The sequence below is a fragment of the Balaenoptera ricei genome, chromosome 13 (assembly GCF_028023285.1).
Source record: "Balaenoptera ricei isolate mBalRic1 chromosome 13, mBalRic1.hap2, whole genome shotgun sequence".
NCBI lineage: Eukaryota > Metazoa > Chordata > Mammalia > Artiodactyla > Balaenopteridae > Balaenoptera > Balaenoptera ricei.
In genome coordinates, this window is record NC_082651.1 from 100,910,374 (window position 1) to 100,981,537 (window position 71,164).

General features: G+C 50.8%; 2 protein-coding genes across 3 annotated transcripts; both read right to left on the bottom strand.

The window, feature by feature from the left end:
* Nucleotides 1–8,261: 8,261 nt before the first annotated feature.
* COLEC11 (collectin subfamily member 11) lies at nucleotides 8,262–41,038 on the bottom strand. 2 transcript variants are annotated; one of them, XM_059943162.1, is made up of 8 exons: nucleotides 40,993–41,014; nucleotides 38,905–39,012; nucleotides 36,728–36,870; nucleotides 29,813–29,884; nucleotides 15,039–15,110; nucleotides 12,515–12,568; nucleotides 9,090–9,185; nucleotides 8,262–8,932 (listed from the first exon to the last, which is right to left on the bottom strand). In XM_059943162.1, exons 2-8 carry the CDS (start codon nucleotides 38,976–38,978, stop codon nucleotides 8,541–8,543), a joined length of 903 nt encoding a protein of 300 aa, XP_059799145.1. In that variant the 5' UTR covers nucleotides 38,979–39,012; nucleotides 40,993–41,014; the 3' UTR covers nucleotides 8,262–8,540. The 2 variants fall into 2 exon arrangements, with proteins under 2 accessions (XP_059799145.1, XP_059799146.1); XM_059943163.1 differs by lacking the exon at nucleotides 38,905–39,012 and having other exon boundaries at nucleotides 40,993–41,038.
* Nucleotides 41,039–49,451: 8,413 nt separating this feature from the next.
* RPS7 (ribosomal protein S7) lies at nucleotides 49,452–55,403 on the bottom strand. The gene is made up of 7 exons (XM_059942288.1): nucleotides 55,306–55,403; nucleotides 55,015–55,098; nucleotides 54,838–54,909; nucleotides 54,555–54,698; nucleotides 53,697–53,761; nucleotides 50,406–50,556; nucleotides 49,452–49,563 (listed from the first exon to the last, which is right to left on the bottom strand). Exons 2-7 carry the CDS (start codon nucleotides 55,087–55,089, stop codon nucleotides 49,486–49,488), a joined length of 585 nt encoding a protein of 194 aa, XP_059798271.1. The 5' UTR covers nucleotides 55,090–55,098; nucleotides 55,306–55,403; the 3' UTR covers nucleotides 49,452–49,485.
* Nucleotides 55,404–71,164: the final 15,761 nt, after the last annotated feature.

A 71,164-nucleotide genomic window follows, 5' to 3' on the forward strand; every position in this document is an offset into this window, starting at 1 on the left:
CCTCTGAGAAGCATTGGTCAAGGAGCCAGCGAGGGGGCGTCGCCCCTGTTCTCAGCTCACTGGGTGGCGGCCACACGCACATCCTCAGAGCAGGTCACTCCTGCAGCCCTGCCACCTCCCGCCGTGGACCTAGAGCTCAGCCTCAGCCCCAAAGCCGGAGGAAACGCTCCAGGAACTCTAAAGAATAATGCATTCTTTTAATCATGCATTTATTTGTTTTCCTTTTAAAAAGTCCCATATTTGCACAAAATGAGAGAAGAAAATACACCACCTACTCCTGAGACCACCCCCCGGACACAGGCAGGACGGCATCTTCCCCCCACAAGGATCTCCTCCGTCCGTCCCGCCCACGGGCCTCAGGCACCCCGTCATCAGTCTGTGTAGCTCATCAGCCATCCATTTCCAGAGCATCTCCTGACGGCCAGCTGTGTACCACTGGGCACGGAGGACGAAAATCTAAACTGACCCACCTGCCTTCAAAGACAGAACGCTGGGAGAAGAGTGGGCAGGATGAGGTGGGCGGAGCTGGAGGGTGGGAGGGGGCAGAGAGGTCCCCTGGAGGGGGGCTGCTGTGTGGGCATTGAGGGAACAAACGTGAGGCCGGCTGAGATTCCCCAGTAACAGACGGGGGTGCTGCATCTTCTCTGGAGATGCAGACACAGGGCCCGGGGACTCTGTACTGGTGTCCAGTCAGACTTTGCCCATATGCAGACTCCCTAGTTGATTGGGTCTGAGTTCAATAAGGGGACCCATAAACACACACTGCCTAACTGCAAGGAATGAGTCCAGGAGGAGAGAGAAGCCAGGGCACACCAATGATCCCAATAACAAAGACATGCACGGAGGCCTGGGTGTCGGCACAGCCCGTCCGCCCTGTGGCGGGCAGAAGGCCCCCCAGCAATGTTGCTCCCTAGCCCCGGAAACCTGTGCCTGCGTCACCTTCCACGGCAAGGAGAGTTTGCAGCTGTGACCAAGGTTATAGACCCTATGAGAGGGAGGCGGTTCTGGCTGATCCAGGTGGGTTTAGTCTAATCACCTGCGGTGTCTCAGGGAAGCCAGTGCTCTGCCCTCAGTGGGGGGTCCACAGCTCTGGGACCCAGGGGCTGCGGGCTCAGCAAACTCTCTGCTCACGGCCCCCACCATCTCTACTGATGGCACAGCCAGGTCTGTAGGGAAACGGGGAGGAGCCCCCAGACCCGACCACCCGCTCAGACCACCTATGGCATCTACTTCTAAATCTGTCTAAATCTGGAATCCCTTACTAGTTCATTTTAAAGTAGCTTTTAGGGGCTTCCCTGGTGGTGCAGTGGTTAAAAATCTGTCTGCCAATGCGGGGGACACGGGTTCGATCCCTGGTCCAGGAAGATCCCACATGCCGCGGAGCAACTAAGCCTGTGCGCCACAACTACTGAGCCTGCGCTCTAGAGCCCGCAAGCCACAACTACTGAGCCCACGTGCCACAACTACTGAAGCCTGTGCGCCTAGAGTCCGTGCTCTGCAACAAGAGAAGGCACGGCAATGAGAAGCCCGCGCACCACAACGAAGAGTAGCCCCCACTCACCACAACTAGAGAAAGCCCACGCACAGAAACGAAGACCCAACACAGCCAAGAATAAAATAAATAAATAAATTTATTTTTAAAAATAAAATAAAATTAGCTTTTAAATAATTCTAGGCAAAGAGCAAGATCCCCTCTAAAAGGGGCTGTGACTGAGGCCAGGCTGTGATGTTTAATGAATATGCTAAAGCTTTTCATGCAAACTGCAACTTGGTCATCAGAAACGAGGAGCATTATAATGGGTTATTCCAATGCAGTGAGGCCATTATTCTCTCTTGGTGGAAAAAGCATAATCTTGACGTTTCACACAGTCAAAAGCTGTTTTCCTTTGGGATTTGCCTTAACATAGGAAGGTGCAACGGGGTGAGTCTAAGAAATGTGGGAGGATGGTCTTCCTTTGAGGAAGCCAGGCTGTCCTGCCAATTCCCATTCAAGAGCAGTGGCTTTTGTCATCACTGTGATGAGTCCTAATAAAAAAGCCTCTGAAAAAAAAAAAAAAAGCCTCTGGGCAAAAGGGTGAGACTTACAGTGAAATAAAAGAAGTTTATTCAAGTGTGGGACAAAACTAGAGTGCGTATAAGTAGCGATGTGGAGGAGCCCAAGGTCAGCACTGAGATCCCTGGTGGACGTGCTTGGGGATTTGTTCAAGTTTCCCTCGGACGTGTGGCTCTTCTTTGGGACAAAGTTTCATTTCACCTGTGGGCTTAGTTCTTTAGTGTTTTTGTACAGACCAAAGTGACTTAAACCCCAGCAGAGCAGGACCAGAGCCCAGAGCCACTCAGCACACTCGGGCTGTTCCCAGCTCCGCAAACACCGTTCCCGGCGTTCGGCCACCCCCAACACCAAACGTCTGCGGAGATCCGTCCCACCCTCACCTCTCAAAGGGGTCAAACGCTTGCTGTGCTGATAAATTCCTCTCTGTCGCCCTGTTCTTTCTGCAATAACAACTTTAAAATAGCAAGTAGTTTATAAACAGCCCTCCAAGCTCACCAGGAGTCCTGACGTTCAGTGTTCAGAATCGGGTTTCTTGCTTCCCACTAGCCAGCCAAGGTCCCATGGTGCTCAGGTGCCAGCAGGAGAAAGTTTACAGGGGCCCGAGCTGGGGAGTCAGAGTTTCCCGGGGACGGGCCTCACCTGTGTGATGTCACACGGGCTGCGGGGAGCTGGAGCTCCAAGCTGAGCGGCCCCTCCCTGGAGAAGCCAAGGGCGCCCCTGCGAGACCTCTGTGCGAGGCCAAGGCAGACCTGGGCCCCCCGCTGTCGCTGACCGTGCCACTGTCCGCCCCCCATCCCTAACAGCAACCTGGCCTGAAGCCCCTCCTCCCTGGTTCCCGGGTCCCCTGGGCTTTGTCTCTAGGAGGCCTCCGTGAGAGCATGTGTTCAGCACACCCAGCAGTGGTTCCCAGCAGAGAAGAGAGCCTGGGGGACTCAGAGTGGGAAGGACCCTCAGCCGGGAAAGTGCAGACGCACACAGAGCTTCCAGGGGGGTTAAAGGGGCTCGTGGACCTTGAGAAAGCACACCTGTGCCTCGTGGTGCAAGAAAGACACGTGTCCCAGCCCTGGGAGCCTGGGGTCTGGGGAAGGGCTTCCGGTGAGACGGGGACAGCTGAGCACCTGCCTGACACATGTGGTCACACCTGACACACGTGGCCACACCTGACACACAAGGGGCACAGGTGATCACACTCATCATCACACCACCCTGCAGAGCGGTGTTATCACAGATGGAGAAACTGAGGCCCAAGGTTATCCCAGGGAGCCTAAGTCGTAAGCGGCTGAACCGAGCAGGGATTCAGGGCACCAAGTGTGCCGGAGCGAGGGAGCCCCTGATGCCTGGAGGGGTTTCCTGCCTCGGGAACCCCTCCCACTTTCCTTCCCGGGTTCTCTTCACCGGGTCTTGGCCTGCCCTGCTCCCCCCTGCACCCCAGTCCTCCGGGATGAAACCAAACCGTCGGGAGAGGCTGCCCCCATCCCCCTCCAGAACCTGCCTGGCCCTCCCCCATTCGGCTCCCACTGGACCCTCTGGTCTCAGGGGGCACATGTCTCCCCTTCCAGATGAAATTCTTAAGAACAAAACTCGTCCTGTGCTTCTTAATGTAGCAGATTGTGTTTCAATAAATTAACGATGTGATTCTATCCTGATATTTCCTGTCACCCACGGCCTCTCCCGAGGCGGCAGCCACAGTGCTCGGGGCCACTGCTTCCAGTGGGTCCAGACAGCAGGAGGGCCTTGTCGTCCTCCGCTTCTCTGAGTCCAGGCCCGGCATGGGGAACAGCCACGGAAGGATGCTCAGAGTAGCAAAGGCTGCCCGGCCCTCACGTCCACGCCTGGAGCCCGACTCCAAAGGGCTCATGTGCATCAAATCACCTGTGGACCACACTTTGAGAGTAATGTTCTACAAGCTGTACTGTCTGATATGCAGCCATGAGCTATTTAAAATTAAATTAAAATGTAAGTGAATTTAAGTTCAATGAAATGTAAAATGTACACGCTCTGTCTCACTGGCTAAATTTCACGTGCCCAGTGGCCCCGCACAAATTCAGAGCCTTTCCATCACTGTAGAACATTCTGCCGGACCACTCAGCGGGCTCAGAAAAAGGAGCACGCAGAGCAGTGGTCCCGGGGCAGCAGTCCCGAGTCCGCTCTGAGGCCGTTCCCGGGGCTTCGGAAAGGCCTTAAATGGTCCCGCCGTAGTCCTGTCAGGATACAGAGGATTTCTGGTGAGAAGGGCTGGGCCACGCAGAGGCATCTGCAGGATAAGTTTAGAGCCACCATCCATGTGCCCAGGTTTCCCAGGAGACGAGAGAGCGATCATGCATCCTGCATCAATGGGAGGTGCTGGCTACAGTGGGTGGGCTCTTCTGGACGCTCCGCCGCCCCTGTAGCCACAAGAAAAAGTGCCCAGCTGCTGACCTCTGGAATCACAGTTCATGGGTAACACAGAGTTACTGTTTAAAGTCCCTAAGTTTGGGGTGGTTTAAGCTACCTGATATGGTCTGCTTGGGATACCCCCATCCTTGTGAAGTGTCCCACCATCAACACTGCAAACTGCAAGCTTTCCCAGCCTTCTTCATATCCAGGGCGCAGACACATACAAAGCCACTGTGTGTGGAATGTTCTCTGTGTGGTGCCTCTGGATCTGTGCAGTGCACAACCTGGGCAGACACACATAATTGGCCTGGAGATCTAGGTACCCGAACAGACTGGATCCCACTGCTGAACGCGGAGCTCGGCGCGGGCGCGCAGGGCAGTTGCTCCTGTCTGCAGCCGGCTTCCGGCAGAGGGACCCTGCAGGCCCTGCACGGTGTATGGGCTTCTCCCTTCCGTGTAGCACCCAAGACGTTCTCCAGTCTTCCCAAAATTCCTTTCAACTGCCAAAAAGCTTTCAACAAATTCCCTTTCTGCTTAAATTAGCCAGACTCCGATTTTCTTGTTTACAGCTAAGAAACGCCACCTGCCCTTGGTTCTGATCTGCTAGATTAAACTGGGTTACCCCTGGTGACCACTCCTGGGCCCTCGCCTGCCACCCGCCCCCAAGGAAGCAGGTGGGCGCGCCGTCCAGACCCCCAGGGCGGCAGACGCGGAAGCCGTTTGTCAAGTCTGGGTGAGACAGGAACGGACAGACAGAGGCAGGAACGGACAGACAGAGGCTGCCCCGGGGAAAGGAAGGCGGAGAGCCGCGGGTCCCCCGCCCGAGAGGATCCACCCTCTTGCCATTCTCGCTGCAGCCCCCCCGAGACCCCGCTCGGCGCCCCGTGCTGCAGGGGCACCGGGACCAGGGCGAGAAGTGGAAGCCCATGCTAGAGCTCGCCGTGACCCCTACGGTCAGACGACCAATGCTTTTCCCGACTCCTCTTTGTTTGTCACGTCTCCATGGCTGCCGCCACCTGGGGTCACACTCAGCCCTCGATGAGAAGCCACACGGAGCACGGCTGAGTGTTCCCTGAAGGGTCTGGCACTACTGGGTCTGGGGGGCCCTCCTCCCCTCCCTGCTGCCCTTTGTCCCTTTGTTCTTCTGCATCTGTCTCCCTTCTCCGTTTCTGACTGATCCCCACTCTCTCAATACCTCTCTCTCTCACACACACACATACACACGCGCGCGCACACACACACACACACACACACACACACACACAGGAACCCCCAGAGCCTCAGTGCGGCGGGCAGCCTAGGGGGACCCTGACCACTGCAGCATCGCCTCGCGGTGCACGTCCCCCCGCGGCCGCTGGGTGGCAGTGTGGACGCGCGGCTGCGCCGCCGCCGCCCATCCTCTCCGCCCCCGCTGCACCGGGGGCTCAGAGAGCGGCCCGCGCACCAGCTTTCCGGTCACGCCTCGATGCAGCACCTAATAAATCCCGGTTCTCCCCTCAACCAGACCGCCTCCCTCCTGCGCTGCAAATCAGGGGCCGCGGCCCACCCCGCGGGCCCTTCCTGCCGAGCTGGGGGATTCAATTAGCGGCTGTGCGTCTGGCTTCCTGCCTGCTGCGCCTGTCCTATCGAATTCGCTTTGAAACCGTCACCGCCCTGTAGAGGTGTGTGACCCGGGCGCAGACAAAGGCCGGCGTGCTTTCCTGCGCTTCGTGCTGGCACAGAGCGTCGGAGGAGGGCTCAGCGGAGGCGGCGACAGGAGGGGACGTGGGTCGGCTCTCTGGTTTCACCTGAGAGCCGAGGCGACACGAGGGCACAGAAGTGGCCCCATCCCAACTCCTCCCCCACGAGCGAGGAACCCAGACCCAGGGAGGCGCCGGCTTGCCCTGGGCTGCACTTGACCCCGGTGAAGAGCCCGGGGGGGTGGGGCGGGGCACCCCTGACCGACCCTAGAACCAGGGCAGTTCTGTCCAGGTGACTGAGGGCAGTCGCATGGGCCGAGGCCGTCGTGGCGATGCTGGAGAAGCTCCGGCTTCAGGACGCCCTGCCCAACCGCAGTCACCACCTGGTCAGGTCCCTTGCACAGGCCCCCGGGACTGGATCTGTCTGTCCTGTGAGGGGCAGGCACCCGGGCCAGCTCAAGGTCATGGGCCCTGGGCTGTGGGCAGGGCTGCCTGGCTGGCCCGCAGGCCCGTGGGTGCAGCGGGGGTCCCGCAGATCCCGGGAGCAGAGCCGCTGCCTCGGCCCCTGCGGCACCTACAGCAACAGCACCGGGGCCTGAGCTCCAGTCCGCAGGGCACAAAGGACCAGCCCCTGGGGAGGAAGCCGGCACCTTTACCGCGCTGGGCTCTCACCGCGCCTGCCTGCCCGTCACCCCAGCAGCTCTAGGCAGACCCTCCCCTTCCTCCAAAGCACTCGCTACACAAACATCCTGCAGGCGCGGTCGGCCAAGCCCGCTCCCAAGACACGCAGACACACGAGAGGCCCTGGAGGGCTGTTTCCCCAGAGCCCCCTTCTGGCTCCCAGCCCCAGCTGTTTGCCTTTGTGTGTGCGTGTCTGCCTGTTTTCTTTGAAAAATGAAGATGTTTATTATTTTTTACTGGGGATTCTGATGTGCAAAAGGAAGAACCATGGGTGACTGGCAGGCAGCTTCTGGAATGGCCCCCAGCGGTCCCGTCTCCAGGAGTCCCCTCCCCAAGTGCAGGCTGGACCTGGGGACAGGCTTCTGAGACCAGAACGCACAGTGATGAGGGGGGTCGCTTTCCAGGATGGGCGCACGCTCCCGCCACAGAACTAATCCTATTCTACGTTATATTTGAAGCCACACGAATCCCCACTCTTATTATCATTACTCGCTGAGGTAACCAAACAGAATGACTTAATGCAGGACTCTACTTCCTATTCTATACACTAATCGGATCCCTCCCATTACTAGTAGCACTAACGTATTTGCAGAGCACAACAGGATCCTTAAACTTCCTACTATTACAATACTGAGCTCAACCACTGCCCGCTTCCTGATCCAACACCCTCATATGACTAGCCTGTATAATGGCCTTTTTAGTAAAAATACCCCTCTACGGACTACACCTCTGACTACCCGAGGCACACGTAGAAGCCCCTGTCGCAGGCTCCGTAGTCCTTGCAGCCGTACTACTAACACTCGGGGGCTACGGCATGCTACGGATCACATCCATGCTCAAACCCTTGATGGAACACATAGCATACCCCTTCCTCATACTCTCCCTATGAGGAATAATCATAACTAGCTCTGTCTGTCTACGTCAAACAGACCTAAAATCACTTATTGTGTACTCCTCAGTCAGCCACATACACTGCTCTGAGGCGGCCAGTGGTCCTTGGGGAGGTGCCCAGGGCAGAGGTGCCCGGCAAGGAACCCAGGCCTCGATCCAGCCACCCGTGTGGCGCTGAATCCCACCAGCAACCTCACGGTCGAGCATGGCTGGTGAGACAGAGCCCCGCCAAGCTCTGGGTGAAGTCCTGCCCCACAGGACCTGCGGGGACACTGATGCTTTGTCGCGAGTCGCTGTTTGGGGGTGACCATGATACAGGAATAGATAACGAATACTGCTGGAGAAGACATTGAGAGAACAGGAAGACACCACACATTCAGTTGTCAAGTTCGGAGCATTTACTTTTCTTTTTCCTGAAATCTGGGTTTGCAGCAAAGCAAAATTGTTTCTACTTTTACAGAAGCATTGATCTAAGCTAAGAGGATTCTTTTCCATATAGAAATTAAAAGGAAGGTAGTCATCTAAGACCTCACTACCACTGTTTGTACTTAACTGTTGTAACATTTAAAGATCTCGTTTCATACTTTGCACAAAGCCAAGAGCAATTCTGAGTAATAATTACATAACGAACATTTTGTCTACACTACAAATAATAAAACTTTAGTTCTTCAGAAATAATACCCAGAAACACTTTTTTTTTCCTCTTTTTCGCCTAAGCATGCACCATTCTCTAAGATCCAGAAAAGGAGCCTTTACCGGGGCCCCCGCACTCCTGCTTGGGGACCACGCGGCGGGCAGAGCCTCCCGCCCGCGGTGGCAGCCGGCAGCCGCCCGCCGACCCCGGAGCAGCGGGGCCCCCGCTACACGTGCTCCTTGTCGAACTCACAGAGGAAGGGCATGGTGAGGTGGCAGGCCACGTCGTTCCAGCCCCCGGAGGCCTCCAGTTCCACGCAGTCCTCCTCGTCGTAGGCGTTGTTGGGCTCCCCGCTGCGCCACTTGCTGAAGGTCTGCATGGGCGAGCGGTCCGCGTAGACGAAGGCGCCCTCCCGCTCCAGGTCGTTGATGCCGATGAAGACGCGGGCCAGGCCGGCCTGCGCCACGTAGGCGGCCAGCAGCCCGTTGGCGGCCTCGTCCTTGGGCATGCCCAGCGTGCCGCCCCGGCCCTGGCAGGCCAGCTGTGCGTCCACGTACCGCTTCTCCTCCTTCACCAGCAGGTAGATCTTCTGCTCCGTCTCGCGCACGCCGGCGACGGCTGCGGGGACGGGGCTGGAGGGTGAGCGCTCGCGGGTCCCCGGCAAGCCCGGGGCGCCAGCCCAGCACGCGTGCCCGGGGAGCAGACCCAGGGCCGCTCTGCCTCCGGGCGGGGGTCGGGGGGACACGGGAGCAGGGACGCCCCGAGAAGCACGTACCGTGTTTGATGAACTTCAGCTCCGCTGTGATCTGGGCGACCTGGTTGTCCGTCTCCCCGACGGCCTTCCTCAGCTGGCCGCACTCACACGGGATGCCTGCGGAGACCGCGCCCGGCGTGTGATGGGACCGACCCAGAGGCGGGCTCAGAGAAGGAGGGGGTACCCCCTCCCCAACATGCTAAGGGATTCAACAGACACGAAGGCCTTGGAGGAGACCACGCCCGGCATGTGATGGGACTGACCCAGAGGCGGGCTCAGAGAAGGAGGGGGTACCCCCTCCCCAACATGCTAAGGGATTCAACAGACACGAAGGCCTTGGAGGAGGCCACGCCCGGCGTGTGATGGGACCGACCCAGAGGCGGGCTCAGAGAAGGAGGGGGTACCCCCTCCCCAACATGCTAAGGGATTCAACAGACACGAAGGCCTTGGAGGAGACCACGCCCGGCGTGTGATGGGACTGACCCAGAGGGGGGCGCAGAGAAGGAGGGGGTACCCCTCCCCAGGATGCTAGGTGATTCAACAGACACGAAGGCCTTGGAGGAGACCGCGCCCGGCGTGTGATGGGACCGACCCAGAGGCGGGCTCAGAGAGGAGGGGGCACCACCTCCCCAACATGCTAAGGGATTCAACAGACACGAAGGCCTTGGAGGAGACCACGCCCGGCGTGTGATGGGACCGACCCAGAGGCGGGCTCAGAGAAGGAGGGGACACCCCCTCCCCAACATGCTAAGGGATTCAACAGACACGAAGGCCTTGGAGGAGACCACGCCCGGCGTGTGATGGGACCGACCCAGAGGCGGGCTCAGAGAAGGAGGGGGTACCCCCTCCCCAACATGCTAAGGGATTCAACAGACACGAAGGCCTTGGAGGAGACCACGCCCGGCGTGTGATGGGACCGACCCAGAGGCGGGCTCAGAGAAGGAGGGGACACCCCCTCCCCAACATGCTAAGGGATTCAACAGACACGAAGGCCTTGGAGGAGACCACGCCCGGCGTGTGATGGGACTGACCCAGAGGCGGGCTCAGAGAGGAGGGGGCACCACCTCCCCAACATGCTAAGGGATTCAACAGACACGAAGGCCTTGGAGGAGACCACGCCCGGCGTGTGATGGGACCGACCCAGAGGCGGGCTCAGAGAAGGAGGGTGTACCCCCTCCCCAACATGCTAAGGGATTCAACAGACACGAAGGCCTTGGAGGAGACCACGCCCGGCGTGTGATGGGACCGACCCAGAGGCGGGCTCAGAGAAGGAGGGGGTACCCCCTCCCCAACATGCTAAGGGATTCAACAGACACGAAGGCCTTGGAGGAGACCACGCCCGGCGTGTGATGGGACTGACCCAGAGGGGGCCTCAGAGAAGGAGGGGGTACCCCCTCCCCAGGATGCTAAGGGATTCAACAGACACGAAGGCCTTGGAGGAGACCACGCCCGGCGTGTGATGGGACCGACCCAGAGGCGGGCTCAGAGAAGGAGGGGGTACCCCCTCCCCAGGATGCTAAGGGATTCAACAGACACGAAGGCCTTGGAGGAGACCGCGCCCGGCACGTGATGGGACTGACCCAGAGGCGGGCTCAGAGAAGGAGGTGGTACCCCCTCCCCAGGATGCTAGGTGATTCAACAAACACGAAGGCCTCGGAGCTGCAATGGAGACTTCAGACTTGATCCTAAAGGGCAAGGAGCAGCGGAAGGGTTTTCACAGGGGCGCCAAGGTCGGATTCACGTTTCGCAATCTCGCTCTGGTCGCCGTAGGAGGGAATCAGTGGCGGGATGGCGGCGAGACGGGGGGGCGAGAGCAGGGGGCTAGGACAGTCGCCTCGGGGAGACTGCGGGCAGTGACGGCGCGGGAGGAGAGACGACAAGACGTTTGAGGCCGGTGGTGGGGCTGGACCCGTGGGTTGATGCTCAGTCACCCGGCGTGGCCGCCCTGCCTCAGCTTAGGTGCTTCCTCCTGGGCCCTCGGGGGGCCCTGACCTTCCTGCCGCGAAGAGCCGCGCGTGCGCAGGAACCTTCTCAGAGTGCCACTCGGCCGTCACAGCGTTTGGGGGGCCCGTCGCCCACGGTGGCGCTGCTGGCTTCGGCTTCTGCACCGGACCAGGAGGGGCCGCCGCCTCCCGCGCACGCTCTGCTCTGGCTCTGTGAGCACAGGAGCAGGACCTCTCGCCTCTTCCGGAGAAACTCCATCGTGCGAAGCTCTCCACCTGCCTTTCCAGTCTGGACACACTCTTTGGTGTTGGCCCGTCTTGCAAAATCTCAGCTCCCTCTACCACTTAGAACCCAAACACTCCCCAACACGCGGGCACCTGGAACGATGCTGGTGTGATTGGGGTTTTTTGTTTTTTTTTTTAATGGAACTTTTTCTGAGATACACGTTGTCTTTGAGTTCGCCGAGGTTTGAGGCACTGATGTTTGCTGGAGAGATGGAACCGGCATCAACCTGACAGGTCCCCTCAGCTCACAGGAAGGGCCTACCCAAGGGGCTCAGACACTGTATCTTCCCCCTCAATCTAGTATCTGTGAAGTGTCTCCTGTGGTCACACGTGGTGGGGACGAGGACCAGAAGGTCCAGACCCATTAGGATGGCGTTTCAGTAACGGGGCTGAGAGGCCACAAGAGCCTGAGTGATGGTGGCGGGAACAGGACACAAACAGACCTGGGGGACAGTCCGGCGGGGGATGGGGGACACTGCGCATAGACAGCCTGAACCTGGCGGGGACAGGGGTTGAGTGACATCACGGTGGAGGTGCGTGCTGGGCAGGTGGGCGGGGGGCAGGTGCAGCCGAACCCGAGGGAGCAGGGGTGGGGTTGGAGCGGGGAGCAGGCTGTGCCACATGGAGAAAGAAGAAAGGGCAGCAGGCAGAGCTCCTCTGAGAAGAGAGGAAGAAGCGGGGCAACAGGGCGGCAGGCAGGGAGGACGGGGGCTGCCCGTGGCCCGGTCTCCTGGCACCAGGGAGGGACGGCCGGCAGGGAAGTCAGTTAAGTCCACTGAGCTGGGCCGGGGTCCGCGGTGACAGAAGGGTCGTGGGGAGTCGGCTGCAAGGACACCCAGAATGAGGAACGTGAACCAGAAAGTACGGGCGCGCTTCTCAGAGAAGCTGGTGGTCAGGAGAAGGGGGTCCTGACGCTCCCAGAGACGCAGTAGGAAAGGAGGAAAGTGCGCTTTAGGACGCGTGTATCTAAGCCGGATCGTGATGAGGTATGATAATACACAGTGGGCGCGCAGACCACAGCCCTGAACGGGAATGAAGACATTCAGGTAGCAGGAAAGCAAATATTGAAATAGTCCACAGGAGGGTGTGATACACGAGGAAGGCGTGTCAGTTACACGCGCTTTTTCCAGCCTCTTAAATTTTATGTCATGATTTATACTTTTTAAAAGTGCAATTTTAACACATTTCTAAAAAATCCTTGGACCCTTTATGCCATACCTGGTTCTCCATTAGGGCCAGGGGGTCCTATGTCACCAGAATCTCCTTTTTCACCTGGAAAAGAGAAGCAAGACCAAAGTCACGAAGCAGGGGTGGGGCGTGTCCCCTGAGTTCAAAACGTCCAGGTAACAATGTTCTTTCTTCCATGTGCGGTGCCCTGCGCTTTCTCCCAGACCCTCCTTCTGCGGTGAACTGTAGGCAGGAATGGTCTGAGGACGACTGACTCTTCAGGCTCTGTTTATGTCACGTGGAACATCCACATGTCACGGGACTTCAGAGATTATCAGATGAGCATCCTTTAAGTCAATTCTGGAAAACACAGCATGTTTCCTAGAACACGCTGTCATCTCAGAAATCCTTAACACCCAGCGCCAGGTCTCTCCACGTCCCACATCACAGCAAGAAAATTCAGGTAGAACAGGTAACGTCAGAGACGGATGGACCTTAGAGGTTACCTCATCCAAACAGAGTCAAGATGAGATCGGTCCTCCCTGTGCCTCTCTGAGAGGCAGCAAGGTGTCCCAGGGGCACAGCCACCAGGACACCTGGGCGCCCGCCTTCTGTGGACAGACAGACGACTCAGCCACTCTGCCCCTCCGTTTCTTCCAACTTATGAAACAAAGGGATAGGAGAAAATCGTGGCAACAAAGCTTTCTAGCTGCTCTAAAATCAGACAGTGGATATTTATTTTAAAATCACAGGAAGATTCCTAAAGCACTACCTTTCTTCCCCCTGAGAGAACTTAAGCTTCTCAGCTGACCTGGGACAGTGAAGGGGCAGCGACTTCTACATCCTTGGAGAGTCATGTTCCATTTGATGGGGATGGAGAGAGCTCGGCAGTCTCCATCCAAGTGATTCCTTTTTTTTCTTTTATCAACATCAGGAGTTTGAAAATGACTCAAGGATCATCTTGACAAGGACCCAGGATGGCAGTCTCAGAGATGGAGCAGATCAGGTGAGCTAAGCCCAGTAAGGGCCTTCTTGGCAAGTTGTCCCCTGGTGAGACTCTGACATTTACCCAGAGCACATGCTGTATGTTAAAAGCACACACATCCCTACTTGTAGCCAGTAATACCACTGCGTCCTTCACAGCAGCTAAAAGGTGGAAACAACCCCAGTGGCCATCAGCAGATGAAGGGATAAATAAAATGTGGTCCATCCATGCAACAGAATATTATCCAGCCTTTTAAAGGAAGGAAATTCTGACACCTGCTACAACATAGATGAACCTTGGAAACATTATACCAAGTGAAATAAGACACAAAAGGACAAATACTGTATGATTCCATTTATATGAAATATCTAAACAGGCAAGTTCATAGAGACAGAAAGCAGATTAGAGGCTGCTAGGGGCTGCAGGGGTGTGGGGCGTTATTCCCTCATGAGGACAGAGTCTCTCTCTGGGGCAATGAAAACATTTTGGAAATGTATAGCGGTGGTGGTTCTACAACATTGCAATCGTGCTTAGTGTCACTGAATTGTACACTGAAAATAGTTAAAGTGACAAATTTTATGTTACAAATATTTTACCACAATTTTTTTAAGCTTTTTCAAAGCACCCGCATCCCTCTCTACATCATGCATATCGATCTGTGTGCTCTGTAATGAATCCACGGGGCAGGTGTTTCCCACGGATTTGCCAGGAGGAGACACGCAGCTCGCCAAGTTGGCCCCACCCTTCGTCTCGGTCCTGGCTGAGGGACCCTTCCCACCAGGGACGGGCTGGGCCGGGGGAGGTCCGTGCCATCGATCAGAACTGACCACCTGGACCCACTCACAGCTCAAAGCCCCAGGCAGGGGGATGGGGCACAGGACTGCGGGCTCCGCGCTGGGCAGAGCAGACGACAGCCAAACTCCCTCCCAGCCCCCAGCCCTCCAGCCTCTGTCTCCTGCTGCCAGCACCCATGACAGGACCCGGGGGAGCCCTTCACAGGGCTGGGGGGCCTTGCCTCCTTCACCCCGAGCCCTCTGGGGTCCAGCACGGGCGCAGGACGAGCCAGGGGCTCAGAGAACGTTTGCTGACTGAGTGCGGAATGGGGGGCGGGGGGCGCGGAAGAGCCGGGCGATGCTGAGCGACCCCTGAACTGCCCTGGGGACAGTCTCCCGAGCTGCCCACCCTCCAGGGTGGTGCAGGTCAAACGGGGTCGCGTGGGCACTGGCGCTGCCTCCACGCCGCTGTCACCCTCCTGCCCGCCGTGCTCTCTGGGAGCCACCCCCCAGCCTCAGAGGGTCTGAGTCACCCGAGCTGCAGGAGGACGGACAGCGTGTCGGGAGCCCGGTCCTTCCGCTGCTTGACTGGGGCTCCTGATTCTCCCCCAGGCAGCACGGGAACCCCGAGGGGCAGGGAGCGCCCCCCCCCCCACCTGCTGGCACCCAGTCAAGTCCGATCGATCCCAGAACGCAAACGCTGGAACAGAGCTTATCGTGCATAAAGCGCACAAAATAAACACGACCACCAGCTGCTCTCTATGCGCCCGGGCGGTGAGCCTGAGAGGGGACGTGAGCGGAGGTGTGCCGGAAGTACCTTTAGAACCAATGGGACCAATCTTTCCATGGCGCCCCACGCCGCCTTTCTGTCCTTTGTCACCCACGTCTCCTGTGGAAAGCAATGAGATCACAGTTGGTCGAGGCACAGGTAATGCAGTACACCTCCTGTGTATCACCCCACGTGAACACGCACGCACACACACACACACACACAAGGAGACCGAACACGTTACAACTCTTGTTTAACCTCTCCAAGGTCGGGTATCCGACTGACCCCAGAAGGTTCTACATGTCACCTGCTGATGTATTTCCCAAAGGAAGACACACCTCCCCTAAAGTCACACACACTGCAGAACAGAGGAGGCCATGCGGTACATCCCCATGTCCTCAACTCAACCAAGCGCCTTAGACTGAGCACTTCCGGCCAGCAAGCAAGTCCTAGTTCTGTGATGTTCCCACAACTCAGGCCAGGTCGAGGTCAGAGGACAGAACACAGGCTGAGGGGTGAACCACAGCAGAAATGCAGACGCCCCACCCAAAGCCGGCTTACGTCCGCACAAGGGTGAAGTGTCTGGCACAGAGCACGTGCACACATGATCTCTTATTTGGTTACAGGAGGGATTCATCGCACAGATGGGGTTCACGGGGGCTAAGCGCTTGCCCGGGTCAAGTACCTGGTCCCGCCACGAGGCAACTCCTGCCCCGGACACTGTGTACGGTGCGTGACGCTGGGGACACAGGAGGGACAGGGCTCAGAGTCTGCGGGGGGTCGGGGAGATAAGCGGCCGGTGGTAACTCACACCGCTAGTACTGTAACAGGAGGTGCCCAGGGCGCTGAGGAGGCCTCCGGGAGCTGGGGAGAAGACAGCCACCAGCCAGGACCGTGTCACCATGCCTCTGGTCACACGTGTACAAGGCCTGGACAGGGACGAGACCGGCACCAGCTGGAGGCGGCCCAGGGAAGCGGTGTCGGGAGGGGAGGGAGAAATTCCCAGACTTGAGAAACGTCTGGGAGGCAGAAACGACCACGTCTGAATGACAGCGTGAGGGAGGGTCAGGGTGAAGGGGACGGTGGTGCCCAAGCCTCTGGCCTGGTCGTTGGGGGGTAGGGGTGCCCGTCCCTGGAGGGCAGGAGGGAGAAGGGGCAAGACGACGGCACCCTGAGGTCGAAATGCCCAGGACGAGCGAGGAGAGGTGTCCGGCAGGCCTGCGGGGACCGCGTCTGGGGTGGGGATGGAGCCCGGGGGCCCCGCGTGCACAGACCTGCACCAGGGGGCCCAGCGAGAAGGCGCCCCGTGGGAAGAGCAGGCCGGGGACCCTGGAGCACCGCACTGAGGAAGGCGAGCCGCTGGGCTGAAGGGGGAGGCGAGAGAGGGAGGGAGGTGCCGACAACTGTCAGAAGAAGCCCAGAGAAGCCGTAGGACGAGGACGGGGACCACCCGGAGGGTCTCAGAGGCTGGGGCGGGAGGTGAGGAAGCAGGACCCCGGGTGCAGACAGCTCCTGCAGGGCTGGGCGGGACGGGGAGCGCCGGGCTCGCTGGGGCAGCCGCGGTCGGGTACCGGCTCCGTCATCCGGGCCAGCCCTGCCCTCCCCTCTCAGCCACCCTGACAGCCCGGCCCTGCTTCAGTCTCCTGACTGGTCCTTCCAGGGTCGAGGAATAGATAGCCTTTCTGTGTCGCGTTATGACAGCATTTCAACCTGATTAATTCTCTAACAGGAAAACAGCAGAGCAGTGAGAGGGAAAAGATAACAGGAAAAAAATTTTCAATCAGTCAGCCAGTCAGTCAATCAACTGCACTCACCCTATTGGTAATCCAGAAAAAGAAGTAGCGCTGAAATCATTGATAAGCACTGCCTTGCAGTGATACATGCCAAAATATTTACTAAATAAGTATTTATTTAGTAAATATTCCACTCTGAGGATATGGTGAGGGGCTTTACTTTATCGCTGGAGGAGGAACAGAATATTCAGCTCTTGGGCCAGACGGGACCACAGAGGCCCCTGGGGCTCTAAGTGCACCCCCCCAGCGCAGCCGTCCTGAGGCAGCTCCAGCCGTAGAAAAGTGCTCCTTCAGTGACTTGCAGGAACTCGAAAGCTGCCGCCTGCTCCGTGCACCCAGCAGTTCCGGTTTTGCAGCCAGAGAGATGCACCGCCCACAGACAGTCCTTCAAGCGTCTGAACCGTTTTCCCCTGAGGTCTCCCCCTCAGCTTCCCCGCCCTGTCTCTTCTCCCACACGGGAGCATCATGCCCCCAGGCAGGCCTGACCGCTGTCTCCGCCTGCTGTGGACCGACGTGCCCCCCAGATTCATAGGCTGAAGCCCTGACCCCCACGTGATGCATCTGGAGGGGGTCAGGGTTAGAGGAGGTCATGGGGGCGGGATGCGTCCCCCGATGAGAGGATGAACAGCCTGGAATCCTCCCTCCCCACCATCTGTGGACACGGCCAGAAGTCGGCCGTCTGCAGGCCAGGAAGAGGGTCCTCCCCAGACCCCAACTGTGCAGACAGCCTGCTCTGGGACCCCTGCCTCCAGAACCATGAGAAATCAGAGCCAGGGGTTTAAGCCCCCGTGTCTGTGGTGTTTGGCTATGGCCCCCGAGCCACTTGTCCGGACCCTCGAGCCCATTAGTGTGGTCTGAGCCCAAAGATGACCGCAGACTCTCTGCTCAGCCTCTTGCAACGTGTCCCAGAGAAAAGCCCGCGTCCCTGGAACGCACGCTTGGCTACTGCTGTCGTTCCAGGGCCCCTGGCCGCCAGCCTCCTTCCGAACACCTTTCCTTCAAAAGGCCAGCGTTCCCGTCCCTAACTCTCCGTTGTGCCCCTCCTGAGGTCCTGGGGTCAACGTGAGCCCTGGGGAAGCTGGGCTGAGCAGGATAAGTGTCGAGACGACCTCCGTGTTCATGCTTTTCTTACTTTCACATCTCGCCAAATCATGGGGTGGTTTGGCTTGTTTTCACGCTGTCTCAGAAGGGTCTGCTGGGACACTTGCTGTGGCATCCTTACGGGGACATGCAGACCTGATAAACTGGATTAAGCTCGGGCTCCATCAGGCCGTCCCACGAAGACAGTGCCCAGAGCGGGAGGAGGTCTCGGAGACCCCCAACCCAACCCTATCTTCAGACAGGACGGCAGAGACACAGAGTCCGAGGGATTTGCACCTACAGTAATGAGTTGGGTGGATTGTTCACAGCATGTGGATCCCACTGAACTCCCACTGGAGGGGGGCAGGGTCGCCAGAGTCTGGAGAGTGGCCTCCTGCCCGGGGAACACGTCTCCTCGTTCAGAAGACCCAACACTGCAGAGGAGTCTGGTCCACGTTTTAATGGGCAGATTGGGGCAGATTGGGGCAGATTGGGGCAGATTGGGTGTGAGTGCAAACCAATCACCTGAAGAGTCTGCTGTTTGCTAAGATTCCACCTAGAAAAGGTGAGAACGGAGTGTGGGCCTCCTACCAACCTTGGGGTCACTTCTCCCCGAGACCCCTCCCCGCAGAGGGGAACTCAAAACAACGCCTGCCCACCCCTCTGCTCCCACCCAGACGGCTCCTGCCGCCCCAAGCGGACAGGCAGCGGGTAAGGAGGCTCGGAGGAGCACCCTGGAGGGGAAACACCTGTGATCAAAAACTGGTAAAGTGCTGCCCCCTCACCCCCCAACCCCGCACAAAATCTCTCCGCTTAGCAGACGATTAATTCATGATTCATTGCATCTGCTGAAGGATGCAGTCAGGGTCTAGCACACATCCTGCTGTGGTAAATAAGTCATAACCTGAGGATGATTGGAGAGCCTCTGCCTTTCAGCCCATCTCTCAATTGCACAGCCGAACTTTACCACTAATCCAAGGTTGCTGCTGACACGTGGCACCTGCCCCCAGCAGGTACTGAGCCCAGCTCCTGCCCTTGGAGGAGTGTGGGACGCGGCCCCTGCCATAGGGGGCTCCGAGAAACCAGGCACACGTATAGAAAATCAATCGGATGCCAGCAGCTCACGGGGCAGGGGGATGGGGGCAGGCAGTGAGCCCAAGCCCAAGGCGGGGAATGAAGGCGCTGCAGGTCTGCAAACCTCAGGGTGGGAGTCCCCCAGGGGCTCGTCACCACGGGGCATCCCCGTCGAGCTCCCAAGTGCTGCGGATGCCGCTGCTTCCAGGACCGGGCTTGGAGACCCCTGCGGTTTGCGATGTGAGAAGGCTGGAGCTGCAGGAGGTCACCCGTGCAGGCCAAGGCTGGGGGTCAGGCAGCCCCAGGTCTGTGGCTCAGCTCTAGCTTCGAGGCTGAATCTCTCTGCGCCTCAGTTTTCTCTCTGCAAAGTGGTGTCCTGCAATAACAGCTTGTCTGAGACTCCGGGCCCGCAGCGCCGTGTGCACAAGGCTTAGAGCTCGGGCCCTGGGGCCCAGCCGATCCGCCCCCTGTCATTCGGCTGTGCTATCTCTGTGCATTTCTGACCTACATAATGGGGCTAATAATAGCCATAATACAGCCATCTCACTGGGCGCTGAGGGAAACGCGAGCACCGTCGGGAAGGGCATCTGGCACGTAGCAGGTGGACGTAAGTGTTGGCCACTATAACTGTCATTTGGAGGCAGACCCTCCGAGCTGGGAAGCTGCTTCCTCAGGAGCGATCCATGTCCCCCATGACCCCCCTGGATCTGCACAAGCATGCAGAGCCTCAGGCCCCACCAGCTCAAGCACCGAAATCTGCATTTTAACACATCCCTGGGTGATTCCAGGGGCCCCAAAGCTGGAGCAGGACTGGACCAGACCCCGCGGGCAGCCCTCTTTGGAGGTTGGTTGAGATTCCATGGTAACCCACTGCTTGCTGCTGCCAGGAGCAAACCAGTGTTAGCAATAAAGGTGCTTGCAATCTGGGGCAGTTGTGCTCGTTTTTCCAAATTTCAGAGATAAATTAGAATACTTCCAGGTACACCGTGTGCCAGGAAGGCGTGTCCACATGTACCGACGGATTTCAACCTCACAGTGTTATTGCCATTACCACCTCGTATGGGCTGAATTGTGTGTCCTCCAAAATTCCTATGTTGAAGCCCTAACCCCCAATGTGACCATATTTGGAGATGGCCTTTCAAGAGGTAATTAAGGTTACATGGGGTCAGAAAGGTGAGGGCCTAATCCAACAGGACTGGTGTCCCTGTAAGAAGAGGAAGACACACCCAGCGAACCACACACAGAGGAAAGGCCTCATGAGGACACAGGGAGAAGGCGGCCATCTGCACCCCACGGGGAGAGGCCTCAGGGAAACCAGCCCTGCAGACACCATGGTCTCTGACTTCCAGCCTCCAGGGCTGAGAGAATAAACATCTGCCATGTTTGTTGCGGCAGCCCCAGCTGACTGGTACACTTTCCCTCTGCCCCAGAAGAAGAGAAAATGGCATCAGAGGGGTGGTGCCACCCACCACCAGTCATGCAGCTAGTACGACTGGTGTCCAGTGATCCAGGGCACAGCCTGCAATCGGGCAGCCCAGGCCCAGGTCCCAGCCCTCCACCCGCGCAGCTCTGGGTGAGACTCAGTCCTCGGGGCCTCGGGTTCCTCACCTGCAAAGTGGCATTACCCCTCAGGTCGCTGAGCATGGGACATCGGCCCAGGTCTCCTGGCCACATCCAGGGCCCCGAGCCCTCACCTCGGCTGTGGGGCAGCGGCCTGGTCTCCACACACCCAGCCACAAGCCAAGGCTGCACTTCCAGGGCCGGGCCTGAGGGCATGCTGCAGGCTCGTGGGAGACAAACGACCCTCCCCGGGGCCCAGAAGGTGGGAAATAGGAAACCAGAGAGAGCAGAGCCGACACCCAGCCTCCCGTGGTGCCGGCTCACCTGTGAGGAACCGCTCAGGGGCCAGGCCTCACCTGTCCCTGCTCAGCCCTGCACCCTCGGGGCCCACGGCCCAGGCCCTCGGACCGGAGGAGACCTGGTTCGCAACGCCCCCTGATGACCTCACAAGAGGGCCTCTGTGCAGAAGGCTAGGCGCTGGGGGCAGCTGCGCCTGATGCAGACGGCCACCCCCCCCGGCACGGCCAGCGCCCCGCCGTGCACGGCTCCCAGCCGTCAGTCCTGCCCAAGAGGGGGGTCAGAGTAACACCAGCCACCACCTGTGGGTGCCTGCTGGTGCTGGGCAACGCATGCACACACACACGTGTACACAAATATATACACACGTACATATATACACACGCATATACATGCATGCACGTATACGTGCATTCACATACATATACACACATATACATGCATGCACGTATACACGCATTCACATACATATACACATGCACATATACACACATTCACCTACATATACACACACATATACACACATGCACATATACACGCATTCACACACATATACACACGTACATATATACACACGCATATACATGCATGCACGTATACATGCATTCACATACATATACACACATATACACACACATATACACACATGCACATATACACGCATTCACACACATATACACACATACATATATACACAATGCACATACACACGCATTCACATACATACACACATACACATATACACACATACACACATGCACATATACACGCAATCACACACATATACACACATACATATATACACACATGCACATGCATTCACATACATATACACACGTATATACACACATGCACATACACATGCATTCACATACACACACATACACATACAGTATATACCCACATGCACATATACACACATTCACATACATATACACATATATACATGCATGCACACATACATGCATTCACATACATGTACACACATGCACATATACACACATGCATATACATATACACATGCACATATACACGCATTCATACACACATACACACATGCACATCTACACACATTCACACACATATACACACATGCACATCTACACACATTCACACATATATACACATGCACATACACGTGCATTCACATACATACACATACATATACACACATGCACATATACACACATTCACATACATATACATGCACACATACATGCATTCACACATACATGCATTCACATACATATACACATATACACACGTTCACATACATATATACACATACATACATACGCATATGCACACATATACATATGTGCGCCCATACATATGCACACATGCATTCCAAATATGCACATACATATACATATATACATACACATGCATATACATATACACATGCACACATATCTACATTCACACATACATGCACACATACTCACAAACAGCATGTTCAAACATACAAACACACACCAAGCAAACCTTTCATCCTCACAGCACTCGGGCTGAAAGCTGGAAGCAGGAGCCTACAGCAGGCCCCTGCACACAAGGTCAAGGGTGTGGGCTGCCGTTCCTAATAGGAATATTCTACCTCTGGGGTGTGTTGGAGAAGAAGAAAAAGCAAGAACCATTGAGTTCCCCGAGATGCCCACACACTCTCTACTTGAGGGCAGCCCAAGGTCGTCTGCGATGCTGACTTGCTTTAACTCGCAGACACTCCTTGGAAAGCAGCAGGAAAGCAGTGTGGTTGCCAGCCTAGAGGAGACTGGATCTGAACAAGAGCCCTGCTGGCTTCATCCCGCCTCCTCTTGCTTCTCCAAATGACAAGAAGCTTTGTGCAAAAACCAAACAAATCTCCCCACCCTGCTGGTGTGGGATGATTGGAAACGCACCAGACGCACTCAGATCCGGTCCCTTTAAGTCTCCAGAGCTGGCGGTGGCGGCTCCCCAGGGAGCTGTGGCCGCGGTGCCAGCCCTTCCCATCCCGTCCCGCTTGTGAGAAGTGTGCTAGCGCACATGTGTCCTCAGGACATGCACGAGGGACGGGGGCAGCGCGCAGCGGGCTGCTAATTCTTATTAATTTTAATGAAGATCTCACAGCGTCCTCTGAAGAGGAGACAGGGCAGAAAGAGCACTTGGCATCCAGCTTCCTCAGCGACTTTTAACAGAGATAATGTGCACATTACAGAGCCCAGAAAGCCCGTCCTGACGTAGGGTCGCCCTCCCCCATCGCAGGCCAGGTGGGTCCCCAGCTTCTGTGCCCAGGGCCCCGGCGGCCTCTTAGCTGCGTGTCTGGGGACTAGGAGCCTTGAAAGCTGGGACGACACGCTTTTAGCAGGTCGTGTCAGCAAAGCCAGCTCCGTGCTGTGTGCACACAGCGTGCACTCTGGCAGTGTGGGGACAGCTCTCATTTCAATGAAGGACAATGGACAGCGACAGCGGGGGCTCTGTGGGCCCTTGGGCTTGTCTTTGTTATTCCAGAAAAGGCAGCCGTCAGCTTTCTGGCACTTTCTCCTACAGCTGTTTTGAGCTCCCAGCAGGGGCGCTGCTCAGTGTGTGACCAGAGGCCACCCCCCAACACCAGGCAAATCAGCGGAAGAGGAAGCCCCCCTGCAGCAGCCCCATGTCGACGCGGCCTGCATTCCGTGGAAGCCGACGTGGGAAAGGCGCCCGGTGGAGGGTGTCCAGATCCTCGCGATCACCCTTCAATCCCACCCCACGCAGCGCCCGGCGATCGGCAGCCCCGGCGCCGGCCAACGGACTTGCCCCGTCTCAGGCCGCCCCCCCAAACCAAAGCTGAAGCTGCATTTTAACTCCAGGCCCAGCTGGTCCCCATGGTTTGAGAAGCATCCTCAGAGCAGAGCTGTCTGCTCAGTAGGCAGCAGGGAATGAACCCAGCTTGGTGTGTGCAGAGGCCTCGGCCCGCAGACTTCTCTAGAACCTGGGGAGGAGCAGGTTAGGCCCACCTGAGGCCTCAGCCGCAGACAGGCCACCCACAGACTTCAGAGACATCCCAAGACATTGAATGTCAAGATGTTTTACAAACAATTGATCGAGCGCCTTCCAAGGGCCAGGTCCTTGATGGGACGTGAACACCCCAGTCAGGAGCGAGGTGGTAAGTGAAGGAAAGGGTCCCGCGGGGGAAACAGAAATGTGCAAAAACCCAGGGAGATGGGACACCAGAGAGGAATTCTGGACTATCGCAGTGAATTACTCACGCTTTTTCATAAACTAGCAAGAAAGTAAATAAGAGCTTTTAGTCTTCTGACAATTTCATAAAGAATGTTACTGGTAGAAATAACCATCACCAAATAAAACTGATGCTGGCTAAAACTACACAGGGAAAAATTGTCATTAACTAAAAATTGATGGGAGAGTCCTCTCTATACAATTTAGAGCTGAAATTTTCAACCAGGTACAAATAATGACACTCTCAGAAGAGCTCAGGATGGCAGAGGCGAGAGTTGGGAAGATGTGAGGTAGGTAAAAAATAAAACGTTAAAACTGTTCAAGGAGGACTTCCCTGGGGGCGCAGTGGTTAAGAATCCGCCTGCCAATGCAGGGGACACGGGCTCGAGCCCTGGTCCGGGAAGATGCCACATGCCGCGGAGCAACTAAGCCCGTGCGCCACGACTACTGAGCCCGCGTGCTGCAACTATGGAAGCCTGCGTGCCTAGAGCCCGTGCTCCACAACAAGAGAAGCCACCACGATGAGAAGCCTGCGCACCACAATGAAGAGTAGCCCCTGCTCGGCGCAACTAGAGAAAAGTCCACGCGCAGCAGCAAAGACCCAATGCAGCCAAAAAATAAATAAATAAATAAAATTGATTCTTAAAAAAAGAAACTGTTCAAGGAGTCCATGAAAATTCACAGGGGAAAAATAATTCTGGTGAAAATAATTTCTAAACAATGAAAATCAAGTGTGAATGATGTAAGTGCACTCCATAAACACAACTGAGGATTTAAGTTGGCTTAACGTAGTGCCTGGGGAAATATCAACACAGCCTCGAGTGGAAATAACCGTTTCTGAAAGGTCCCAGGTGACTCTGAAGGGGCCCTCGTGAAAGGGCCGCTGTCTGGGATGAGCGAGGCCCCCCTCGGGTTCAGTGCCGGTGGGCGTGGGGCTGAAACAGCTCGGAAGTGGGAACAAGGCAGCTGCCCGAGGGCCCACCGTGCACCAGGCTTGCTGCTCCCAAGTTCCCAGCTTTCATCCTTTAATAAGCAATAGGGACTGATAGCGACCACGTTATTATTTTGCCTTCACGGGCTGGAAGCGCGGGTGTGAAGCCAGCACAGCTGGTAAGCGGCACGGCTGGCCTTGAGCGGGTCTGCCCCGCCCACACCCTGCCCTTCCCGCCCGGAGCCCTCATCCCAGGAACCCCTTTCAGAAGCCTCTGGACAGGTACCCAGGTCCAGCCCACTGCCGTTCTTCGTAGAAGCCAAGCTGAGGCAGAAACCAGGCGAGTCTCCCCAGCCCCGCGCCCTGCAGCGGTCACTGCTCTCCGTGGGGGACCGGGCCCCCGGGGCAGCAGCTGCAATCCGCTAAGAGCAGGGCACTGCTGGGAACGCCTCCACGAGAGCAGGATGCAGGAGGATGGGAAGGGGGCCGGGAGAATCCCGCATCCCGGCGGGAGAGCGGTTCCAGTGAGGAGCCTTGGGGCGTCCTGGAGCTGAGGTGGTCTCCCAGCACACCTGGGGCCCCGAGCACGGCCCGCCTCGAGCTTCGCCACACTGCACCTGCGCTAGCGCTTCTGCGGTTGGCCGCAGCTCTCAGTTTCCGGGCTCCGACGAGCCCAGGTGCAGCCATGCTGACCCCGTGAGTGTGTGGGAGGCCGCCAGAGCTCACAAACCCTCACCTGGGCCTCCAGGTGAGCCTACATCGCCAACAGGCCAGGGCCACGCCCACAGCAACCTTTCAAAATACCTGTTAACGTCAAAAGTATAGTTCATGCACATTGTTGGGAACACCAAAGACAGAGACAGGAGAAAATGTAAAGAAGAATTCAAAGAAGGAAATTTAAAGGTCCATAATCCTATAACTCAGAAATGTCTACTACTAATATTTTGATTGATTTCTTTTCCATCCTTTTTCTTCATCTTTTTGTAAATATCTTAGTCAATCACATGTCTGTTCTTGTATCCTATTTTATTCTCTTATATTCTATCATGCCATGGCCAGTCCTCTTTTTAAAGGTCATCCAAAACCGGATATTTCCTAGATTTCTACATAACTATCCCACTATTCAATAATCCAAATATATCCCACTTGGGTTGACTTGTTCTCTGTACTCTACAAAGTAGCAAAGACCCCGGACCAAACCTGCTCATTTTGTCAGCGGCGAAGCCAGACCCCTGGCAAGGCCGGTGATCACTGCCCCATCGCCTCCAGGCCTGGCAGCTTCCTTGTCAGGCAGGTCAGTGGGACGGTAAAGGGCCGGCCCAGGCTCCCCTCTCCTGCCCTAATCACACACAGGACTCTGCTCTCGGACATACCGCTCCCAGTGGAGTTTTAAGTTACCCATGGATAGGAGACATTCATCAAAATGCTTTCATAGCATGAGAAATACACTAAAATTTGGCATTAAGTTTAAGAAATAGGTTCAAACTTATATTCACAAAATAATTACAACAAAGCAAGAAAAGTCACCCCGAAAAAGGAAATATACCAAAATAAGTGGTTATCTCTGGATGATTTTATTATGCCTGATTTTTCTCAACACTTTTATATATATATATAAATTTTCTATGAGCACACCTTACTGTTACATGTTAGAAAAACTTGAAACAAGACAGATTCTCGATCCAGCCCAAATTCCCCTCCACACTGCCCCGCAGCTTTCTGCCTCAATTTACCCTCCAGGGCCCACACATCCGTTCTCCCCCTGTGACTCTGGGGCTCCAGGTGGCCTCCCCGAGATCTCAGCACGTAACAGCACTCAACTCGGTGGTTAACGACAGGAAAACGCAATGAATTAGGCTGTTGCCTTCCCAGCAACGTTCATCCTTGTCAGGAGATTCAGACGCTACAATAACAGCATTTATAGTCTCTGCGTGCTTGTCCTGCCTTTTCAGGAGTGAGAATAAGAGAGAATGATGATGATGAGAGAGCGATGAGAGAGCTACATGTTGGTGACACTAGTGACAGAGATGAGAGAGCAGCCAAGGGTCCACACTGGCATGAAATTAGGCATTTCCTGCTGCATGCGCGTTGAGCTCAAACATCGTTACATTGAAAAAACATCAATGCAAAAACCCCGTGCTTCCACTGCAGGGGGCGTGGGTTCAATCCCTGGTCAGGGAACTAAGACTCCACATGCTGCACAGCTCAGCCAAAGGGAAAAAAAAAAAAAAATCAACGAAATGGCATCATGAAAATGAATTTGTGACCATCCAGAATAGGGGGATATTCGCTTCCTAACTGTGAGATGTGACATTGTCCTCACAAGACAATAGAGGGGGACTTCCCTGGTGGCACAGTGGTTAAGAATCCACCTGCCAACGCAGGGGACACAGGTTCGACCCCTGGTCTGGGAAGATCCCATATGCCGTGGAGCAACTAAGCCCGTGCGCCACAACTGCCGAGCCCACACGCCACAACTACTGAAGCCCGCGCGCCTAGAGCCCATGCTCCGTAACAAGAGAAGCCACTGCAATGAGAAGCCCACACACTGCAACGAAGACCCAACGCAGCCGAAAAATAAATAAAAATTAAAAAAAAAAAAGAAGAACCCAAGAAGGGTTTTTAAAAAGACAGGAAAAGACAATCCTCACAAAGGAAAAAAAAGAAAAGAAATACCAATGACTTTTACACCTGAAAAATAAGCTGACTTCATTTATGATAAGAGAGACTAAGTTAAAGCCACACTGATGTGGCCTTCCACGGCTACCAGACTGGCAGCTTTCTGAGGCAGGGAGGGTGAAGGGGTCCGCCGTCTTGCACTTCAATAAACAGAGAGTAAATGGATTCGATCATTTTGGAAGGCCATATCCACCAACATTTCAAATGCACGTGCATTTTGATCAACAATTACTCTGCCCGGAATTTATCTTCAGGCTGTACTGGTGCACACTAAAAATGACATTTACAAGATTACTCACTCACTGCAGCAAGGCCCTAGGGAACTGTAAATCTGCAGTAATAGGAGACCAGTTAGATAAAGAATGGACACAATGTCTCCAGGCGAGAGCAAGCAAAACCTGCATGTCCTCCTGTAGAATGAATGATCTCCAAGTACACGGAGAAGTGAAAAGAACAAAATGCAGAACATTAGGTACATTTTGCAACTGTTTGTACAGAAGCAGGAAAGAATAGAGTTCACTCGGCCATTACAAAGTATCTCTGTGAAGATAAAGAAACCTAACACTGGTTGTCAGTGGGGAGGGCTGCTGGCGGGGAGGGGAAGGAGACTGGTCACTGTGAATAATTTCTGTATGTTTTGAACTTTGAACCAGGAGCACAGTTCTTTTATTTTTTTAATTAATTTGTTATGAGTAAAGGGAAAGTAAGAAATAAAAATCAGCACCTGGGCTTGATGGAGGGATAGTGGGGACAGAAGTACTCTGGATCTTGACTATGACCAGAGTTTCACAGGCATTTGCAGCTGCCAACCTCACTGATGGTACATTCTCAAAGGAGAACGTACGTAAATCACACCTCAAAAAACGAAAAAACTGGGACTTCCCTGGTGGTCCAGTGGTTAAGACTCAGTGCTCCCAATGCAGGGGGCACGGGTTCGATCCCTGGTCTGGGAACTAAGATCCAATATGCCTCACAGCGTGGCCAAAATAAATAAATTAATTAATTCAAAAATAAAAACCAACATTAAAAAGAAATAAAAATAAAAAAATTGGGCTTCCCTGGTGGCGCAGTGGTTGAGAATCTGCCTGCCAATGCAGGGGACGCGGGTTCAAGCCCTGGTCTGGGAAGATCCCACATGCCGCGGAGCAGCTGGGCCCGTGAGCCACAATTACTGAGCCTGCGCGTCTGGAGCCTGTGCTCCGCAATAAGAGAAGCCGCGATAGTGAGAGGCCCGCGCACCGCGATGAAGAGTGGCCCCCGCTTGCCACAACTAGAGAAAGCCCTCGCACAGAAACGAAGACCCAACACAGCCATAAATAAATAAATAAATAAAGGAAGAAACAACCCCTCTCTAAAAAAAAAATGAATTGTTACTTTAAAAAAAAAAATAAAAAATAAAAAAATTTAAAAATGAAAAAACAGTGCATGGACTTAAAAATGTAACAACCTTTATCTGCGCTGTTACAAGAACCACCTAACTCCGATGCCGTGAGGCTGGGTGGGGATGGGCTGGATAATCTCAGCGCCTGTTCTCACAAAACAGTGTGCAGGCGTTGACAAAGCACTTCCAAACACAGCTTTTAAGGATTTCACAAACTTTAAAGCAGCAAAAGTAAGTATATCCTAATGATGACATTTACTGACATCACCATGTCCCATGTAGCTCCTTTTTTAGGTAGGATCTATTTTCTGTAAGCCTCAGCACAACCCCAGGAGGCAGGCTGAACGACACTATTTTTTTTCCTAATGAGGAAACAGATTCAAGGTGACTAGGGTCGGTTAGCCAAAAATGGGAGGCCACGGTGTAAGCCCCCGTGCCCCACCCAAATCTGTGCTCTCTCTCCTTCGCACACCTGCATGACTGTTTCCATCACTGTTCACACGCCTCCATCACTGTTTGCACACCCTCATAATTGCACTTATATGTGTAACGATCACAAATGATCCCCATTTTGCACTTGAGGCCAAGCGAGCGCTGAGTTTCCATACACACAACCATCCCGTTAGGCACACCTCCCAGGAGGCACTTTGTTTCTCTGGTGCCGGGCAGGCCAGAACCAGGGAGCCGTTTAAAGAGCCCTCTCTGTGCCCTGCTTCAGTCCTGAGACCTACACAGGTGTCGGGTTCCTCTCGAACGCCCCCCCACCTCCCCACCAACAGCTCTCGCAGGAGCCGGTGCCCCAGCTGTGCCCTTGGGGCCCAGGGGCAGCAGGTACCTTTCTCTCCCGTGGGGCCGACTCTTCCAGGCCGTCCTGGTGCACCTTTGTCCCCCTTCTCTCCAGCATCCCCTGTGGAAGAAGTCACATGCCTTTAGGACCTTGCTCTGAGCGCCGGGCTCCAGTATCTGTACAGAGGGACGACCAGAGAAAGCTGCTCGTCTGTGCCGCCAGCCAGGCCCCTTGGCCTCCCTCTTCCCACCCCACCCCCGGGGGGTTTCACCCCTTCCTCCCAACCTGCTCCCACCCTTGGCTCGAGGTCTCCCTCCCCAAGTCTCCTCTCAGGATTCTGCCTCCTTGCCTCCTCGCTCCCTCCGGGAACGCGTCTGTCCCTCTCCCCCTCCATCCCTCTGGGCTGCCTCCCAGTCCGCCCTCTGGTGCACAGGGCTCCCCAGGACCCGCCTTGGCTGCTCTGCTGCCCCTCACGCCCGTGCCGGCCTCTCTCGGCCCTTGTCTGGCCAGTACTCTCGGGAAGAATAAACGTGGGCACACGAGTCGGCGTCCCCTTGTCCCTTCAGTGTGAGCACCCCCCAGAGGGTACACTGCTGCTCAGGGGCAGGGTCCTCCCGCACGGGGACACCTGTGACCAGGTGAGCACATCACCCCGTTCAGGCTCGCTGGCAGGTGCGTCCTGCTCTCAGCCTAAGCTCCACACTCCCCCAGCCTTCCTCACGGATCCTGACCATGTTTTGGCACATTTTGCTTTATTTCCTGTTTTGTTCAGAACCGAAACGGGGAAACGGGCTGTTTGTGGAGTCTCCCCGGTACCCCACCCTTAGCACGTCCCAAGTCGACCTGATGGTTTTGCCCAGAAGTGAGTCTCTTCTGTGGACTTTCCTGCTTCTGCTGTTGAGACACTGCGTCTCCCAGACTCCAAGCTCCAAGCCCCACGGTCATCTCTGGTTTTCCGTCTCCCTCATCGGATAAGTGCAAGCATCCACCCAGCTCTGCGAAGTCCAACCGGCCGCCCCCTCCCGATCCCCACGGGGGCTCCACGCTCAGCCACGTCTCCGCAGTTCTGGAGGCGAGTGGACCACCAGCCTGCCCTCACGCGGCTCGGGGCAGGAGACAGGTCGTAATCAACCGTGGAGACACCCTGTCGGAGCAGGACAGGGTACGGTGGGAGCAGAGGACGGAGTTCTGACGGGACATCAAGGCCCCTCCCGGTCCCCCCCCCCCGCTGCCCCCCACTCCAACCCACCCCAGAACCATCCTCCTAAAACACAGAGTCCGTTATGATACTTCCCATCTCAAAGGAGATTCAAAACCACCAACAGCCTAATGTACTTATAAATAATGTCCCGTTTTTAAGCTCCTCCCCACAGGCCTGCACCTGGAGCCCAGGGGTCTGGTTACACTGCTGCCTCTGCCTAGTCGGCCGTGACCATCAACCCACCTGTGCGGGATTCACCTGCTCACCTGACTGTCCCGGAAGCTGCTCCTCATCGCCTCACTGGATCTCTTTTCTCCCGCGATAAGGACCCTGCTCTGAACCACAGGCATCGTCTCGTGGCCTCATCTAGCTCCCTGAGGTATCTGCCTCCCACCAGTGGGTGTGGGTGCTGACATGCACCTGCCTAGCTGTGCACAAAGCAGGCCAACATCCAAGCGAACTTCCGTTCTCCGTAAATTCTCTACACGTGCCTTCATTCGGTAAGAGGCTTCCCTGAGATTACAGGTTCCCCGGTGAAATCCCCCAAACTGACAATCTGGCCTTAAGGGGAGGGGGCATTCCATTTAAATGTAAGGAAACAAAGAGACAAGCAAAGCAAGTGCCATTACAACCTGGAATGCAGGGCTGGCATGTTACTGCCACCCCCTGTCACAGCTGTGACAGCTCCATGAACCACTGCTGAAGGGCGGTTGACACACTTGGCACACACGGGCCCCTGAATCTCTGGATAGTTCTCGGTTTTTTTCTTATCTTTTGAAAAGAAAGGAAATCATTACAGTAGTAATATTTGGAGAAGAACTGATAGTCTAGCAAGAAATACCGACTAACAGACTGATCTCACCATCAAGAATCAGCAGACATTGGAGGGGCACCAACATCGTGAAAAAAGAAATAACAACCCAGGAAACAGGACTCAACGGGGCAGCCAGAATCTGACTGTGAAAGACACTGAATATCCTCATAAAGACAAGAGAGAACAGGCACCTATGAACAAGAGCAAGCGGCAATGAAAGAGGACCAACTAGGGAATCTCGTGCATGAAATACATTTTTGAAACAAGTTACTCTACAGGCAGGCTGAGTAACAGAATGGCCAATGATAAAAGCTAATTCATGAGACAAATAATTAGGATGAAGAACTTGTCTACAAAGCAACACTGAGAGAGGAGATGGAAAGTTTTGTTTCGGTTTTGAAGTTATCAAGTTGAGTGTTGAAGAAAAAAACCCACAAATCCCAATATCCATCATACAGGAATTCCAGAAAAGGAGAATAGACATTTGAAGCCTTAATAGCCGTGAAGATTTAATAGCTATGATTTCCCGGCACTAAGGAAAATCACCAAAGAGCACAATGCAAGTGCCCACAGAGTGCCAGCAGGAAAAAAACGAGGGAAAATAACTCAGATGTGTCAGAGTGACACGCAGAACATCAAGAATAAAGAGAAAATTCTATAAGCGCCACGAGGAAAAGGAATTTCTAAAGGCTGCACGCATGTGAATGAGAATTAGATTGACATAGAATTGTCATTAGCAACACAGGGTACGAGAATAAAATGAAGCAATAACTTCAACAAAAGGGCTGTAATTTAGACTGAGATCAGAAGAGGCCTCTCTGATGAAGTGGCTTTTAACGGAGACCTGCTGAACCAGGAAGATGCAGCCAGGCAGAGATTGAGGAGACAAAGGGACACCTGCGCAGGTGAGGTGGGACGAGCCGGGAGGGCCGGGAGCAGACAGCGCTCAGACCTCGCACGGACAGCCCACCGGACGCCCCCGCCAGGCTTTAGGGAGGAAACTACCGTGGCCCCATGCCTGCGTCAGGGGAGGATGGTGAGAATCATGTTTCCAGGGTCCAGGCCAGAGGCAAGCATGATCAGTGCCCACGTCCCACCGCCCCCAGTGGATGGAGGGTCCACATCGTGCCCACCTGCGTCTCCTGGAGCAGCCGGGAGAGCCCTGCACCGCACAGGGGCTCTGTCAGTAATCGTGGAAAATTAACACCAAGCACCAGCTTCTTCTATAGATTAAGATAAACTCTTAGGGTTCACACACGGCCATTCGCTTAGTTCCATAATTTAACCTCCCCCCCCCCCCCGGCCTGCCCCATGAGGCAGGGATCACATCCACTTTACAATGAAGAGCCAGGCCAGAGACAGGCGACAAGCCAGCTCTCCAGCTCCGGGCAGCAAAACCCTAATCAGAGAACAAGCAGGCCACGTCCCCTGCTGGACCCTCCTCTGGAAGAGAAAGCAGTCAGGACGGGAAAGAGGACCAGAGCTGAGGAGGGAACGGGCCCAGAGTAGCATTTCAGAAGCGTGAAATCCCCAAGTGCGTGTGTTAGTCACACTATTGGCTTTATCAACCTTCTTTCAATTAATTTGGTAAAACCTATAACGATGCCCTTTTAAAATCTCTGAGCAGCAGACTTGCTAGTACACACCAATGTTTTCCTACCTACAACCCATTTTTCCAGCCATAAAGGAAAGACTGCTCTTCCATCAAAATGAGTTGTTACTCTCTCCAAATACAAAGACAACGTGTTACTTTTAGGTCTGTGAGAGCAGATGACTTTCTCCTCAAGGAGAAGGCCGCCTGGAGTCATGTTGAGAAGGATTCTGAAGCCCAGTGTGGATTCGGAGGAGGAAGCACCAGGAGGGGCCGGAAGCAGCCCGGGCGCCGTGTCCCCACAGGCCGCCTGCCACCTCCAGGCTCCGTCTCTAAGGAAACGGGCACTGGCTCCTCCCTCGCAGGCTGAGCCTGGCCTGGTGGGGCCTGTAACCCTGACGTGTCTGATGAACAAATGGAGACCGCTCACCTGCCTCTTTCATCTTAAGGGCGGGGCCTGTGTTTGTCTCCACTGACCAAGGCAGGCCCTGGCACGTGTGCTGTAATCAGACCTTTCACAGGCTGCCCTGGCGCTCGGGCGCGCCCGGGCGAGTGTGGCCTGCGAAGCCCGCATCCCCTGCCTGGCCCCCTGTGTGGCCAGCGCGCTTAGTGGTTGGCAAGGCACTCGGAGGAGGCAGGAGGCAGCACGCCCGCCCCTGTGCCCTGGGGCTGGGGTGACGCTGGAGCTCCACCCGTCGAGCGCTGGAAAGTCCTAAGTCCCCCGAGGCCCTGACCGAGCGGACACGGAAGAGCCTGGGACGGAGCAGCCCCCCGTTTCTGCACTGTGCCCTCTCCCTCTGCCCCCGGGGGCATCCTGCTCTCTGTGCCCTGTGAGCAGCACAGAATGTCCTCAAGGTCGGAGCTTGACCTGAAGAGGAGCTGAGCGGGACCAGGCGCCGGGCAGAGGGCGGCCGGCCCGCCGCTGCCCCACGCTGCACGAGCTGCGGATCCAGGGAAGGACTCTGCCGTGATGCCAACCTCCACTTTGCGGGGGACGCACATCTACGTGGACCTGAACTTTCGCTGCTTAGAAGCCCCAAACTTGCTTTGCTGCCGTAGATTTCTCTCCTCCACTCTTGCACCTGTTGCCCAACGTAAAAACCAGAACAGTGAAACCCCTCCTCTGTTTCGGGTCAGCACCCTCTCGTCACAAAGAAGGAACTCTCGCTGACCCACGCTTCTGCGTCAGAACAAGGCACGCACAGAGGGTAACTAGGTGAGGTGGGTGTGGTCATCAACGTGACTGCAACCAGTTCACAAGGTACCTGCCTATTCGAGCATCATGATGTACACCGTGACTAGACAGAGCTTCTGTTTGTCAGTTACACCCCCAACAAAGCTGGAAATTTAAAAAAGAACAAGATATCCAGTTTCCAGGGGCTTTCATAAATATACTGAGTTTCTCCACTAAAATCGCTGCTTTGGTGTTGACAGACTAGCGTGAAACCGGACATGTGAAACGACGCTGCCACTGAAATGCTGGATCCAGAACACACGCTGTGGGTAGCACGTGGTCTGCGTGTTGCCCACGGCCCCGAACATCCCACACAGCTTCAGCACCACCTGGGAGCCTGTATGACCACCTGCCAGAAGATGAGCCTTGGAGAGCAGGGCCCCCGCGGATTCCCCGGCAGACCCCTCCGCTGAAGGGCCCACATCGTGTCTGCTCACCGCAGACACTCCGTCTGCGTACGGGGGAGGAGCAGGAGGGCGACAGCAGGTCGGCTCTCTGGGGACCATGCCCCCACCTGGCAATACAGTGGCTCATCACCGACCACAGCATGGTGTTGGGCGGTGAGAAATCACTGCTTAGAGGAGGTGAGGTGTCCCTGGAGCGGGCCGCCCTCGGAGAAGGAAGCACTGCAGGGGACCCGCCGAGCGCGCGGGTCGGAACGCCCTTAATCTGGATGCAGCAGAAATGGTCACCAACGCAGATTTCAGAAAGCGCCTGTCTCAGAGCACCCTCAAGATGTGCTTGAAAACCCAGAGACATCTGAATCTTGATAGTGTCCCGGTTTTATACTTAAATTGTGAATGTGGCTAAACAGTAGACTATCTGGACCGAGCTTTCCCAGACACCCACAACTCCGTGCTCAGAGAGAAGCACTGCTGCTAGCGTGCCAGTGTATCTCCGTCTAGATTTTTTCCTATTTCTGTGTACTTGTATATTTTTAATGGGATTAGGAAGAGACTGTTTAAAGTTGCTGACTCTGGGACTTCCCTGGCGGTCCAGTGGTTAAGATTCCACACTCCCAATGCAGGGGGCCCGGGTTCAATCCCTGGTCAGGGAACTAAGATCCCACAAGCTGCGGTGAAGCCAAAGAAGTAACAATGATAAATAAATAAATAAATAAATAAAAATTACTGACTGTTTCTATAACAATAAATATATGTTTAAACCATTCTTTAGGGCCTCCTCCTGGTGTATGTTTCCCAGGTCATCAGAGATTTGCTCCAGAGTCAGGAGCTGTGCGCTTCAGAGGCCCCAAGTAATTTTAGGAGCAGAAAACAAACGGCCGTGTACCTTCATTACTAAGAGCACACGCGGCCCTGGAGGGGCAGGAGGGGCAGAGTGGAATCTGGGGATGCGGGACCCGGCCCGCTGCTCTCGGGAGCACGAGGCCCAAGGGGCAAGCTCGCCCCACGTGGTGGAGGCACCCTGTCCCCGTCTTGAAATTCTTTCTTTTAAACAAGAGACCCCACATTTTCATCTGCGTTGGGCCCCTCGAATTACGGAGCTGGTCCTGCTTGGGAGCCACAAGGTTTGGGATCTCCTGCCCGTGCTCGGTAGAACCCGGTGACTTTCTGAGTGAAGATCCTCCCCCTGTGCTGGTGCCCACCCATCCCTGGTCTGCAGAGGCAGCTCCCCCTGGAGGCGAATTACAGACAAAGCGCAGGAGAAGTATTTTGGTTTTTCGAAGAAGGAATAAAGACCTCTCAGGAACCGTAACAGGAGCCCAGGCTTCAGAGCTACGCAACCCACTTAGACAAATGGCTAAGTTTCCCTGAGCCTGGACGGGCCTCATCTGCACCATGAGAGCATCTCACCCTGAGGGGCGCCGGAGGTGACGTGTGCAGTGCCTGGAACACACCTCGGACGCCTCACAGGGTCCCTGCGGAGAGGACCGAGCTGCACACGAACGTCTGGTTTCAGAATTACAGAATCCCTCGCCTGAACACAGTGTGGACGCCACGTACAGTCTGACCCTGGACTTTACAGAAGGGGAGACCAGGGCCATCGACGGGGCAGATTTGCCCGCGGCCGGGCCCCGAGCCGGCCCGGGGACGCGGGATGAGCACTGCGTCAGCTGCCGCTGCCCGAGAGGCCCTGACCTCCGGGAGGCCCGCGGAAGTTACCTTTGAGGCCGGGGACGAGAATCTGCACGGAGCAGGTGTCGTCCACCGTCTGCTGAGCGCCCCCAGCCCGGAGCACCGACAGGAAGGCCAGGCCGATCAGAGCCAGAGCCCGCTTCATGATGAGCCCCGCGGCACACTGACTCCTGAAGGGAGGGAGAAGCAGTAAACAGTGACGGGAGTTCCGGGAACCGGGACAGCAAGTGACAGTGTGCAGGCCGCGCCGGCCACCACACCCGCCCCGCTCGGGGCCGCGGTGGCAGCTGTCCCGGAGCGGCTCTCAGTGCTTTGGTGCCTCTTTCTCTCCCTGTCGCTCTGTCTGTCTGTCTCCCTCTCTGTCTCTGTCTGTCTCTCTCTCACTCGGGTGCCGACTTAAACCTCCACCGTGACATCCCCTTTGCCCAGCAGTGACAACAGTCGCCACTCCGGATGTGTTACTCCAGATGCTTCTTCTGATTCCTTATAACTGACACTTGATGCACACAGAGGCGTGTTTACCGTTACGTGAAAACTCTGACGCTCAGCCATAAAACAAACATTGGTGAGTGTCCACTTCACACGTCCGGCCCCCTGACCTGAGTCCCTGGTGCCCATCCCGCCCCCCGCCCTCCCCTCGGAGGAGCCACTCTCCTCACCCGCGAGCCCACCTTCTCCTGCTGTTTCCAGAACAGCCTCAGTGCACAGCCGTGGACACATTCTTAGACAACGCGGTGTCTAGTGTGCCGGGGTCTGAGTTTTACGAGATACTGGGTCACACTGTGTGTCATCTTACCTACTTTACTCAACATCACACTTCAGGATTCATCAACGTTATGCTGCCACACACATCTGTAGTTTACTGATTATCTCCTTACGTCAATGAGGAAGCCCCCGTCACCAAAGGGTGTGGGACAGGGACAGAGGCTGGAAGGACACAGCTGGCCCCCCGTGTCCCTGTGCCGGTCCCCCTCCATGGGCCAGTGAGGAAGCACGCAGACGTTGAGGTCTGCCCCATGGGACCTTGGTGTCCGGATGCCACAGTGCTGGGGGGCAGCTGCGTCTGGCTGCACCCGGACCAGTGCCCTGGCTAGACCGCATCTCCCTTCAGCTTGTCCCCTCCCCTCACAGCGAGGCAAGCCCCCTGGGGTCACCGTGAGGAAGAACCGGCAGCGGTGCACGCAGCTCAGCACCGGGCCGGCCCCACTGCCCAGCAGCTTTTGACATTCTGGCCACCACACCCTGGGAGGGAGCCCCACAGCCGGCCCCGGCTTCCAGACAAATGAAGGGCTGGAAGCAGAGCTCCTGAGCGAGAGCGTCCTGTGCCCCCCGTGAAGAGCCTGTGCTTTAGCCAGATCTTCCACGAAGGGGACAGAGGTGACAGTCATCTGTGCCGTCCTGCAGTGAGGCCCCGGCTCCCCACGTGCGGTCACAGGCCTGACCCTGTAGGGACAAGGCAGGGGGAGGACCGCTCACCAGATCGGGAACAACATGGCGCTCACGTAACGCTGCACAGGGACGGGCACGTCATTCCCGCCTCACAGGCCAGAAGGCCAGAGGCAGAGACCTCAGTGACAGCCGGGAAGTGGTGACAACGGGCTGGCACCTGGGACTTCCTAACGCTGTCCTGTCCGCACCACTCCTCTCTCTCCCCAGCTTCCCCGAATCAAAGTAAGGGCCCATCCTCCCGCCTCGGTCACAGCAGTAGTGGGCTTTTATTTTATTTAATTTTCTAATATTCATGTTTGGTGGAGAGAAAAGGAGCTAACGTTTACTGCGCACCAAACGTGGACACACGTCTTATTTAGTCCCCGGACCACCTGGTGACGTATATGGTCCCTGGTTTTAAAGACAACGAATAGGAGGCAGTGAGAGGCTGAAGGGCCCTTCGCGTGGGGCCGCCTGTCACCCCTGCCCGCTCCCTGTGCTCACACAGGTGTTGGAACCACAGGGAAGGGTGACGAGGACGTGCCCACAGCCCGGGCCCCGGCTGAGTTGGCTCTCTCCGTCTCCTTTGCCAGCTGAGCCTTGATCCCCGAGCGAGCAGCCCGTCCTGGACGTCGGCCGCCGTGAGCACCTGCAGCCGTAACTGGAAGAGCTTGCAGCACTCAGGCCTGGGGTTTGCAGGCGCTAAGCTGAGCGAGTGAACGGAAGGGTGGGCGAACGAATGAATGACCGCACAGAGGTTCCCAGCTGCAACTCACACAGAATGTGATGCTCTTCTCCTGATGATGGTTCTCCATGTTCCCATGGTGTGAATCATGCCCAAGGTCCACATGGTGTTCCCAGGGCCAGCTCCTCGGACACGCGACCTGTGCGGACCCGCGTAGAGGGCCGCGTAATGGGATTGTGGCCTGGAATTCCTAATGGTTTTTGAACAAAGCAGCACCGCCAAGCTTGCAGCCAGCCCGGATGATCACACTGTGTTCTTAACCATAATGAGCGTAGCTGCTGCTTTAGCAGCAAGTCGTTTGCTTCTTTCAAGGAGGTGCTTCTTGAAGGCGATGATAATAGAATGTTACATGTCAACTACCTGGCAATTTTTAAAAAGCCACGATAAACACTTACTCCCCTGACTTTTGTGCTCAGGCCAATGGATACTTGCCTCTTGGTATGTGTGGGAGGCCAGCTGTGTTTAGATTGTTTTAAATGTCTCGGGAACTGACATGGGAATTTCCTCTCGAGCTAGAGACAACTGGGTCAGAAGACGGCCACCTTGTTCAGCAAGACTCACTGCTCTCACACTGCAGAAGCCTCAGGAGCGGCCTCGAGAAGATCAGATGCCACCTCCCAAGAAAGGGGAGCGAGGGGCAGAGGGCCGGGAGTGAAGGGAAGCCGGGGCCGCCCCCCACTGGCCCACTGGCCCAAGGCCCACTCGCGTGGCTGGTCCCACCGCGGGTCCTGCCAGCAGGATCAGTGCGGGCGGGCCCTGGGTGGGAGCCTCTTTCCCAGACTTCGGGCTCTTTCCTGCCCTCTTAGAAGAGGAATTTTGTTTTATAAACGGGGAGGCTGCAGCTCCTCCTGGGTCTCTTCAAGAAAAACATCCTTATCTCCCAGCCGGGCCTGCCCCTCCGTGAAGGAGGCCAGCTTGGCCGAGAAGAAAGGAAATTCAATTTGGAATTCTTGGTAGAAACACGATAAAAGAATGAAATAGACTGGGGAAAAAAGTGCAGCTTAATAGGCCAAACGTGCAATTATACATCTCCATTAAATGTCTACAGCAGGGCCCGCCGTCTTATGGGCACCGTGAATGCCTGCAGAGAAGCACGTCCCCAGAAGCGTCGCGGGTCTCACCGGCAGGCAGACACCCCACCCCCATCCCTCCAGTGACACTGGGCCTTCCCAGCGACTATGGCACTGACAGAGTTTCACCCCAAGGGCACACATTTTTCCTATCTTTTTACCAAGACCATGAAGCAAGAAGAGGCCTTTTCCCTATTACCTCCCCCTAGCCTTATGCAAATCATCTGTCTGTTCTTTTATTTAGCATATAGATTTTTCAAATTCGTAAATAGAACTGAACAGCTGTGAACGTTTGGGGCGCCGCTCTGCTTGCTACCTGGGCAACGTGCTTCCCATCAAACCGAAAATCCAGTTATGCACACTCAGTGGCTTCCAAACTTTACCTCCTAACTTCAGAACCACTGCCTAACTTCCGCCGGACAGCCAGGGTCAAGGCAGGAGGGCCCCTGGGACGCTGTGGAATCCAATTTTGGAGGCAGGATGACCCCACCCCGTACAGGGTGACCCTACGTGCCCTTGAAAGTTGCCTTCTCCAGCCCCGCCTTTCGCCCCACATCTGGGACTCCCACCACTGAGCCCAAAACAGAGAGGCTGGTCACTGAGCAGAGGAGCTGGTCGCCCCGTCACCCCCGCTGGGGGGTGTCCACCAGGCCCCAGGGGCCTGAGCTGGCTGCTCAGGAAGGTGTGTGTGCCAGGGGCTGGGACGGGGGTTCTGCGGCCGCTGGTACCCCAGCTGGGATGCAGGAAAAACTGCGTCACCCCTTTGAATCTATGGAAACCTGATAATCTCCTAGTAACTGGTAGCTCTGGTGCTCGGCGCTCGGCTCCAGGAAGTTTCCACCGTGAGCTACCGAATCAATCAAGCCTCAGAATTCTGGCCTGACCCCTGCGACACGCCCGATCTGAGAGCAAATCCCTCGGCCCTGCACCCAGTTCCCACCTGTGCCCCGCCGGGCGCCTCGCCTTCCCGCCTGAGCATCTCCCGCGGGATCCCCCCCCCCCCCCGTCCCGCTCCCAAGGCTGCAGAGTGGCCAGCGGAGCGTCCCTACCTGAGGCGCGCGCCAGGCCAGGCTGCTGTTTACGGGCTGCGGTCCCACACGTCGGGCAAGCGGCCTGGCTGTCAGACCGCCCGGCAAAGCAGGCTGGGGCTGCGGTATTATCTGCAAACAGCTTCCTGTTTGAAATGCATCAGGCGGAGAAGGGAGCGTGGGAACTTGGAAACACGTGCGATGTCGGGGTCTCGGGGCCCCTCCTGGAGACGCCCCCCTAACTCTTCACCCCAAACTCCCCAGTCAGTCCCTTTTTATCCACCTTTTCTGTTCCTCTCTTTCATTTTTTGAAAAAATAAGCATGTGTATTGTGGAAATTTAGGAAAGTAGAAAGAAGAGTAACAATTATCACCTGGTATCACACAGACAGGACTAAATACAGGCTGACTTATTACAGTTTTTCCACATGCGTTTCACTCCAAAAGCATAAAGTACTCGTCTGCTGCTTGTCGAGACCTAACCGGTGGTGAGGCCCCAAACTCCCTCCGCTCACTGGAGTTTCATTTAAGGCAACACATGCCAAATCCACGTCTTTGGAGGGGGCTGGGCAGATCCAGCTTCTGTGTGGCCTGACTTATACAAGAAGGGGCAGATGGGGGTCCTTTAAGAAAAAGACACATATCAAATTATGATCATAAAAAGTGAGGTCCAAAAGTGAGTATTTATTAAGACTGACAAGAGAAGTCATAACAAATTACAAATGTAGGAACTGACAGATTCCACACACACCACAAAATCCATGAAAATGAATGGATTCTTTATTAAAACCACCTGATAGCATAAGAAGATTTGACAACTTAGATGAAAACAGACCACTTCCTGGAAAACACAAACTACCACAGTGGACCCAATATGAAACAGAGAATTTAACAGCCCTATAGCAATTAAGGGGATTGCATTTGTAATTTTAAAACTCCCTAAAAGGAAACCTGCAGGCCAGATGGTTTCACAGGAGGATTCTACCAAACGTTTAAAGAAAAATTAACACCAATTCTACACACTTCTTCCAGAAAGTAGAAGAGGAGGGAACACTTACCAATTCATTTTATGAAGTTAGTGTTACCCTGATACCGAAACCAAAGACAGTACCAAAGAAGAAAACTACAGATCAATAACCCGCAAGGATATAGATGCAAAAATCTTTAGCAAAATATCAGCAAACAGAATTGAGCAATATATAAAAGGACTTGCAAACTATTTATAAACAAGTGGGGTATTTTGGGGATGCAAGCCTGGGTCAATATTCAAAAATCAACCAGTCATTAAGAATGCAGTGTTTGAAGAATTTTAATGACCTGGAGAAATGTTCACGATGGAATGATAAAGAATTAAACAGAACAAGGAGGATATTAAAAAAAAAAAAATCAACCAGAGTAATCCACCATACTAACAAGCCAACAGAGGAAAATCACATGATCATATCAATCGAGGCAGAAAAAGCATTTGGCAAAATCCAACACCCTTTCATGATAAAAACTCTCAGAAAAATAAGAATAGACAGGGAACTTCCTCACCTTGACAAAGAGCATCCATTTTTTTGGATAAAAGATATATTTTTTTACTGAAATATATTTGACATACAATGTGCAAGTCCAAGGTATATAACGTGTTGATTTGATACACCTGTACCTGGTAATATGGCTGCCTACAATTGTAAAATTAGTTAGCTCTCCATTACACCATATAGTTGTCATTGCTTTTTTTGTGGTGGGAATAATTAAGATCTAGTCTCTCAGGAATTTTGATGATTTAAGTAAAATATTGTTGTCTATATTCACTATACTGTGCATCAGATCTCCAGGACTTATTTATCTATTAGTTGCACATTTGTACCCTGAAACATCTCTCCTATTCCCCAACCCCAACCCCTGGCAACCAACACTCCACTCTGTTTCTACGAGTTTGGCTTCCTCTGACCCACATGTAAGTTATATCATACAATATTTGTCTTTCTCTGTTTGGATTATCTCACTTAGCGTAATCACCTCAAGGGCCAACCACGCCATCACAAATGGAAGGACATTCCTCCTTCTCATGGCTGAATAATATTCGATTGTGTGTGCATATATATGTATCTCACACTTTTATCATTCATCCTTTGACAGGCACTTAGGTTTCTGTACCTTGGCTATTGTGAATAATGCTGCAATAAACCTGGGAGGGCAGACATCCCTTGGATAATGTTTTCATTACCTTTGCATAAATACCCAGAAGTGGAATTGCACAACCATATGGTAATTCCATTTTTACTTTTTTGAGGAGCCTCCATGCTGTTTTCCATAGTGGCTCGCAGTTTTGATGTGCATTTCCCTGATGATTAGCGATGTTGCACATCGCTTCATGTGTCTGTCGGCCATTTGGATGTCCTTTGGAAAAATGTCTTTCTATTTCGTCAGAGAGCATCTATTTTTAAAAACCAACACTAACATCATGCTCAGGTGAAGGCTGAGCGTCCCCTCCTGAGATCAGGAAAATCAGGACAGCAACCTTACTTCTTATTTAGCATCACGCTGGAAGTTCCAGCCCATGCAGAAGGCATGTAAAGGAAACAAAAGCCACAGGGATCAGAAAGGGAAAAGTAAAACAGTCCCTTGTTGCAGATGACATGATTGTCTGCCAAGAAAATCCCAAGGAGTCTACAAAAAACTTCTAGAACTATTAAGTGAGTTCAGCAAGGTCTCAGAATACAAGATAAACATACAAAGATCAGTTGTGTTTCTATAAGCTAGCAGTGAACATATGGACACTGAAATTAAAAGCAATATAATTTACAATTGCTCAATAAAATGAAATTTGTAGGTATAAATCTAACAAAACATGTATAGGACCTATATGCTGAAACACAACATGCTGGTGAGAAAATCACAGACGATCTAAACAAACGGAGAGACATGTCGTATTCATGACCAGAGGCTCCGTCCGCACAGGAAGGATGTCATTTCCCCCAAAACTGATTTACAAGCTTAACACAATTCTTATTGAATCTCAGCAAGAGTTTTTACAGATACAGACAATACTATTCTAAAATGTATATGGAAGACAAAGGAACCAGAATAGCTAAACTGATTTTGAAAAAGAAGAATAAAGTAAGAGGAATCAGTCTACCCAGTTTCAAGACTTATTATACAATGGAACAGAACAGAGAACCCACACAAATGTACCCAACTGATTTTGTTAAGTTTTTTAAAATAAAATGCACATAACATAAAATTTATCCACTTGATCGTTTTAACTGTAGAGTTCAGTGGTATTAAATACATTCATAATGTCATGCAACCATCACTACCATCCAGCTCCATATTTCTTTCCACCTTGTGAAACTGAACCTCTGTCCCCATTAAACATAACTCCCCATTGTCCCCCCACCTCAGCCCCTGGCCACCACCATTCGACTTTTCGTTTCTATGAACTGACTATTCTAAGCATCTCGTGTAAGTGGAATCAGAGTATTTGTGTAACTGGCTTATTTCACTTAACCTAATGTCCTCAAGGTTCATCCACGTGACAGCAGTTGTCAGAATCCCCTTCCTTTTATTTTTTTTGTTTTGTTTTGTTTCAATTTTATTTTTGGCTGCATTGGGTCCTCATTGCTGTGTGTGGGCTTTCTCCAGTTGGCGGCGAGCGGGGGCTACTCTTCGTTGCGGTGCGTGGGCTTCTCATCGCGGTGGCTTCTCTTGTTGCAGAGCACGGGCTCTAGGCGTGTGGGCTTCAGTAGTTGTGGCACGCGGGCTTAGTCACTCTGTGACTTGTGGGATCTTCCCGGACCAGAGATCGAACCCGTGTCCCCTGCATTGGCAGGTGGATTCTTAACCACTGCACCACCAGGGAAGTCCAATTTTTTTTTTAAATATTTATTTATTTACTTTGGCTGCACCGGGTCTTAGTTGCAGCACACGGGATCTTTAGTTGCAGCACACGGGATCTTTAGTTGTGCCACGCATGCCGGATCTAGTTCCCCGACCAGGGATCGTACCCGGGCCCCCTACACTGGGAGCGTGGACTCCTACCCACTGAACCACCAGGAAAGTCCCTCCCCTGCTTTTTAAGGCTGAGTAATGTCCCACTGTATGTATAGACCACTTTTTGCTTACCCATTTATATCCACTGGTGGACACTTGGGTTGCTTTCACATTTTAGCTACTGTGAATAATGCTATGAACATGGGTGTACAAATATCTCTTCCAGACCTTGCTTTTAATTCTTTTGGTTATATCCAGTAAGTGAAGTTGCTGGATCATATGGTAGTTCTATTTTCACTTTTTTGAGGAACTGCCATACTGTTTGCCAAAGTGGCTGCACCATTTTACATTCCCACCAACAAGGGTTCCAATTTCTCCACATCCTTACCAGTACTTGCTATTTTCTGTTTTTTGTTTTGTTTTGATAGCAGCCATCCCAAAAGGTGTGAGGTCGCTCTCTTTGTAGTTTTGACTTTCATTTCCCTCCTGACCAGTGCATCTTTTCATGTGCTAATTGGCCTACACCCCAATTGATTTTTTTTTTTGGCGGGGGGGGGGGCGGGGGGGGCGGGGCGCCCACTCAGCGTGGCTTGCGGGATCTTAGTTCCCCGACCAGGGACTGAACCTGGGCCACGCAGTGAAAGCACCGGGTCCGAACCACTGGACGGCCAGGGAATTCCCTAGACCCAGCTGATTTTTGACAAAGGAGCGAAAGCAACTCGGTGGAAGGAGGATGGTCTTTTTAATAAATGGTGCTGAAGCAGCTCAACACCCAGAGGCAACAGGTGAACCTTATACAAATATTAACTCAAAACAGATCACGAACTTAAGCGTAAAATTATAAAACTTTTAGATAAAACATAGGATAAAAATCTTCAGGACCTAGGGATAAGCAAATAGCTCTTAGACATAAAACACCAAAAGTACAATATCCGGAAGCAAAAATTGATAAATTGTACTTCATCAAAATGAAAACCCTATTAATATGCAAAAACAAGCTACAGGAGGGGAAAAAATATTCACAAACTATATATCTACCAAAGGTCTTTTATCTAGAATATATAAAGTACTCTCAAAACTCAACAGTAAAATGACAAACAATCTAGTTAGAAAATGGGCCAAAACATGAAAAGCTATTTCAACCAAGAGTCTGTGGGGATGGCAAAGAAGCACATGAAAAGATGTTCAACATCAGGCCACCAGGGAAACGCCCCTCACACCCACAGTGAGATACACTGCACACCTGTCACAATGGCTGCAACTGAAAGTAGTGAGGAGCCCAAATGCTGCTGAGGATGACAAGCTGGTGGGGATGTAATGGTGCAGCCGCTCTGGGAACAGTTTGGCACTTCCTTAAAACACTGAACATGCAACTACCCTACAACCCGGCGACTGCACTCCTGGGCGTTTACCCCAGGAGCCGAGACTTACCTTCACATGAAAACCTGAACATCCATGGCGGTTTATAGCAGCTGAATCCCTAACAGCCCCAGACGGAGAACAACTCAGATGTCCTTCAATGGGCGGCTGGTTAAAGAAACTCTGGTCCTCAATACCAGGGAGCGCCGCTCAGCGGTAAAGGAACCGACTACAGACACAGCACCAACTGGGGGAGGGTCTCCAGAGAATTTTGAATGAAAAGAGCCAGTCCTACAAAGGTTCTGCACTGCCTGCTTCCGTTTATAGAACGGTATTGAAATGATGAAACTACAAAATGAACGGACCAGTGGTGGCCAGGGGCTGAGGAGGTGGGCGTGGTGTAAGAGAGGGACAGAGGGACGTCCGTGACCCGTGATGTGGGCCCTGCTCCCGCAAGACCTGTTACCACTGGGGAAACAGGGTACACGGAGTTCTCTGGTTTACTTCTTACAGCTGCATGTGAAGCTACAATTGTCTCAAAATTAAAACTTCCACTTAAAAAAAGCTGCCTGACACTCCCTTTCGTTTCTTTTGTTCTATATAATTAGGCTGCATATTCTGTCCTTGCCTCCTGCCATGACAATGCTTTTCTGTTGAAAGAACAGACGATAACTCAGTATTTTCCCTAGCACGGTTATTTGAATTTATTATTGGTAGCTTTTAAAACGTTTATTTCAACTTTCAAAAAGCCATTATTGGTATGTCATGTACTTCTTTAGGTTGGTAGTGAAATTTGGAAGAAACTCATTTCTTTCATATGAGGTGTTTGATCTCGGGCATTTTCAGTTTGTTTTGTGCAGAGAATAATCTGAGTTTTTGAACTGACCACACCATTGTCCAGGCTGTAACTGATGAGCTCTTTGTACATGGAAATCACTGCAAGCCACTCAATCAACGTAAATCCAAAATAATGCAACCCTAGCCCAGCTTCAGCCTTGCCCCAACTCCCCGCCAGGGGACACCTGGCAATGTTCTGAGGACATTCTTAGTGGTCACGCCGTGGAGGGGGCGAGGGGCACTGGCTTCCAGGACGCTGCTAAACATCCTACAACGCACAGGAGTTTCCACCACAGAGAATAACTGAGCCCCAAGGGCCAAGAGTGCAGAGGTGAGAACCCCTTGGCCAGATCCCAAAGGTGCCCACGGCCACTGGGACACCCCCGACAGGAGGACTGGGAAGGCGGTTGCGCCTGCACCCCCGTCACTGAGACGCAGTCGCCGGGCCGTGTTTGATGCACGTGGGGCGAAGGCTCGGCTCCCGGGGGCCTGGCTAGGATCAGCATCACTACTAACTTAGCCCTCACAACCAGCCCCCGGGCAAGGCATCATCACTCCACTTTACAGCTCAGGAGACAGGGCAGAGAGTTAGAGCGCTGGCCCACGATCACACAGGCAGGGGACATGCCGACCGGACCTCAGGGACAGCAGATAGCGCCCAGCCGTCCCAAGGCCACCCTCCCTCCTCCCAGCCCCCTTTCTTGTCTCACAGCTGACAGACGGCGGATACTTACCTTCTGCTTCTGAGTCCTGAAATGTTGAGCACTTTTTATAAAAAGTGCCAATAACCTGAGAATTACTCTCAGTTACAAAAATAAGTGATAATTTTATAGTAACTTGCCTATTTCCAGTAGATTACAAATTAGAACCATTTTTAGATCATAGATCATGTTTACAACTGCTTTGCAAACAAGTACCAAAAAGCCATCAGAATCACTAGGTGCTTCTCCTCTGGGGCCTTCCGTCTTCCCCTTCCCTTTTTCCTCCTTCCCCTGGGCTTTTTCTGGAACGCGCTAAAGTCACGGCCACTAGGAACAGGCTTTTCCCGCAGGAACTCTGACCTCCAAAGAGACGGGCCACTTCCAGGGGATGGGGACAAGAATCTGGCTCATCTCCCAGTTATTATTTACATTCCTCAGACATAACTGAGCAATGTGGACACGAGAGCCAGATCAAGCCCATGTGCCTCTGGCTGGGAACGCTCCCCGGAGGTCACAGCACCGGGCAGCCGCGCCTCTTCGGCACGCTGTCCGCGAGGACGAGGACGTGAGCCGAGGCCTGCTTCCGCCGGAGGCTTCGCCTCTCCAGAGCCCGCGGCGGCCCGCAGCAACGCCAGGCCCCCGGCCCAAGCCTGAGAACCCACCCACCCGTCCGCCGAGCCTGCTCGCTGGGGGACAGAGCGGACGTGGTCCAGAAGCCCGGCCAGCGCAGCCGAGGACCCAAATCTGGAGCGCAGGGCGCCCCGCCGTGACGAGAGGCAGGTGCTGGCTTTACGCCTCGGAGATACAACAACATGTCACGCCGTCCGATGATGTGACATCGCCAGAGATCATCAGGGAACGCGGTACTGGAGGGCGCTCAGAACCGGCGGGCGGGCTTCCGAAAACCCCGACGGTGGGCGTCCCCGGAGCTTCAGGTTCAGGAGGCGGGTGGGCCCAGGTGTCTTCGTTCCAACAAGCCGCGAGCTGCTGGCTGCCGCTGGCACGGGGACCCCACTCCCAGGGCCCAGTGAGTGAGCGCAGCTGTTGATGGCGAGCTGACCTGCCTCCTGCCCCCGCTTGTTGCCCGGCCCCGGCTCCTGCCCACTAGGCGGCACATCCTGCTCCAGCACACAGCTTGAGGCTCCAAGTCAACAAATCCCCCCTGGCTGAAGGGAGAGGCCTGCAGGGTGTGGGGAAGCCAGGACGGGGAGGAGCAGCAAGGGCGGCCTCCCGTGAAGGCGGCAAATCAGGCAGGGGACTCCGGGGATGGGGCGGCCCTTGGCCTTTCATGGTCCCCAAGACAAGCGGTGCAACTTAAAAACGGGCTCTAATATATAAGACAGATAACCAACAAGGACCTACTGTATAGCACACGGAATTACACTCAATGTTTTATAATAACCTAAGGGAAAAGAATCTGAAAAAAGAACATATATGCGTATAACTGCATCACTGTGCTGTACACCTGAAACCGACACCCGGACGCAAACTACAGGCACCCTCTCTGTTCAAAATCTTCCAGCCCGCGTACGAAGCTACGGGATAGTGCACACAGCCGTGCACCCACGGCTCTCACGTTTGGAAAAACAGACCCGAAACAGAATATTGTGAATAATATTTTATTTCGTCACTTTTGTTTACAACTGAAACTCTGGGAACTCAAAATTAACGTCTTTGCCTGTGAGCTTCTTATAGACACCAGAAAACGTTTCAACCTATGAGAAAAGAAATAACTCATCACAAAACGTTTTAATACACATTCGTCTTAAAGCCTAAAGACCCTGTGAAGTTGTGCCCTGTATGGTTTTTCTCCTCAGCAACCGGGCAGAGAAGGAATATACCGGACATGCCTCTATAGTCCCAACCTGGGGGCAAGCTCCTCTCCAGTGTCGTGGGACAGGCCCCCACAGCACTGCACCCGAGGGCTGGCTCCTCTAGGCCACTCGGCAGACCCTGGGGGACCCCAGAGGTTAATGCTCTACCAGGAATGAAGCAAAGTGACAGTTCTCCCCCAATTCTAACACGACCACCACCCTGCCCATAAACACAGTTTTACTAAAAGTCACACCATGGAATTACTTTACTTCAATTTCTCCTAATAACTTAAAAGGTAGAGAATTCGATCTTTTGAAACATCCCCCAGGACTTCCCTGGTGGCGCAGTGGTTGAGAATCCGCCTGCCAATGCAGGGGACACGGGTTCGAGCCCTGGTCCGGGAAGACCCCACATGCCGCGGAGCAGCTAAGCCCGCGAGCCACAACTACTGAGCCCGCATGCCTAGAGCCCGTGCTCCGCAACAAGAGAAGCCACCGCAATGAGAAGCCTACGCATCACAACAAAGAGTAGCCCCTGCTCGCCACAACTAGAGAAAAGCCCACGTGCAGCAACGAAGACCCAACGCAGCCAAAAAAAAAGCCCAATTTACAACCTGACATATGATCCAAGAGGAAGCGGGCCCCCAGCCCACAAAGACTGGTTCTGGCGCCACATGGGGAAGGGCCGGGCTGCGTTCTGCCTTATCCGCCCTGGGTCTTTCCATAAGAAACAGGCCTATTACCTTGTGCTCCACGTTGTTCTGCTGTGCTTTGTCCAAATGAACCTTTATGAGTCGGCTGCCGTCCAGCTTCACGCGGATCCTCTTGCCCACAATCTCACTTGGGAAAACCAAGTCCTCCAGGATGGCGTCGTGCACGGCTGTCAGAGTGCGGCTTGAAGCATAGAACACAGGGACGAAAGTGAGAAATCTAGCAAGGTCTGCCCTCCTGGGAGCCCCAAGGGCACCTCTTGAAGTCAAAAACATAAAGGGCAAACTCCAGGTTCCTGAAACCAAATTAACACTAGCTTTCAAGTAATCTACTTTCATTCAATGTGTCACACCAAGAGCCATCACCAAACTAGAATAGGTTAACAAACACCCTATTTTTTTTGGCTACACGGCGCGACTTGGGGGATTTTAGTACCCTGACCAGGAATTGAAGCCCGGCCTAACCACTGGGCTGACAGGGAATTCCCGAAACCCTATTATTTTATTTCAAAAACTTAGCGTATTTTAAATGTGATACCTTGTAAACTACACATACACCAGCTATTATGAGTGATTTTCTCCAGGGAATGGAGATTAATGATCACTTTTATTTTTATACATTATCTTTAGGTTTATTGTCACTCGTATGATTTCTCGACTAAATCACTGCAATAACGTCTTTCCTCTCTCCAAAACTATCCTCTCCGTTGCTGTCAAAATAATTACTGATGTCATTACACACTTCACCTACTAAAGACTCTTTGAGGGCTCCCCTTGCCCTCCAAAATGCACCAAACCCCCCTTGTTCCCTGCGATGGAATGAGGTGACATCCCATCCCAAAAGACACTGCTCTATTACCAGCTCTAGGATGTGGCCCCTCCTATGAGGGCCCCCAGTTTTCAACCCATCCCATCACACAAACTGCCAAGGGAACCTTGCTCCTCTCCTGAGTATCATTCCAAGTTCACAACCCATCTGGCTGCCTGACGAGAAAGTTCAATTATTTCCAAACTTTTAGAGTTATCAGCTTTGTACCACAGGATATCAGGAATGAGCGAATAAAAAGACGGTTCTCATTCTTAATGTTTATGCAGCTACCCTGTATTATGGAATGTGTCTAGGTCTTGTTCACCCCTCAGTGGATCAGACACTATGTTCTACTCATTCCTATTTCCTGTCTGGCAGCTCCCACGCACACAGAAGGGGCTCCTAAATAACTGCAAAGGCCTCACTGCCCCATGGTGGACCCACTTTCCATGCCTTTACCACCTCTCCAGAAGCAAATGAGACAGATGGCCCAATTGATCAATGGCCCCTAACCACCGACTAAGCACTTCTTACTCTTACAGGACTAGGAAGGCACACATATGGAAACTTGCTAATTACTCCCTTCAAAACATACATCAGGACGGAATCAAAGCTAGCCTCAGACTCAAATTCCAACCCAGTCTAAAGACTTTTTAAGGGAGAGCAGTGGCAACGCAACTTTAATAACCACAAAGCATAGGAACTAATCTGCTTCAGAAGAAAAATAACTGAAACCCTGCTATAGATCAGAACCCAAAGAGAACATAAATCTCAGCATTTAATCTGTTGTAGGAGAGAGATAACGACTGAGAAGGAAAAGGAATCTGAAGGCAAGAAACCAGATTGGAAAGGGGTGGATTCACTCTGGCCTCCCAACTAGACCTCAGTGTAAGAGAACGAAGATTCCAACGTTTAGACCAGGTCACTAGGAACGGGGTGAAGTCATTACCTGAGAAAATGTGGAAACAGGTTTGGGATGAGGGATATTTAAGGCTGTAGATTTGGGAGTCAGTGCCTTAGTTGGGTGCAAAGCAAAGGATCTGTCTTTATACTCAAGTACTAACTGGGGTTGTCAGAACTGAGATTATAAAACCACTTTTTAAGTATCATGATTAACAAACTAAACGTTCTTGATTATCCCCTGTATTTGATCTCTTGCAAACTATCCAGAATAAAAAAAAAAAAAAAGCTAAATTTTTATGCTACTCCAGCTACTCCAACTGCCCTTAAAACAAGCTCAGGGGGCTTCCCTGGTGGCGCAGTGGTTGAGAATCTGCCTGCCAATGCAGGGGACACGGGTTCGAGCCCTGGTCTGGGGAAGATCCCACATGCCGCGGAGCAATTAAGCCCGTGAGCCACAATTACTGAGCCTGCGCTCTAGAGCCCGTGAGCCACAACTACTGAAGCCCGCGTGCCTAGAGCCCGTGCTCTGCAACGAGAAGCCACTGCAATGAGTAGCCCCTGCTTGCTGCAACTAGAGAAAGCCTGTGCGCAGCAACGAAGACCCAACGCAGCCAAGAATAAATAAATAAAATAAATAAATTTATATTAAAAAAAAAAAAACAACAAGCTCAAGGTACTGACCAACACTCGAGTGCCAGAAAACCTGGAACCAGCCTTTCCAGCCTCACCACTTCTCCCTCTCCTCCCTCCACCGCAGCATGGTACAGTACATCTGCCCACAACACTGGAGACCCATCACTGCCTATTTTGTAGGAATTTTATAAACAAGACTGAGTTTAAATTCCAGCGTCACTAACACTAGCTGTGATGAGCAAAGGATGGGTGAGTCTCGTCATCCCTAAAGTAGGGATGCTAATCCTACAAATTACGTACTTCACAAGGTTGGCCTCTCTGGCAGTTAGAGGGATGCTTGAGTATTTTTTTTCTCAAACTGGTCCAAGGGCAGGATCTGCAGCGATCCAATAATTCAAGTCTACAAAACCAGACTTCAACAAAATACCAGAAGGCCCAGATCAAAGAGCCAACTTCCAATATCTAAGTTTATGTCAGATAACCTGCAATTCAATCAAGTTTACAAAGCATTGTCCGTCAGCATCTACAACTGCATTGACACCTTTAACCTGTGACGTGAGCAACAAAAAATCTAATCTTTCAGCCTTAATCCACAGCAAAAGTAAATAATGAGGAGGACAGGTCACAGCCCACCTGCACATCTGGTGTGCTTTACCCCACGGCACTCAAGATTCTTCCCCACTGTTCCGACCCTTTGCCCAAAGAACCGGAGGAAAGAATCTCATCTTTTGTGGTAACAGTAACCTATTACACCGCCTATGTGAATATGTGTAATTCTTACCTCCAGAGTTACTTTTAAAACATTTCGCATGTAATTATAGAAAAAACTAAGTCACTTGATGAAAATTCCCATGTGAATGGATTTCCTATGTTATCAATGTTTAATTTTAGAAGCCTAGTGCAACCCTGACTATAAACAACACACGCCAGTCAAGAATTGTTGACAAGAGTGGTACGTTTTTCATGCCGATAAAACTTACCTCCTGGGACGTTTTTGCTTATTTTTTGTACGGCTTTTTCGAGTTGGCTTAGGCAGTATTCTCCTCTGTAAGGTAAAAATTATCACGCAACAACAAAAAAAAAGACCGTAAGTAAGCTGGCAGAAAACTAAGCACTGTCAACCTGCTTTAAAAACCAAAGGACTCAGTGGCTGAATAAATTCAAAGCTCCAGAAAGCCAAACAACCCAGACCCAACAAGTTACTGAGAAATCCTCTTAAGTACTCCCCGACTTCTCAGTAATTCTTTCAGAATCCATGGCTTACATTAAAATGGAACTGGAAAAAATCGCTTGCTCCATAATATGACTGATCTCCCAAAGATCACACCCCTTTTCACGTTCCACCTGGCCCACTACCCACTACAGGTACTAAGCCAGGAAACCACTCCGTAATTCCTCATCAGCCGAGCACTTAATTTCTATAGATTTCTGTTTCCAGAAAGGCCAGATCTAACTTTAAAAACAAAACAAAACCAAACAAAAACCTCTCGACCGTGTTCCACTTTCCCTACATACCATTTCTTTGCACCTCTTTTCCTCCCCACACCTACGTCTGCCGCACCAGGCAGGAAAATCTCGCTGAGTCTCAGACAGGCAAGTCCATCAGGCTGAAAACTCAGGCTCACTGCAAGCGCACGTGTCACCGCGGCCACCCGTGTGCACCCCCGGCGCACCGACGGCGCTGCACACACAGAGCCGCCCTCGCGGTAACAGCAGCCGTGCGCCGCCTCCCTCTAGCCCAGCGCGAGCACCCTAACCTCCGGGAACAGCTTCTCCACACTCGCGAGGGACGCTTAACGGGACTCGCGAGACGGCGCGTTCAGCAGCCGCACAGCTACCTGCGCGATAAAGACAACGTGCTTCCCGCTGAACTTCTTCTCCAGCTCCCGCACGAGCCGGACCTGGATTTTCTGGAAAGACTTCAGTTGAGGGACGGGAACGAAGATTATGATAGCTTTCCGACCGCCACCAACTTCAATTTCCTGGGGAAGAGAGAGCAGAGAGGCGCGCGCTCTCTGAGGCCCCAGGCGCCGGCCCCGTCACACGCTCGACACCCGAGTCGCCGGGGCGTCCCGACAACTGCACGTGCCCCGACGCCCCCCGGGAGGGACCCCACTGTACCTTGGCGGCCGTGATGTTCAGCTCCCGCAGCTGGGCCTTGAGGTCCGAGTTCATCTCCAGCTCCAGGAGGGCCTGCGGGAGAGGAGGCAGGAGCGCACCCTCAGCGCCCGGACCCCGGACCCCGGACCCCGGACCCCAGACCCCGGCGCGGCCTCTGCGCTCCGCCCGCCCCCTCACCTGGGAGATGCCCGACTCGAACTCGTCCGGCTTCTCGCCATTGGGCTTCACGATTTTCGCGCTGGAACTGAACATGGCCGGCACCTGGAAGAACGGAGCGCTCAAGCCGGGCGGCTCGCGACCCCGCCCGCCCACCGGCCCGCGCGGCCCGGCCCCGGTCCCAGCCCCAGCTCTCCCCGCACACGCCATCGGGGCCCGCGGGCCGGGTAATCGGCCGCATCCCCACCCGGGGACCCCAGAGGTGTGCCCCTCAAAGCCGTCGGACCACCACGGCGGCGGCGGACAACATACCTTGACCAAGCGGCCGCCGCTCGCTGCCGCCGCCGACTCCGGTAGGTTTAGGAAGAGGCCTAGGTCTCGCGAGAGTTCGTTAAATCCCGGCGGCCGAGGGGAAGAGGCGGGAATACCGCGAGTCACCAAACCGGAAGAACCACTGAGAAACGGTGGAAGCCTAGAGAGTCCCAGGAAGAGGTTCCGGAGGACCAGTGCGTTGGCTACGCTTTTCCCCCGCGAGAGCCTCCTCTTCTGGGCGGTTCGCGGGAGTTTTTCTGCGTTCTCTGGAGGTTCGAGGCGGTAGCCGGTGGCCGGGCCGGAGTCTGGGCGGAAGACCCGGGCCCGAGAAGAGCAACCTGGGCTACCCCAGAGGTTAGGACGTTTAAAAAAGGCTAACCTAACACGAGGAAGGGGCTTCCCTGGTGGCGCAGTGGTTAAGAATCCACCTGCCAATGCAGGGGACACGGGTTCGAGCCCTGGTCAGGGAAGATCCCACATGCCGCGGAGCAACTAAGTCCGTGCGCCACAACTACTGAGCCTGCGCTCTAGAACCCGTGAGCCACAACTACTGAAGCCCACGTGCCTATGAGCCCGTGCTCCACACGAGAGAAGCCACAACAATGAGAAGCCCGCACACCACGACTAGACAAAGCCCACACGCAGCAACAAAGACCCAACGCCGCCAAAAATAAATAAATAAAACAAATAAATTAAAAAACAAAAAACACGAGGAAGCTAAAGTCCCTGCTGAAGCAATGGGAAGGAGTCACAGACTTGGATGCCAGTTCTGCGTGTAGAGAACCCAAAGGATGACATTTGTGAAAGCTCTTTGGAAACGAAGTGCTTTACGAATAAATGTGATTTTCAGGCCACACGTGGCTCTCGTATTGACTGCTTGGTGCGGCCGACAATTCTGAGACATCTGCGAATGGCGGTGGTGGGGCGGCCTGACGCTGGAGGAGAACCACCCCAAAGGGTGAAGACCTGGGGGCCAGATGCAGGACGCGCGATTCCAGGAAGAGGGCCAGAGCGGGGGAAAGATGATTGGGAAGAGTCGGGGCTCGAGCTGGAGAAACGGATGTGGTCAAGGTGTGGTGAGAGATGGCGAATTGCTTTAGAATGGGCCAAGAAGTCAACAGAAGAATGTTTTGTTGGAAAAGTGCCTACCGTGTGTGTAAAGCACTCCCTGCCCTAGACAGGAGCCAAAAATACAATTCACAAATAATTGTTCATGCGAGTGTTCCGTGCTAATACTGCCCTAGGTGCTAGTTATAAGGGAAACCCACTGGATCCTTGCCCCCGCGAGATTGCAGTTTAGTGAAGATGTCATCCCATAAATTGTATGGCTAAATATATAATGATGAATTGTAATAACACATAACAGTAAAATGAGTAAAGGTGGCCAGGAGGATTCATGCTTTAAGAAGCCAGGGAATTCTTTGGAAGAGATGAAATTAACCTGCAATGTGGAAGAGTAGTCACCAGGGAGAAGGGCATTTCCGACGCAGGGAACTACTTGTGCCACATTATCTGGCAAAGGGGAGATAACTTAGTCTACTTGAGCTTCAGTTTCCTCACTTGTCAAATTTAACAGCAATTATCTACATGGGCCGGGCGCTGTGGAAAATGCTGAAAACAATGCACTAGTTGATCTCTAAGATTTCCAGCAACTTTAAATAAGCTAAGATGGTGTTCATCTCAGATTTTTAAAGGTATATATGCTTCTCTAATAATGTTTCAAAAAAAAAAAGGCAACTAACTATCTCACTGGAAAATTAAGAGTCAGCTTGGGACTTATTCAAGAGAGAAAGTATAGCTGCATCTGCAGTCTTATCTGGGCAGCCATTCTGAACCCCCTTGATGAACCATTTCCATCTCAATGCTCTACATGCCTTTTCAATCCGGCTTCAGTGTCAGCCACTCCACCAAAGCAGCACTCCAAAAGTGCCTTCAGTAAAGTACTTTCTGGTTTCCAGTACTTTGATGAGAGGAGTGGTGAGAGAGGACATCCTTGCCTTGTTCCCCATCCCTCGGGGAAAGCATTCTGTCTTTCATCAGTAAGTATATGATGTTCACCTTAGGTTTCCATAGATGTTCTTTATCTTTATTTATTGAGGAAGTTCCCTCCTATCCCTATTTTCTAAGAGTTTTTATCGTAAATGGGATTATGCATTTTATGCATTGATTAATCACGTGAGTTTCTCTTTTTAGCCTGTTAATATTGTAGACTACATTAATTGATATTCAAATATTGAACCTACCTTGAATGTCTGGAATAAACCCCAGTTGGAAATAGGATATAATTCTTTGTCATATTACTGGGTTCCATTTACTAACATTTCTTATGAGGATTTTTTTATGTCTATGTTCACAAGGGACATTGGTCTGTAGTTTTCTTTTTTGTACTGTTTTTGTCAGGTTTTGGTATTAGGTTAATACGAGCATCATAAAATCAGTTGGGAAGTGCTCCCTCGTCTTTTATTTTCAGAAAAAAATTGTGTAGAATTGGTGTTAATTCTTCAAGCATTTGGTTGAATTCTGCCATGAAATCATCAGCGCCTGGAGATTTCTTTTTCCAGGGTTTTTACTATTATGAATTCAATTTCCTTAATAGTTACAAGGTTATTCGAATTATCTCTTTCATATTGGATGAGATTTGGCAGTTTGTGCTTTTAGAGGAATTGGTCCATTTCATTTAAATTGTTGAATTTATGCAAGTAGAATTGTTCATAATATCCCCTTACTATCCTTTTAATGTTCATAACAGTAAAAGATACCTTTTTAAGTAGGTTTCACGGGGAACCTTCAAGTCAATACATTATTTCCAGTTCCTGTAAGAATGAAAGTACTACCTGGAAACAGAGCATGTACCCCCAGGGTTAGTTTAGCAGAAGAGCAGGGACATGATAAATGAGGTATAAGAGAGCATTTGGGCAGTGATTGGGAGAGTGGAGTCTGTTAGGGAGGACAGCAAAGCACCCCTTCTTTAGGAAGATTTGACCTTCCAGAGGTCAGAGGAAGGTCACTCCATACCTAGAAAGGAGAGGTTTTCAACAACAGGAGAAAAGAAATATAGAAAAAGTATAGATTGGAGGCACTGGAGTCAAATTTTGCTTAGGCCTCTGCCTAACTGAAATACACTTCTAAGTTGTTTATTCAGGAGAGGTGCCGTTATGAACACAGAGTCCTTGCCGTACTGGAATACAGCAACACCTTCGTTAGCTAATTGAGCATAAATAGCCCACATCTACCTTACAGTTGGTTATTAAATTGGCATCACTGTCAACTTCTAACAATACATCCACTTCTAACAAGTACCTCAATCCATTGTCTTGTAAGCCCTTTGCAAATGGAAATAACCAAAGGGCGACCAAGGGAGATGAGGTCATCCCCGCTTGCTACATCAGTATTAGATGTAATTGTACTGCATTGTTCATCCAGGCATGAAGTTAACTCCATGTCCACTCTGAAAGGCACAGCATGTGCAGAGGCTTAATGACAGCCATTTTCCTGCACACTCAGGGCCCTGCTTAATTGCTGGCATCAGACACAGAAGCAACATAATGATGCCTTTCTTCCCTCCTAGCCTCAGGCTGCATTAGTTTTCCTGCAGGGGAAAGCCTTGGCTGTGGGAGGAATAGGCACATTACAACTAAGACATGCCTGCTGACCGGGAAGGTCAGGAAAGCCTTAAAGTGGTGCAAGTAGGTGAAGCATGCAATGAAAAATGGCTGTATTAGGAAATCCAGCTGCAAACCCAAATGTTAAAAAGGTACTTTGTCCTTTCTCCCTACCCCCAAGAATGCTACTGAGTGAGCATCTGGACAAGGGCATGAGGGAGAATTGAGAGGCCCCAGGACACCAACCCAGGCTGACCTGGATGCTGTGAGCAGAGGTCGAGGTGGCCTCTGTCCAGTGGCCTGTGTACAGCTGATGAGGAATAGAGTCAAGTGCCCATATTGCAGGTTGTTCCTCCTCTTTCCGAGGGAACAGATGCAGCATCTTCATCACTTCAAGCATTTCCTTTAGTATTTCAAGAAACAATTGTGTAACAAAACTTTCTTAAAAACTAACAACTTCTTGTAAATCCAGTTAACATATATTAAAGAACCTAAAGCTTTCTTTAGCTATACCAATACTAAATCTAGGTTTCACCTAGAAATCATTAGTCTAAATCTATTACTCAGATATATATTTCAAATAACTGCCACTGGGCTGTCACTCTAAACAGGCAAAACTATCCCTTACATATGGTTATGAGAGAAAGACCAAGTATGTACTCTTTCTCCCTTGACTGAAAGTTATTTGTACAATGGGTCTAATTCTCATAGACATTTCTATACAAAATTCTAGATCTTCCCGGACTGAAAACTACTTACCAACCTGAAGACCAGTTGATTGATTTATCTACTAACAGATTTAGGACAGAGGCTGCCTAGATTCTTATTTATAACCCTCATGGCATGTGCTGAACTTTTAAAACTTGGAACCTGAGAGAATGTTGCATGTGTACGTTTAATAGGTGTTTTTAATGTAAAAAACACAAACACAAGGAGGCTAAACAATATGTTACTAAATAACCAAGAGATCACTGAAGAAATCAAAGAGGAAATAAAAAAATACCTAGAGACAAATGACAATGAAAACACGACGATCCAAAACCTATGGGAGGCAGCAAAAGTTCTAAGAGGGAAGTTTATAGCTATACAAGCCTACCTCAAGAAACAAGAAAAATCTCAAATAAACAATCTAACTTCACACCTAAAGGAACGAGAGAAAGAAGAACAAACAAAACCCAAAGTTAGTAGAAGGAAGGAAATCATAAAGATCAGAGCAAAAATAAGTGAAATAGAAACAAAGAAAACAATAGCAAAGATCAATAAAACTAAAAGCTTGTTCTTTGAGAAGATAAACAAAATTGATAAAACTTTAGCCAGACTCATCAAAAAAAGAGGGAGAGGACTCAAATCAATAAAATTAGAAACGAAAAAGGAGAAGTTACAATGGACACCGCAGAAATACAAAGCATCCTAAGAGACTACTACAAGCAACTCTATGCCAATAAAATGGACAACCTGGAAGAAATGGACAAATTCTTAGAAAGGTATAACCTTCCAAGACTGAACCAGGAAGAAACAGAAAATATGAACAGACCAATCACAAGTAATGAAATTGAAACTGATTAAAAATCTTCCAACAAACAAAAGTCCAGGACCAGATGGCTTCACAGGTGAATTCTATCAAACATTTAGAGAAGAGCTAACACCCATCCTTCTCAAACTCTTCCAAAAAATTGCAGAGGAAGGAACATTCCCAAACTCATTCTATGAGGCCACCATCACCCTGATACCAAAACCAGACAAAGACACTACAAAAAGAGAAAATTACAGACCAATATCACTGATGAATATAGATGCAAAAATCCTCAACAAAATACTAGCAAACAGAATCCAACAACACATTAAAAGGATCATACACGACGATCAAGTAGGATTTATCCCAGGGATGCAAGGATTCTTCAATATATGCAAATCAATCAATGTGATACACCATATTAACAAATTGAAGAATAAAAACCATATGATCATCTCAATAGATGCAGAAAAAGCTTTTGACAAAATTCAACACCCATTTATGATAAAAACTCTCCAGAAAGTGGGTATAGAGGGAACCTACCTCAACATAATAAAGGCCATATACAACAAACCCACAGCAAACGTCATTTTCAACGGTGAAAAACTGAAAGCGTTTCCTCTAAGATCAGGAATGAGACAAGGATGTCCAGTCTCACCACTACTATTCAACATAGTTTTGGAGGTCCTAGCCACGGCAATCAGAGAAGAAAAAGAAATAAAAGGAATACAAATTGGAAAAGAAGAAGTAAAACTGTCACTGTTTGCAGATGACATGATACTATACAAAGAGAATCCTAAAAATGCCACCAGAAAACTACTAGAGCTAATCAATGAATTTGGTAAAGTTGCAGTATACAAAATTAATGCACAGAAATCTCTTGCATTCCTATACCCTAATGATGAAAAATCTGAAAGAGAAATTATGGAAACACTCCCATTTACCATTGCAACAAAAAGAATAAAACACCTAGGAATAAACCTACCTAGGGAGACAAAATACCTGTATGCAGAAAACTCTAAGACACTGATGAAAGAAATTAAAGATGATACCAACAGTTGGAGAGATATACCATGTTCTTGGATTGGAAGAATCAATATTGTGAAAATGACTATACTACCCAAAGCAATCTACAGATTCAATGCAATCCCTATCAAATTACCAATGGCATTTTTTACAGAACTAGAACAAATCATCTTAAAATTTGTATGGAGACACAAAAGACCCCAAATAGCCAAAGCAGTATAGAGGGAAAAAAACAGAGCTGGAGGAATCAGACTCCCTGACTTCAGACTATACTACAAAGCTACAGTAATCAAGACAATATGGTACGGGTGCAAAAACAGAAACATAGATCAATGGAACAAGATAGAAAGCCCAGAGATAAACCCATGCACCTATGGTCAACTAATCTATGACAAAGGAGGCAAAGATATACAATGGAGAAAAGAGAGTCTCTTCAATAAGTGGTGCTAGGAAAACTGGACAGCTACATGTAAAAGAATGAAATTAGAACACTCTCTAACACCATACACAAAAATAAACTCGAAATGGATTCGAGACCTAAATGTAAGACCGGACACTATAAAACTCTTAGAGGAAAACATAGGAAGAACACTCTTTGACATAAATCACAGCAAGACCTTTTTTGATCCACCTTCCAGAGTAATGGAAATAAAAACAAAAATAAACAAATGAGACCTAATGAAACTTCAAAGCTTTTGCACAGCAAAGGAAACTATAAACAAGATGAAAAGACAACCCTCAGAATGGGAAAAAATATTTGCAAATGAATCAACGGACAAAGGATTAATCTCCAAAATATATAAACAACTCATTCAGCTCAATATTGAAAAAACAAACAACCGAGTCCAAAAATGGGCAGAAGACCTAAATAGACATTTCTCCAAAGAAGACATACAGATGGCCAAGAGGCACATGAAAAGCTGCTCAACATCACTAATTATTAGAGAAATGCAAATCAAAACTACAATGAGGTATCACCTCACACTGGTTAGGATGGGCATCATCAGAAAATCTACAAACAACAAATGCTGGAGAGGGTGTGGAGAAAAGGGAACCCTCTTGTACTGTTAGTGGGAATGTAAATTGATACAGCCACTATGGAGAACAGTATGGAGGTCCCTTAATAAACTAAAAATAAGGCTTCCCTGGTGGCGCAGTGGTTGAGAATCCACCTGCCAATGCAGGGGACACGGGTTCGAGCCTTGGTCTAAGAAGATCCCACATGCCGTGGAGCAACTAAGCCCATGCGCCACAACTACTGAGCCTGTGCTATAGAGCCTGTGAGCCACAACTACTGAGCCCATGCCCCACAACTACTGAAGCCCACGCTTCTAGAGCCTGTGCTCCACAACAAGAGAAGCCACCACAATGAGGAGCCCACGCACCACAACAAAGACCCAACGCAGCCAAAAATAAATAAATAAATTTATTTTTTAAAAAACCCTAAAAATAGAATTACCATATGACCCAGCAATCCCACTACTGGGCATATACCCTGAGAAAACCATAATTCAAAAAAACGCATGCACCCCAATGTTCATTGCAGCACTGTTTACAATAGCCAGGTCATGGAAGCAACATAAATGTCCATCAACAGACAAATGAACAAAGAAGATGTGGTACATATATATAATGGAATATTACTCAGCCATAAGAAGGAATGAAATTGCGTCATTTGTAGAGATGTGGATGGACCTAGAGACTGTCATACATTGTGGAGTAAGTCAGAAAGAGAAAACAAATATTGTATATTAACGCATATATGTGGAATCTAGAAAAATGGTACAGATGAGTCGGTTTGCAAGGCAGAAATAGAGACACAGATGTAGAGAACAAACATGGACACCAAGGGGGGAAAACCATGGCAGGGGGGGCATGAATTGGGAGATTGGGATTGACATAAATACACTAGTATGTATAAAATAGAGAACTTATAAGAACCTGCTGTATAAAAAAAATAAATAAAATTAAAAAAAAAAAGGTGCTTTTAGTCTCACAGTCACAACTTATTCTACTGATATTTATGTTAGAGAATACCTGCTAACTGGTTTTTATGCATTTGCTAGTTTCTTTATTCTTTAACTGTACAATAAATAAGTCGGTAATACGGTGATTGAGTAACAAGCCTCAAGAGAAATATGATCTGTCTTACTCTCTGGCTTTTAAGATACTTTGTTAACCTTTTTCTGGTGTATCATCATGGACTCCTGACTCGTATTCACTTTATAACAACCAACCGCAGCCACTATTCTCCTTCAATGTTCAAGTTGTCTTACTCAGGTTGGGCCAGAAGGAGCCCCTTTTAAATCAGTTCCCGTGTCCTGTGATTGCCATTAATCTCTAAGCATCTTCTCACTTTCTGGCATAAGGAGGTGTTCCAGGCTCCTTTTGTACTATTCTGTCTCAGACATGGGATTAGCCTTTTCTCCAAAAAGCCTTGATTCCTTTTTTTAAAAAGTGATATTGAAAAAAAAAGTGACATGGACTATCTTTAAAAAAAAAAAAAGTGATATTGGAGGCTGGAATTTCAGTACTAGGGTGCATCATGGAGGTCCTCTTACACCACTTCAGTAGACAGGGCTAGAAAAGATGCATTTTTACAATAGTTTTTTTCATATAAAGCCAAGAGTTCATATTGATATTTCCAGTCCAGTTCTAACAGAACAGTTCCTTTTAATATCCTTGATTATATAATTGTATCTCCTTTTATAATAAACATCTTAAACATGAAAGCATAATTTACCTAAACATGTAAATACAATTACTTACTTCTTCATCTGGCAGTATGAGAGAACAAATTCAAAAAAAAATTCAGGGCTTCCCTGGTGGTACAATGGTTAAGAATCCACCTGCCAATGCAGGGGACATGGATTCGAGCCCTGGTCCAGGAAGATCCCACATGCCGTGTGCTCCACAACTACTGAGCCTGCGCTCTAGAGCCCATGAACCACAACTACTGAGCCCATGTACTAAAACTACTGAAGCCCGCACACCTAGAGCCCATGCTCCGCAACAAGAGAAGCCACCGCAATGAGAAGCCCATGTACCGCAACGAAGAGTAGCCCCTGCTTGCCACAACTAGAGAAAGCCTGCACACAGAACGAAGACCCAACGCAGCCAAAAATAAATAAAATAAATTTAAAAAAAATAACAATTCAATATTAATATAAATCATACAATTGTTACTGAACCAAACTTGGGTCCGCTCAGCTGCGTGCAGCAAAGCCAATTTACTGACCCCCGGTTGTGGTGAAGGAAAGTACAGCATTTATTGCAGACACCAAGCAAGGAGAATGGGTGGCTCATGCTCGAAAGAACCAAACTCCCTGATGGCTTTCAGGGAAAAGTTTTTAAAGACAGGGTGAGGGAGAGGGTTAAGGGGTGCATAATCGACTCATGCATGTCCTTTTGATTGGTCGGTGGCGAGGTAACAGGGTGGCATTTTAGGAGTCAACATCATCAACTTTCTGGTTCCATTCGATCTTGGGGCTGCATGCCGGCAGTCAGCATGCATGCCAGTGGTCAGCATGCAGTCAGCTTCCTCCACCTGGTTGGGGTTTTAATATCTGCAAAACAACTTAAGAATGTGTGTCAGACTTATCTTTACCTTTGAAACAGAACTGGGAGCTCTTGTGACTGATATATTTTTTAAGTTATGGATGTTCTCCTGCCTGACTGTCCTATCTTTGTTTCTGCATTCTTTACTTCCCCAAATATTAACTGCTAGGGCCTGTTCTTTGTTCCACATGTAGGAGCCTAGGAGGTCACAGTGTATTTCCATAGCCTCTTTTCCCAATTAATAATTAGCGAGGACACAAACAGGTCTGTCACTGGGAAGGCCTCTACTGGGCCTGCTCAGTTTCAGTTCCCCCTTTTCTTTGACTCTTTTCCATCCTGAGGGGAGCAGGGGATGGGACAAGAAAGAGAATAAAGTTTTAAATAAAGAGGTTAATCATAAACTCAGCAGGGGAACTCAGTTTTGGGGGAACTTAATTTCACAATTGCTTAATAAAACTCAAAAATTTTCTAGTAGGATTTGCAGTTTGTTTGCTTTGTTCCACATTATGTCTCATTCTGGTGTGTATTGAAATTTCTCTGATAGAGAGTTTGGGTCAATCATTTGAGATTGTTTTCACTTTGAGGATCTTTTTAAAAATATTTATTTATTTGTTTGTTTGTTTATGTATTTTGGCTGCGCCAGGTCTTAGTTGTGGCATGCGGGATCTTCGTAATGGCATGCAGGGTCTTCAGTTGCAGCATGTGGACTCTTAGTTGCAGCATGCATGTGGGATCTAGTTTCCCGACCAGGGATTGAACCCAGGCCCCCTGCATTGGGAGTGTGGAGTCTTACCCACTGGACCACCGGGGAAGTCCCCACTTTGGGAATCTTGACATCCTAACAACTAATAGTTATAAGGTCATAGAACAGGGTGGTTTTCAGCTAGACAGAAGACACAAGAGTTTATTCTACCTCCAGTTAATGGAAAGAACTTCAACAACTCAGTCTCCAAAATTCTTTAAATGGGTTTATTTAGCTACCATCTAACATCTATCATTTTTGTCAGTATACCAATGGCTAAATGCATGTACAATGGTGAGGAATGGGAATTTTTTTTTTTGGCGGCACTGCACAGCATGTGGGATATTATTTCCCTGACCAGGGATGGAACCTGTGCCTCCTGCCATGGAAGTGCAGAGTCTTAATCACTGGACTGCCAGGGAAGTCCCAGGAATGGGAATTTTAGAGTCTCTGGTAGAACTAGGTTGTTATTTGCTCCAAACCAGAACTTTATCTTTTTATCAAATCAATAATTGTTGTATTTCCTATCTTGTTTACCCTTTTCTGAAGCCAATTGTTGGGCCTCTCTAGCCAGTTTTTCTAAATTATCATTTGGAGAAATAGCACTTTGGCCCATAACAGAGGTTTGGCTGCTGTTGGCCCTTTTAAGGGCAGCATTCATTGCAGAAATTCCAGCAAGGTGTTTTCCCCTAGCTTCCAGAGAGTCAAGTTTATATATACCACATATTCTTTATTCATTCATCTACCAGTGGACAATTAAGTTGCTGCTTTTACCGAACCAAACTTGGGTCTGGAGGCTGTCTTTTCTACATTGTATATTGTTGCCTCATTTGTCATAGAGTCATTGACCATATAAGTGTGGGTTTATTTCTGGGCTCTTTGTTCTGTTCCATTGATGTACGTGTCTGAATTTGTGCCAGTAGCATCCTATTTTGATTACTGTATCTTTGTAGTATAGTTTGAAATCAGGGAGCATGATACCTCCAGTTTTGCTCTTCTTTCATAAGATTGTTTTGGCTATTCAGCGTCTTTGTATTTCCATACAAATTTTAGAATTGTTTCTTCTAGTTTTGTGGAAAATGCCAGTGGTATTTTGATAGGGGTTGCAGTGAATCTGTAGATTGCCTTGGGTAGTATGGACAATTTAACAATATTAATTCTTTCAAGCCATGAGCACAGCATATCTTTCCATTTGTTTGTGTCATCTTCAATTTCTTTCATCAATGTCTTATAGTTTTCCAAGTACAGATATTTACTTTCTTAGATTTACTCCTAGGTATTTTATACTTTTTGATAAGATTGTAAAATGAGATTGTTTTCTTAATTTTATTTGATAGTTTGTTGTTATTGTATAGAAACACAACAGATTTCTGTATATTAATATTGTATCCTGCAACTTTACTGAATTCACTAGTGAGTTCTAGTGGTTTTTTGGTGGTGTCTTTAGGATTTTCTATGTATAATACGATGTCATCTGCAAACAGTGACAGTTACTTCTTCCTTTCCAGTTTGAAATCCTTTTATTTCTTTTTCTTCTGTGATGGCTGTGGCTAGGACTTCCAATATTATGTTGGATAAAAGTGGTGAGAGTGGGCATCCTTGTCTTGTTCCTGATCTTAGAGGAAATGCTTTCAGCTTTTCACCCTTGAGTATGATGTTAGCTGTGAGCTTATTATATATGGACTTTATTATGTAGAGGTATGTTCCCTCTCTACCCACTTTGTTGAGAATTTTTATCATAAATGGATGCAGATTTTGTCAAAAGCTTTTCATGCATCTATTGAGATAATCACGTGATTTTTCTTCAGTTCATTAATGTGGCATATCATATTGATTAATTTGCAGAGATTGAACCATCCTTGCATCCCTGGGATAAATCCTGCTTGATCATGATATATGATTGTTTTAATGTTTTGTTGAATTTGGTTTGCTAACATTTTGTAAGGGCTTTTTTAAAATCAATGTTCATCAGTGATACTGACCTGTAATTTTCTTTTTTTGCAGTGTCTTTGTCTGGTTTTGTTATCAGAGTGAGGGTAGAATGAGTTTGGAAGCCTACCTTCCTCTTCAATTTTTTTGAATGGTTTCAAGAAGATAGGTGTTAACTCATTTAAATGTTTGGTATAATTCATCTGTGAAGCCCTCTGGTCCTGGCCTTATGTTTGTTGGGAGTTTTTTGATTACTGATTCAACTTCAATACTAGTCATTGGTCTGTTCATATTTTCTATTTCTTCTGATTCGGTCTTTGGAGATTATGTTTCTTGGATTTTATCAATTTCTTCTAGGTTGTCCATTTTATTGGCGTATAATTGTTCACAGTAACCTCATGATCCTTTGTATTTCTGTGGTGTTGGTTGTAACCTCTCCTCTTTCATTTCTAATTTTATTTTGGGAAGGGGCTCTCTTTTTTATGTCTTGATGAGTCTGTCCAAAGGTTTATCAATTTTATTTATATTTTCAAGGAACCACCTCTTAGTTTCATTAACCTTTTCTATTTTTTTTAGTCTCTATTTCATTTATTTCTGCTCTGATCTTTATGATTTCTTTCCTTCTACTAACTTTGGGTTTTGTTTATTCTTCCTTTTCTAGTTACTTTACATGTAAGGTCTGGTTGTTCATTTGAGATTTTTCTAGTTTCCTGAGGTAGGCTTGTATCATTATAAACTTCCCTCTTAGAACTGCTTTTGCTGCATCCCATAGATTTTGGATTGTTGGGTTCACATTTTCATTTGTCCTCATTGATTTCTTCAGTGACAATTGGTTCTTAATAGCATATTGTGTAGCCTCTTTGTGTTTGTGTGTTTTTCCAGGTTTTTCGTTGTGGTTGATTTCTAGTTTCATACCATTTGGGTCAGAAAAGATACTTGATATGATTTCAGTTCTCTTAAATTTATTGAGACTAGTTTTGTGGCCTACACGTGATCTATCCTGGAGAATGTTCCAAGTGCACTTGAAAAGAATGCGTGTTCTACTGCTTTTGGATGAAATTCTACATATATATCTTCACCTGGTCTAATGTGTTGCTTATAGCCAGTGTTGCCCTATTGATTTTCTGTCTGGATAATTTTTTCATTTATGTAAGTGGCGTTAAAGTACCCTACTATTATTGTGTTACTGTTAATTTCTCCATTTATGTTTGTTAATATTTGCTTTATGTATTTAGGTGCTCCTATGTTGGGTGCATATGTATAGTTATAGTCCCATGTGGGATTGATCCGTTTGTCATTATGTAATGTCCTTCTTTGACTCTTGTTACAGTCTTTGTTAAAGTCTATTTTGTCTGATTTGAAGTGTTGCTTCTCCTGCTTTCACTTTTCTTTTTTTTAATTAATTAATTAATTAATTAATTTTTATTTTTGGCTGTGTTGGTTCTTCGTTTCTGTGCGAGGGCTTTCTCTAGTTGCGGCAAGCGGGGGCCACTCTTCATCGCAGTGCACGGGCCTCTCACTGTCACGGCCTCTCTTGTTGCGGAGCACAGGCTCCAGACGCGCAGGCTCAGTAGTTGTGGCTCACGGGCCTAGTTGCTCTGCGGCATGTGGGATCTTCCCAGACCGGGGCTCGAACCCGTGTCCCCTGCATTGGCAGGCAGATTCTCAACCACTGCGCCACCAGGGAAGCCCTCCTGCTTTCATTTTGTTTCCAGTTGCTTGGAATACCTTTTTCCATCCCCTCACTTTCAGTCTGTATGTGTCTTTAGATCTGAAGTGAGTCTCTTGCAGACAGCATATAAATGAGTCTTGTTTTTGTATCCATTCAGCTACCCTATCTCTTTTGATTGGAGCATATAATCCATTCATATTTAAAGTAGTTATTAATAGGTATGTACTTATCGCCATTTTATTGTTTTCTTGTTTTGTAGTTATTTTTGGTCCTTTTTCTCTTCTTTTGCTCTCTTTGTGATTTAATAACTATCTTTAGTGTTATGTTTGGCTCCTTTTCTCTTTTCTTGCATGTGTATCTATTGTAGATTTTTGGTTTGTTGTTACCAATAGATTTATATATAGCCATACATAGTGAAGTCCTATAGGGACCCTTCCTATAGGACCCTCCCCTCTGTTCACTAGAGCTATATGCTCGAGGGGTGCCTCCTCTGTGGGCTGTGTGGACCCTTTTGTTGTAGCAGGGCTGACCATTGTCAGCACACTGGTAGGTAGGGCTACCCCCTGCCCCGTAGCCCTGCCTCATGCAGAGGCTGCTGGTCTGCTGGTGGGTGGGGCCTGGTCCTGGCACAGCAGACTTTGGGGATTGGGGGTCCTCAGGCTGGTGCCATCCCACTGGTGGGTGGGGCTAGGTCCTGGGGTTCCTGCTTGTAGGGCTCAGAGGGTCCCAGGACTGATGCTGGCCCGCTGGTGGGTGGGCAAGCCTCTGTTGCTAATAGGCTAGAGGAAGGACTCCAAAGTGGCTCTTGTCAGCACTAGTGTCCTTGTGGTAGAATGAGCGCCCCAAACTGGCTGCCACCAGCATCTTTGTCTGCAGGGGGAGTCTCAGTTGCCTCTTGCCTCTCTGGGAGGCTCTCCAAAGCAAGTGGCTTTGACCCAGACTCCTTTCAAACTACTGCCTCTGTTCTGGGACTTGTAGCATGTGAGATTTTGTGTGTGCCCTTTAAGAGTGGAGCCTCTGTTTCCTATAGCCCTCTGACTCTCCTGTACACAAGCCCTGCTGGCCTTCAAAGCCAGATGTTCTGGGTCCCGGTGCAGGACCCCAGGCTGGGGAGGCTGATGCCAGGCTTGGACCCCTCGCTCCTTGGAGAGAACCTCTGTGATTGGGATTATCCTCCTTTTTGTGGTTGTCTACCCAGGGGTGTGGGTCTTGACTGTACCACATCTCCGCCCCTCCTACCGGTCTCGCTCTGGCTCCTTCTTTATTTCTTTAATTGTGGAAAATCTTTGTGCTAGTCTTCAGGTCATTCTCGTTGACAGTTTCTCTGTAAATAGTTGTGATTTTGCTCTTCCTTTGGGAGGAGGTGAGCTCAGGGCCTTCCTGCCCCGCCATCTTGGCCGCACTGCGAGTTTCTCCCCTTCCTTTTCATGTAGAAAAAGGAAAGGAGGGGGTCATCTGATAACTGGGATGCCCGTGGGCAGGTGGGTTCTGCAAACTTTTCCTCATGGCCTTGAAGACCATGTCATCTGGTTCTTCCCATAAAATTGGGTCAGGGTTGTTACTGTTCAGTAAAACATATAGAAGTTTGGCCATAAAAGAGAAATTTGGAATCCAATTTCAGCTGTAACTAGCTGGCCCAAGAAAACCTCTCAGCTGGTTAACTTATAACACCATGAAGCCTGTCTGAATCTAAGTGTAGTCCTTGCTCTGATATCAGATGCCCTAAGTATCGAACCTGGGTTTGGGAAAACTGCCATTTTTCTTTGGCAGTCTTATATCCCTTTCTGGCAAGTAGATTCTATCTTCCTGTGAAGAGG

Excerpts from the sequence above, each read along its gene's own strand:
- COLEC11 (XM_059943162.1), bottom strand. The coding sequence starts at position 38,978 with ATGTGGACCTTGGGCATGATTCACACCATGGGAACATGGAGAACCATC. Across the intron at positions 9,186-12,514 it reads TGGCCCTAATGGAGAACCAG|GCATCCCGTGTGAGTGCGGC; the intron begins GTATGGCATAAA and ends CGGTCTCCGCAG. Across the intron at positions 8,933-9,089 it reads GCTGAAGTTCATCAAACACG|CCGTCGCCGGCGTGCGCGAG; the intron begins GTACGTGCTTCT and ends CCGTCCCCGCAG.
- RPS7 (XM_059942288.1), bottom strand. The coding sequence starts at position 55,089 with ATGTTCAGTTCCAGCGCGAAAATCGTGAAGCCCAATGGCGAGAAGCCG. Across the intron at positions 54,910-55,014 it reads TCGAGTCGGGCATCTCCCAG|GCCCTCCTGGAGCTGGAGAT; the intron begins GTGAGGGGGCGG and ends CCTCTCCCGCAG. Across the intron at positions 50,557-53,696 it reads AAGCAAAAACGTCCCAGGAG|CCGCACTCTGACAGCCGTGC; the intron begins GTAAGTTTTATC and ends CTATGCTTCAAG.